Below are 71622 nucleotides of genomic sequence, written 5' to 3'. Positions count from 1 at the left end.
GTGGGGATGGAGATGTTGGTGGTGGAGATTTGTATATATAAGGAGGTGGTGGAGATTGGTATACGTAAGGAGGTGGTGGAGATGGTGAAAAAGGTGGAGGTGACTTATAAACATAAGGAGGTGGTGGGGAGGGAGATGGTGGTGGAGGTGACTTATAAACATAAGGGGGTGGTGGAGATGGGGATGGTGGTGGAGGAGATTGATATATGTAAGGAGGTGGTGGGGATGGGGATGGTGGTGGAGGTGGAGGTGAGTTATAAATATAAGGAGGTGGTGGGGATGATAATGGTGGTGTTGGAGATTTGTATATATAAGGAGGTGGTGGACATGGTGCAGGCGGTGGGGGTGATTGGTATACATAAGGAGGTAGTGGGGAAGGAGAAGGTGGTGGAGGAGATTTATATACATAAGGAGGTGGTGGAGGAGAGTTGTATATATAAGGAGGTGGTGGAGATGATGATGGCGGTGGAGGAGAATTGTATACATACGGAGGTGTTGGAGACAAAGATGGAGGTGGAGGAGACTTATAAACATAAGGAGGTGGTGGAGATGAAAATGGCGGTGGAGGGGACTTATAAACATAAGGAGGTGGAGGTGATGGGGATGGTGGTGGTGGAGATGGTGAAGGAGGTGGAGGTGATTTGTAAACATATGAGGGAGGTAGTGGAGATGGTGAAGGTGGTGGAGGAGACTTGTTTACATAAGGAGGTGGTGGAGGTGGTGAAGGTGGAGGAGGAGATTGGTAAACATAAGGAGGCGGTGGAGACAGTGTAGGTGGTGAAGGTGATTTGTAAGCGTAAGAAGGGGGTGGAGGAGATTTGTATATATATGAAGGTGGTGGCGGTGAAAATTGCGGTGGAGGTGACTTGTAAATATAAGGAGACGGACGTGGTTGATCCTCGTCATCGTCTCCTCTCTTCTTAGATGCTACATTTGTAGATAGCACACAAAGTACTAGTAAAAATACTAGTCTATGCCACAAAGTTGCCATTTTTCTCTTAAGTCTCTTTGCTATAAGATTTTGTGTTTGTTTGTGATTCATATAAATGAATAAAGGAAGCTATTTTTATAGAATGATGATTTCTTATGATTATGGTATTCCACTAAATCTAAGAATACTTGCCAACAAGTGATCAACATTGAAAATGCTAAAATAAAATTTCAAGTTTGGCCGACAAGAGATTATTAATTGGCATTGCATGTATATTTGCTAAATTTAATGCATTTTTATTAATTAAGGGACTTAACCACTGCACTAATTATTTTTTACCAACATAATTAGTAACTGCAACAAACATGTAGAATTGATTTGCAATGAACTGATGAGATGATGGTGTTCCACTAAGCCTTTGGCATAAATTATGAAAGGTAAGATAAGAGTAGGTAAAATGCATCTCTAATTGAAAAACATAGTTTCAAATGTATCTTGAAATCATCCATATTATTTTTTTAAACAATATACATATGCATATGTATAAACAAATTAACATTATCCTGTAAACATAACACATAAATATAAGTGTCTACCACTAGAAACTTTCATTTTTGGTTCTTCAAGGTTGTTTGTATTTTTATCGAGGTTTTAAAATTGTATTTGAGTTTCATTTGACAAGAAATTAAATCGAGTGTTACGACCACTACTTTTTAAACACATAAATTATAAAATTGTTTTGCATAATTAATTTGTATGAATACTTTTCTACATACGTAGTTAACAAACAAAATTAAATCATCAGCAGATTATATGCAACACTACCACCTGCAATACTTTTTACATTAAATACATAACATACGTGATAATTATTTGGAGTAGTGAAACATATTTACATCTTATTTGCATCTTTTACGAAGCAATGGAATATTTTGAAACGCCATGTGCAAAAACTTGTCTGTAAACCATTATCTCAAACTCATTGGGAAATTCGTATAGAAAGTCTTAGAACTGTTAGATATCAAGCGTCAAAAATCAGAGATGCATTACTTGACTTGGCAAATAGTGGGGAATATGCCAAAACAATGAGTGAAGCTACACACCAACTTGAAAATTTTGAGTTCTTGTTTGGCATGATTATTTTGGCATAATTTATTGTTTAGGATAGATGTTTCTAGTATAATTCTTCAAGATGGAGATATGGATATTGATGTTGGTATTAAACAACTTAAGAGGCTCAATTCATTGTCGGAAAGTTACAGAAAAACTGTATTTTCAGATGCAAAGATTGAAGCTATTGAAATTGCAAACATAATGAGGATTGAGACATTATTTCGTGAAATGCGCATCACTCACAAGAACCAAACAATTTGACAAGAGTTCTAGTGAAAATGGGTTACAATCAGCTGAAGAGTGCTTCAGTGTTAACTATTTTCTTTATGTGGATCAAGCTCTTTCATCACTTTCTACGAGGTTTCAACAACTTCAAATATATGAAGAGAAGTTTGATTTTTTTATTTGACTTGATGAGGTTAACATCTATTGATGATAAAACTTTGAATGATTTTTGTATGAAGCTTGAAGATTGTTTGAAATATGATAGTTGTGATATTGAAATTTTTGAGATATACTCTACCATGAGAATTGAAAACGGCTAATTGAACTATTGAACTATTTACAAGTTATAGATGGTAATTTTCCGAACATATGGATTGCTTACAGGATTTTGTTAACGATTCACGATTATTGTTGCAACACCTGACAGATCCTTTTCAAAGTTGTAGGTGATTAACTCTTACCTCTAATCAACCATGCACGCGAAAAGTTGAATGGACTAGTTATGTTGTTGATCGAAAAGAGTATAATGAAGAAGATTGATTGCACTAGTGTAATTAGTGATTTTGCTTTAAAAAATGTTAGAAGATTAATGTTTAAATATTTTTTTGTTGACAAATATTTATAATAATCTTCTCCATTATCGATTTAATTTGCTGTTTTAATAAATGAATTATTTTTTTTCTTAAGTTCATGAGACATTTTTAAGAAAAAATATCTACAGTGAAAAAAGTTAGATATTATTAAAAATAAGCAAGGGCCATATTTTTTAAGTTCTCTTAGGGCCCCGAAAATGTGAGGACCTGCTCTGCTCAGGCTGATAAAAAAAATAATCAAACATACATGAATTCTATGAAGTTGGTCCATTGTTCAAATACATAAGTTGTGGAGTCACACAACTACTATATAATCTCTAGGCTAGGATGGCAATAGGTCGGTTATGGGGCGGGTTTACCTAACTTCGAGATTCGATCCGCGAAAAATATATAAAACTCAAACTCGCCCTAACCCGTTTTAGTTTAGACCCAGACCCGCACCAATCCATACGCCCGAATTAAACAATTCTGACATGTTCAGACCCGCTAGACCCATTTATATAAAATATATATATATAAAATATATATATATATATATATATATATATATATATATATATATATATATATATATATATATATATATATATATATATTTGAACTTTCATAATATTTTACTTGAATAGTTTAACAAAAAATTCTCAAAATTAAAATACAATATTTAAAAAATTTGTACAAGTGATATAAAGTGAATACTAAAATTATATATAATTATAGTTAACTTCTACAATAAAAAAAATCAAAAGGAAAGACGGCTAGCGGTACCTGACAAGTTTGATAGATATTACTTACGAGAAACAAGAATCAAAAAAATGAAACGGTAAAAAATTGGAAAATGAGAATAGACATGATGAAAGTTGGAAGTTTGATCAATGAAATATAAATTAATTTGTATATATAGATTAACTATTAAATATAATATATTTATACGGGTCGGTTCTAGATCGGTAACAATAAAACCCGTAATCCGGCCCAGAACCGTCTGATTCTAAAAACACAAATCCATCACCCGATCCAAAACCATTTAAATTACCCAAACCCACCCCGAACGGGTCGGTTCCGGGTCTAGCAAACCCTCTCATTGCCATCCCTACCTCTAGCCCACCCTCATTTACTTTTTTAGATATTATATTGTTTGATGGTTTATTAAATCCACCCTATTTATATTATCTAGCGCATATGCTAGCTAGTACTTTGATTTTGCATTCAAAATTCAGGAAGAAACTCATATTTTGAAGAAAATCAAATTCACTTGGGTATATTTTAATTTACGGGTTTTTATGCATACGTCTTCAACCAAGCATGTTTATTATTCTAAGTTTAGTGGCTATATCTATTTCACCAATAAGCTCATGCCTTTAATATCTTATATATAATAAAAGCAAGAAACGCTAGGACAACTTAAGAAACTCTAATGGTATTTTTATAATTTTTAAAATTAATAATAATAATTGTTATTATTAACTAAAGAAAACATTCATGTATATCCCAATATTACCCTCAACTATTTATACCCAATTCTTAATTCTAAACCCAATTTATCAATTTTGTCCACAAAAATTCAATTTTGACCACAAAAATTCAATTTTGACTTTTTTTTAGCATAATTTAATATGCTACAATTTCATCCTTAACTTAATTTAATCTCACTTTGACCCCAAATTTCACAAATTATTCAATTTTGACCCAAAACTTTTTTTTTCAAAAAACAATTTAAAAAAAAAACATTTTTGCCGCCGGTCTCCGGCGTTGACTTTTCAAACTTTTTTTTTCTTTCGGATTTTTTCGCCGGTTTCCGGCGTAGACTTTTTTTTTTTTTTTTTTTTTCTTTTTTTTTTCTTTTCTTCCGGATTTTTTCGCCGGTTTCCGGCGGTCTCCGGCGTTGACTTTTTTTAGTGTTTTTTTAAGTTTTTTTTTTTGTTTGGTTTGTTTTGTTTTTCTACGTCCGCCGCTAAACGTTGACCGTAATTGTGCTGTCACTGACAGTAAATTAATGTAATTATACTGTCAATGATAGTTAATTAACGTAATTTTACTGCCGTTGACATTACATTTATGTAATTGTGCTGACAATTCAACGTAATTATATTATTGTTGTTGACAGTAAAATAACTGTAAACACAATAATATTACTGTCAACAACATCAATATTATTATTTTTTTGGGGTTTTTGTTTTGTATGAGTTATTCACGGAGTAACGTAATAATATTACTGTATATTATTGTAATATTCCTGTAAACACAATAATATTACTGTGGTTGACGGTAATATTACTGTTGTTATAGTAATATTGTTGTCAACCACATCAATATTATTATTTTGTTTGGATTTTTTGTTTGTTTGAGTTGTTCACGGAGTAACGTAATAATATTATTGTCTATTATTGTAATATATATGTGGTTGACGGTAATATTACTGTTGTTATAGTAATATTACTGTCACTCACAGTAATATTAATTCTTTTGGTTTTTTTTTATTATGTTTACATTTGTTGAACGGTCAACATAGTAATATTACTTTATTACACAATAATAATGAGTTTTGTTGTGTTAATATTAATGTGCTAGAGATTAATATAGCAATATTACTATGTTAAACTATAGTTTAGTTAATTTTACTGTGTTTAACAGTAATATAGTTAATATTACTGTCAATCACAGCAATATTGTTGTTTAAACGGGAAAAAAAAGTTACACAAAAAAAGAAAAGAAGAAAAAAAATAAAAAAAGTCAACGCCGGAGACCAGCATTGACCGCCGGTCAACGCCGGAATCCGGCGAAAAAATCCGGAAAAAGAAAAAAAAAAATAAGGTTGAAAAGTCAACGCCAGAATCCGGCGGGAAAAAAAAGTTTTGGGTCAAAAATGAATAATTTGTGAAATTTGGGGTCAAATTGAAGTTAAATTACGTTAAGGGTGAAATTGGAGCATATTAAAGTATGAGGGGTTATTTTAGTCATTTACAAAAATCTGGACCATGTGTGGACTTATTGGTAAAGGAGATTTTTGTCTGGATCTCTTTATGAATAAGTACCCATTAATGGGCTTATTGGTAATATGCCCTTTAATTTAAGCTATTTTAATAAGAGTCTACTAGAGGTGTGTATGGCTCGGCTCAGTTCGGTTATTGGCTAAAATCGAACATGAACCGAATAAATCGGTGTTGCTAAAATAAAAAAACCATATATGTCGGTTTTTCAGCGGTTCGGTTTCTTTTGATTTCGGTTTTTTCGGTTCAAGAGTAATTATATATTCAAGTTATACAAACAAAAGAATCCAATTATAATTACTTTCAGAACTAACTGATGCAATGAAAATATAAAATATTTAATCTCATATGACTTAACGTAATTAATTTAGATGATGTATTATGCTTCATTGTTTTTTCCTACTTTCATCAACCACATTATTAAAACCATAAACTCAAGAATAATTTTAGTTACTAAATAAATATAATACAAAGTCTCAATATATGAACAAATGTTTAGAATGAGACAAGTAATTGAAAGATAGAAAGTAAAAATTAGGGTAAAATAATACATATATTGCATAAAATGAAGTCATTTTATAGTTTCGGTATTTCAAAAATTAAAAAAACATACATACGATTTGCTATTCGGTACGGTTTGAAACGGCTCGATTTTTCAGTTTTTCGGTTTTTCGATGTTTTTGCTCACCCCTAGAATCTACATATCGTTACTTAACCAGTATTATTTTTTTCGAACACCCACAACACAATTGGGAGCGTTGCTCCCTGAACCCGTGTAACATTTATTCAACCAACCATGTTACCGAATTCAAAAGTTGCATATAAATTACATCGAGGTAATTGCAAATACCACCCCTGTGTAATCTCTAATTGTCAAATACCCCCCTGTGGAAAAAAAACTCACTAACTCCCCCTTATGTTAACAAAGTCAAGGCATCCGGACCCCTGGAGGCAAATCGTGTCTCTCACTCGCGGAATGTGCGATTTTTTATTCTATTTTCAGGGTGAAATGACATAAATACCCCTTTATAAGAGGAAAAAAAACCAGATTGATTTAATTATAAATAATCTAAAGTTATAGGACTAAATTGTAATTATCAAAACTGTTAAAACAAACATAAAGTATACTGGAAAAAAAAAAGAATAAAAAAAATGAAATCTGAAGGAATTCAATCCTCTTCTTCCCCAAATTTCTTTTTCCACCGCCTCCCCTTTTCTTCCACCAACCGCCTCCTCCACTCTCTTCTCGTCGGTGATACCGTCCGTAGCAGAGCTTATTCCCTCTTCGCCTTCATGAGTATCTCATCCTCCATCGCCAATTTCTCTTTGTCGCCGCAAAGTTCTTGAAGAACCCCACCCCTTTGGCATTCGTCGATAATGAGGATTTTCAGCCCTTGCGTTCTTCAACCACGGTTTTCTGGCTACAAAACGACGAATGCGGGGAAGTTTTTCCGACGAGATCTAAAGGCGCGGGCTGGTCCTAGGTAGGTTCGACGGGGCAGGCTTTTTCGGCCAAATCTTCCGACGAATTCTGAAGGTGGGGGTTTCGTTCGAAGTAGATTCAAGAGGGGCAAGTGTTTTCCGGGCAAATTGAATGGAAACACTTTGATTCCGGCGAGTTGTGAGGCATTAATATTGAAAAATATTAAGAATCAACGAAGATAAATGTCTTCTTGATGATTTAAATGAAGAATTATATATATATATATATATATATATATATATATATATATATATATATATATATATATATATATATATATATATATATATTGTGTTTATAGCTACCATTTTCACTGTTGTGGTGGTGGGTATGGAGAAGATGGTTGTGGTGGTGGTGTAGCAGGGCAGCAGCAGGTTGAGCAGATGGAGAAGATGGTTGTGGTGAAAACCTTTTTTTTTTTTTTTTTTTTTTTTTAATAATTATTGTTATTTAATATAAAATGTAACAAACAAAACATATAAAAATACTATAAAAAAAACATATAAGAACTTTTAATATTACAATATATATTTAATTCTTGTTTAATTTTAATTTTAATTTTTAAGAATTAAAAATAAATACATAATATTTATTAAATTAAAGTGATTCTAAAATTTAGGTATTATACTTTACGAATTGGTAAAAAAAACCCCTAAGGGTATTTTTGTCTATTCACAGTTAGTCAAAGCCTAAAATAAAAAAGGGTGCAGTGTGCTTCGAAAACGTTAACACAGGGGGGAGTTAGTGAGTTTTTTTATTACAGGGGGGTATTTGACAATTAGAGATTACACAGGGGTGGTATTTGCAATAAGCTCAAATTACATCTGATCCAATTTAACAACTTTTGTTTTCTAGGTAAATTAATAAAGAAAAACCCTTATGTTTTGGATCAAATTTCTTGAATATAAGGCTTATATTATGGCACGTTGTATACATAGTCAAAAATCAGGCTAACGCTATGAACAAAATTTGGATAGAGACGTCAGATATTTGTTATGTCCATTGTATATATGTTTTTGAAGATTAATATATACAGTGGACATAACATATAAATCTTAGTCACAGAGCTCAGATAAATGAAATGTTTGTTTATTAACGTATAAAATGGACATAACATAACATTTAGTCACATAACTTAGACAAAGAAAATGTGTATTAATTGATATTTACAATGCATAAAACATATAAAGCTTAATTAGTTACAGAGCTTAGGCAAAATAAATATATCAATTACTTTCTATTTTCTTTTCTTTGCCAGACGAACATGTAGAACAAAAGCATATTACAACGGAATTAGAACTAGATATATATAACATGCAACACTAAACAGAACATATACTTAAATTAGTTTTTTCTTAAATAAGATATATACGAAGCTAGGGTGGTAAACGAGCCGAGCTGCCTCGTGAGCTCAATGAGCCGGCTTCAAAAAAGCTCGAACTCGGACTCGAGTTTTTCGAGCTCGCGAGCTCGAGCTCGAGCTAGTTTTTAATTGTTCATGAGCTCACAAGCCGGATCGCGAACTTTATTTATTATTTTTTTGTATACATTATTTTTTATTTAAATAATGTATAATAATATAAATTATTTAAAAAAAGTAATATAAATAAAATATAAATATTAAAAATATATATATAGTTACAATTTATTGTTTATTTTGTAATTTTTTAAATAATTCTTAATAGTAATAAAATAATTTATTTTGTAACACAGCTTATACAATAAATTAACTTTGCTCATTAGTAGAAAAATGGTTTTTACTACGACTATTAATCTTAGAAAATGTATCAAATTTGTAGTAAAAAGGTTTTCGCTACGCAGTTGTTACGATTTTGCCCCGTAGCATATACGGGCGTGACACAAACTTTGCTACGGTAAATGGCCGTAGCAAATATTTTTTTGCTTCAGTAAATCCTAGCATTTACTACGACTTCAAAATTGTCTCGTAGTAAAAGATACATTTGATTACGACTTCTACCGTAGCGAAAAAATTCGTAGCTAGTAAAAAACATTTTTTCTACTACTAGTTGTTGGAAGCAATTTTCTTCTGTTACTAATTACCTTTTCTGCACTAGTAGAAAATTTGCTTATTACTACGAATTTTTTTGCTACGGTAAAAAACCGTAATAAAAGGTATTTTTTACTATGGAACAATTTTGAAGTCGTAGTAAATACTATGATTTACCGTAGCAAAAAAGTATTTGGTACGGCCATTTACCGTATGCTACGGAGCAAATTCATAGCAATTGCGTAGCAAAAACCTTTTTAGTACGAATTTGATGCCTTTTGCTACGGTTAATAATCGTAGTAAAAAGCCATTTTTTTACTAGTGTTGGAAGCAGTTTTCTTATGTTTGGCAGCAAAACTTGTAAAACAAACACAGAGATTACATCGACTATGAAAAATTTAATGTTTAGTTAGGTTTTCATTTCATTTTTATTCTTTTCCTAAAATGAATTCATGTTTGTTTAGCTTTTCACGGAAAAAAAAAAAAAAATCATATATGATGTAAATCGCCCTAATGGTATTGCTTTTCGGTTTGATGATTGTGGAAAATAAAGTATAGCAACAATAATAAAGGATAGAGAGAGAATGCAAAGACAAAAATCCGTAGAGAGAAATTAATAAGGGTGTAAATATGGGGGAGGGAGAATTCCATTATATAGGTGAAAAACCACCGGGAGTTACACAAGAGGTTATTCTACCACTAACACATAATGGGAAGACATGGGGTAGGTTAGTGATTTAGTGGGAAGTTGGGTGGTTGTGTTAGGAAACCCCACACACATATTATTTACAACACTCCCCCTTGGGGATTCCTATCAAAACCACTATTGTGCATTTCATGTTGCCTCATTAAAACCTTCCGAGTAATAAAACCCAGTGGGACAAAACAACCTCGGTTAGGAAAAAGAGTACAACGCACAATCTTTCCAATCAGCTATATTGCCTCGTTAAAACCTTTAGCGGGTAACCAAAAACCCTGTGGGAAAATAAATCCCGCAAAAAAGGAAAAATAGTACAATAGGGCATCTAGGTATCTTCTGGATACTGAGTACCTACAGGGTACTCCCCCTGATGTCTTTAAGGGAGCGAGCTCAGATAATCTACGCAGGCCAATAGCCTTAACATGCTTTTCAAAAGTGACTTTAGGTAATGACTTAGTAAATAAATCAGCGCAATTATCCTGACTTCTGATCTGCTGGATCATTATTTGTTTGAGCTCTTGTTGTTGCTGATTGAAGAAAAACTTTGGAGCTATATGCTTGGTGTTGTCACCTTTAATGAAGCCCGTCTTCATTTGCTCAATGCACGCTGCATTATCCTCGAATATGATCGTAGGATCTTCTGTGGTAGCCAATCCACAGGAATCTCGAATATGCCCATTCATGGCTCTAAGCCATGTACATTCACGCACTGCCTCGTGAAGTGCTAAAATCTCTACATGATTCGATGAGGTGGCAACTAAGGTCTGTTTTGTAGACCTCCAAGACACAGCTGTGTTCCCAATGGTAAACACATATCCAGTTTGGGAACGAGCTTTGTGTGGGTCTGACAGATACCCAGCGTCAGCATAACCCACAAGCTTTGCATCCTTTAATGATGCATAGGGATAGAACAAACCCATGTCTATTGAACCCTTAAGGTAACGAAATACGTCATTTACACCATTCCAATGGCGGCGTGTTGGTGCTGAGCTAAACCTTGCTAGCAAATTTACCGCAAATGCGATATCAGGTCGAGTACATTGAGCTAAGTACAATAATGCGCCTATTGCACTTAGGTACGGCACTTCAGGTGCTAACACTTCTTCGTCCTCCTCCACAGGACGGAACAGATCTTTCGACCTATCCAATGATCGGACTACCATAGGCGTGCTCGATGGTTTCGCTTTATCCATATTAAAGCGTCTTAACATCTTCTGGATGTAGTTCGATTGATGGACCAAAATTCCATCAGCACGGTGTACTATCTCAAGTCCGAGACAGAAATTAGTCCTACCGAGATCTTTCATCTCAAACTCATGTTTTAGGAGTTGGGCTGTTTCACGGACTTCTTCAGGAGTCCCAATCAAATTCATATCATCAACATAAACTGCTACAACAGCAAACCCAGAACATGTTTTCTTAATAAACACGCAAGGACAAATATCATTGTTCACGTATCCCCTTCCGAGCAAGTATTCACTTAGGCGATTATACCACATTCTTCCAGATTGTTTCAAGCCATAAAGTGATCGTCTCAACCTAACTGAGATCGTGTTCCGTGGTCTGGAACTAATTGCTTCGGGTAATCGAAGTCCTTCAGGAACTTTCATATATATACTTGTATCTAGATCCCTATATAGATAAGCTGTGACCACATCCATGAGCTGCATAGTCAGTTCCTCGGATACAACCAAACTGACTAGATATCTGAATGTAATAACATCCATAACAGGAGAGTATGTCTCCTCAAAGTCAATCCCAGGTCGCTGAGAAAATCCTTGTGCTACGAGACGAGCCTTATATCTCATAATCTCGTTTTTCTCATTTCTTTTCCTTATGAATACCCATTTATATCCCACGGGTATAACTCCAGGAGGTGTAGGAGCTATCAGCCCAAACACTCCTCTTTTTACCAATGAGTCAAACTCAGCCTGGATTGCTTTTTCCCAATTCGGCCAATCATCCCTCTGTTTACATTCATCAATTGATCGAGGCTCAATATCATCACTCGATACAATTTCAGTAGCTACTGTGTAAGCAAACACATCATTGATGATTATTTCATCCCGATGCCAAACCTCATTCATGCATGAATAACTAACCGAGATTTCTCTATTCTCGGGAATGGATACTAATGTCGAGGCGTCCCCCGATTTCGTCTCCAAGACGGATCCATAGTCCGGAACTATTTCATGAGATGGATCGGGTGGGATCCCATTATTACTATTGCTAACCTCATTCAACTGTTGGGCATTCATCCGCTTCCGGGGATGAGAATCCTTTGATCCAATTGGTCTCCCCCTCTTCTGGGCAGGGAGATATGATTGGTTAGCAGGGACTGATGGCCTTCCCACGTTTTGTCCTTCTGGGACATCTATCCTTGCAGGCACGTTTGCAGCTGGTATATGAGATCTCGTCACTTTTTCTAAGTCAGAGAATGAGTCTGGCATATTATTGGCTACTTTCTGTAGATCTATGAGTCTACGTACTTCAAACTCTCTAACTGAAGTAGGGGGATCATGATGAGACACAGTGGGGTCATTCCATACAACTTCACGCCGTTCTTCAGGAACGTTAGTGTGAACGTTCTTTCCTCCCCCTAACGGCGGGAAGACGGTCTCATCAAAGTGACAGTCCGCGAATCGAGCGGTAAAGAGATCGTCTGTCAAGGGTTCTAAATATCGTATTATAGATGGTGATATGTAACCAACATAAATGCCCAATCTACGTTGAGGTCCCATCTTGGTCCGTTGTGGCGGAGCAATCGGCACATAAACTGCACACCCAAATGTGCGTAAATGAGAAACGTTTGGTGTACTTCCGGACACCAACTGTAACGCAGAATATGGTTTGGTTGCAGTGGGCCTCAATCGTAATAACATAGCTGCGTGCAATATTGCATAGCCCCAAGCAGAGATTGGAAGTTTGGTGCGCATTACCAAAGTTCGTGCAATCCTCTGTAAATTCTTAATAAATGCCTCTGCAAGGCCATTTTGGGTATGAACATGCGCTACAGGATGTTCTATGTCAATACCTAAAGACATGCAATATTCGTCGAAAGACCGCGACGTAAACTCTGCAGCATTATCCAGTCGAATAGACTTAATGGGATAATCTGGATAGTGTGCTCTCAATCTTATTATTTGAGAGAGGAGTTTAGCATAAGCAGCATTCCTCGTAGACAACAAATCGACCTGTGACCACTTAGTCGAAGCATCAACCATCACCAAAAAATATTTAAAAGGTCCACATGGTGGTGAGATGGGGCCACATATATCTCCTTGGATTCGTTCCAAGAAACCAAGAGAATCTTTACTAGTTTGTGCATAAGCTGGCATAGGATCAAGTTTTCCAATAGAACATGGTACACATATCTTATCATTGTGTACAAGATCCTTATTTGTTAGTGGATGCCCAATAGATGTGTTAATAATTCGGCGCATCACACTTTGACCCGGATGTCCCAGTCGGTCATGCCATAGAAAATATTTGCTCGGATCACTAGACTTCGAGCAATCGACAAGGTGTGCTTCTGGCACTCGAATTCTGGTTCTATATAACCCTATCGAAAGTCCCTCTAATTTTTCCAAGGTACGCTTCTGGCCGTACACGTTAGAGGTGATGCACATATATTCGATCCCCTTTTCATCAGTTGTTTAAACATGATAACCATTGGCTCGAATATCTTTAAAACTCAGCAGCGTTCTACTGGAACGTGGAGAATAAAGAGCTTCTCTAATGGTCAGAATTGTGCCATGAGGTAACATAATATGGGCATTACCATAACCATCTATTATACTAGATGTGCCTGATATAGTAGTCAAAGAAGTCTTACTAGACATGAAACTAACAAAATATGACTTATCCCTAAGGATAGTGTGCGTTGTCGCACTATCTGCCAGACATTCATCCCCACATGCCATGTCTAGAAAGATAAATAAATCTAATCATATATTCCGCAATTGAAAATACTTTAATAAAATCCAAACAAGATAACTCTATCGAGTACCATAAAAACTGAATTAAAACATAACCACATAAAATATAGTCCAGAAAATAAAGCACAAACATAATCCAAATACGAAACTGGTTCATAAGCATGACCAAATAAACTACATAACTTAAAATTGATAAACTAGAAACATAGAAGAACATAATGTCTAAACTCATAAAATAACACTCCAATCATATTCCAAACTGGGTCATTGGGTCAGATGTGCCCAGATTTGGGAGTCGAGCAATGGGCTCCTCATTGAGAACGTCTATCTCAACCAGGTTGGTCTCCGGTGGTGCATTGTTATTTACACCACCAACCATAACGTTCCTCGCACGACAGGTGCGTGACCAATGCCCAGTTCCACCACACCTATGACATGTATCTCTATTCTGATTTTGATTCTGATTCGGGGCTCTATTCTGCTGCGCACCTCTAGGTCGAGCATTGTTACCTCCTCTTGGCATATTCCCCCTTTGCCCATATTGTGGGGGACCATTAGGTGGCCTATTATAAGGAACATGGCCGCCCCTATTACCCCGTCCTCTCACTCGACGATTGAACCCCCGGCCTCTGCCTCCTCCACGGTTGTTTCTGTTGACCAAATTTGCTTCTGGCAAAGGTTGAGGATTTCTATTGACCAAATTTGCTTCTGGCAAAGGTCGAGTACCAACTGGTCGAGCCTGGTTGTTCTTCAAAAGAAGATCAAGGTTCTTCTCGGCAAGGAGCAGAACTGTGACCAACTCTGAAAACTGAGTATAGTTCTTGGCTCTGTACTGTTGAGACAGTATCATATGTGAGGCAGGGAATGTAGAGTACGTCTTCTCCAGAATCTCAGCATCAGTTAGTTTCTCTCCACAAAACTCCAGGGTGGATTTGATGCGACATACTTCAGAGTTATACTCGTTAACGGTTTTGAAGTCCATAAACCGTAAGTGAATCCATTTGTTTCTTGCTTCAGGCAAGAGGATTGTCTTTTGGTGATCAAATCGACTAGCCAAGGCATCCCATAGTATTTGGGGATCCTCAATCGATGAGTAGTCCAAACGGAGGACCTCATCTAGGTGCCTCCTAATCAGAATCATGGCTTCAGCCTTCTGGGCTTCGTTAAGCAGATTTTCTTTAACAATAGCCATCCTCAGTTTCTTACTAGTGAGATGGATCTTAACATCCATTGTCCAACTCACGTAGTTCTCACCAGATACATTCAAAGGGGTGAAATCAAGTTTGCTCAAATGTTCCATCCTATCGTACATAGACAAAGAATACATGCGAATCAAATTATTGTGTATTACTTTTATGTCATGAAATTTGCATATGACGTGATACAACCACATATAGCATATATGATAAGCATAGAATTCACATATGTTCGCATAGAATTTGCATATGACGTTATATATTTCACATATATAGGGATGATTTTATTCACTGGTCATATAACATTAAATATCCAAACATGTACGCAGAATATTCATAGTGAAATCATTCTACAAGAATATTACATATTACTCATCTTGACAAACAGATTAATTCATAAACTTCTTATCTTCATTCACCAACAAAGTACAACTCATATAACAATCTATTCATGAATCATACAGTACTCGAAACATCAACCGAGATTTTCAAACAAATATCAAATGACATCAAATAAATATGCTACACAACTTTTCATGCTAATTCGAATTTATCTAGCATGCATTCATATAATAAAGAATTTCAAGGGGTTAAGGCTTACTTGGAAATTGATAAAATTCAGATACTATAGAGAAGATTATACGTTCTACGAAAGTAGATCACCGTCTCACAAACGAACCACGCTCACAATTTCTCCAAGTATTCTAGCCCCACGAACAATTGTTCTTCCACGATCACCGCGAGCAATTCGTGCTGATAACGTGTTGTAAATCGCCCTAATGGTATTGCTTTTCGGTTTGATGATTGTGGAAAATAAAGTATAGCAACAATAATAAAGGATAGAGAGAGAATGCAAAGACAAAAATCCGTAGAGAGAAATTAATAAGGGTGTAAATATGGGGGAGGGAGAATTCCATTATATAGGTGAAAAACCACCGGGAGTTACACAAGAGGTTATTCTACCACTAACACATAATGGGAAGACATGGGGTAGGTTAGTGATTTAGTGGGAAGTTGGGTGGTTGTGTTAGGAAACCCCACACACATATTATTTACAACAATATAACATTTTCTAAAGTTTTTATATCCTCCAAACATGATTTAATTGCTACAGTAAAACGATTTGACAGCTACAGTAAAAAAAAAAAAATTTACTACAAAACAAATTAATATCACTTTAATTTTTAAATAATTCTTCTAAAATATTCTTTTACAACACCTTTAAGCATGATTTGACTGATACAGTGTATTTCTCGTCTTAAAATATAAATAAACATCACTTTTATTAGGGGCAATTTTTTTTCTAGTGGTGTTTTGATATACAGTTTTTAAATTGGTGTTGTTTTGGAGGTAGTAAACGAATTGGGGTTGAACGCCACTCCATATGGCGGCACCGGCGGAGGCGCCACCACCGACGGCGGCACCGGCAGGAGGCGCCAGCTCCAACAACGTCTTCTCCGTATTTTTTAAATATTTATATTTTCATATTTTAATTTTTGAACAGTCTAAATTGCCCAACGAAAATTTGATCCGACGGTCCAGAGTAAGCCAGCCAGCCTCGGGGACCGAGCTTTGACCAGAAGACGCCGCTGACAACGGCGTCTCGTGAAGACGCCACCGACACGGGCGTCTTCATTTTCTCTCCTCCCCACACGTCTTCTTCCCCCAGCTGAAGCTCAACTCCTCCTCTCTTCTCTCTGTTAAATTTGAAAAATAAAAAGAAAATTTGGTTTTAAAATTCAAAATAAAATATATAATTACCTCGGGTGACCTCCTCCGTTGGTGCCGCCGCCGACTCGCCGCCGACTGGTCTCTCTATTCTCGTCGCCGCCGCCTGCCCACCGCTACTTCCCCCGCCGTCGCCTCCCCCGCCGTCGGTGCTCCGTGCTCTTTGTCGCCGGTGCTCTTCACCCAACCAAGGTAATTTTTTATTATTATTGTAAATAATTACAAAAAAAAATATTATTTTTATTTTTTATTATGTCCAATTTTTTTTAATTAATTGTTGTAAATACATGTGATTAGTATTTTTTAGGAATCATGTGGGTAGTTAGTTAGTTAGTTAGTTAGTAGTTTACTTATTTTATTAAGGGGTAATATGCTAGGAGTCCCTGGTACCAAACCTAATTTGAACTAAATGACAAGTCTAAATTCAATTTTTTAATTAAATCCTTAGATTGAAATAATATATGACCCACACCCTTAATTTTTTTTAATCCCTATCTTGCCCTTACACCCTAAATCTTATAACCCACATATTCACGTTTCTTCTCAGATCTATTTTTCCTCTTATTTCTCTCGTTCTTTCTGTCTCGCTCTTTCTCTGTCTCGCTCTCTCGATTTATTTCTCTCAATCTCAAGGTATCTCTCTCGTCACACTCCATCTCATGATTTGAGAGGGGGTGGTGGTTGTGACGATTGCATCGACTATGATGTTGGAGGCGGTAGCATGGGGGCAGGGATGGTGATGGCGGGCGGCGGCTCTGGTGAGCGGCGTTGGTCGTGAGGGCGGCGGCGGGGGGCGACGCTCGGGGGCTGTAGGATGCTGTCGGTGGTGCTCGACGTTGTGCGACTATGATGTTGGAGGCGGTGGCATAGGGGGATGGATGGTGATGGCGGTGGCGGCTCTGGGGCGGCGGTGGCGGCTCTTGGGCGGCGGCGGCGGCTCTGGGGCAGCATTGGCCATGGGGGCGGCGCCGCTCGGGGGCTGGGGATGGTGTTGGTTGTGCTCGATGTTGTGGGGGTTATGGCACCGTGGGTGGGTTTTTGTGGCATTTTTAGCGGCGTGATAATGTTGGAGTCACAGATCTAGGGTTTGGTGGAGGAGATCTACGGTTTGGTGGGGCAAATCTAAGATTTTTCGACTTCATATCTATAAATGTCTATGAGTATCTATGGGTGTCTATGGTGTCTGACGGCTAGGGTTCAAAGGAGGAATTAGGGTTTTGAGAATACGTGACTATGGATTACTACAGGTTCCTACGAGTGTCTATACATGACTACGGCCTACTACGGTTTCCTACGAGTTTATATAGAAGACTACGGCTGAAAAAAAATTAAAAAATCACAATTTTCAATATTATGTAGAAAAAAAGGAAAAAATACAAAAATACAAAAAAAAATTGTTCTACGAAAAAAAATAATAACAAAAATGCTAGATGCGAAAATAAAAATGTTAAATGCAGAATGAAAAAAATTATAAATGCAGTTTAAATAATATTTGGTGCATATTTCATTTTTTGTATGTGGGGGCATTTTTGGAATGAAATGTATAAAGGATGTGAAGCAAATGTTTAGTTAGACTTGTCATTTAGTTCTAATAAGTTTTGTCACTAGGGACCTATATCTTAAAGCCCCTTTTATTAAAGGTATTAGTACTATTTATATTTTATAAGCATGGGCAAATTTTTTTTTTTTGGTGTTGTTTTGTAAAACAGTAACTAAAATGTTGTTGTAAAACATTAGGGGAAGTGTGCTTAATTATACTGTTATTTTTTAACTAATGTGTCTCGTTATTAATTAATCTTGATTGATGAGTTAATTATCTCCTTAATCTTTTGAAGATTGATGGCGGCTAAAAATAATGTTAAAGTGTACGTGTAGTTTGGAGGTCACATAATTCCTAATGCACTACACCAAAAAGGCTATTTTCTAATGGATATATTCGTTACAAAAAATATTTCTAACGGAGTAAAACCGTTAGAAATACTGCGTTAGAAATTTAAGGCCTGAAATTACTAACGGATATAATCCGTTAGAATAATTAATAAACCGTTAGAAAAATAAATATTTCTAACAGTTTTTATCCGTGAGAAATATCTTTGTAACAGTTCAAAGTGTAACACTTCCACCTACATTCCTAACAGATATAGCTGTTAGAAAAATTAAATAAAGAAACAAAAAAAAAAAAAAAAATAATCCACACACACACACACACACACACACATATATATATATATATATATGCGCTCTAAATTTGGAACTCGTATTCATTACATAAGTACTACATTATACAAATAGCAAAATGAATTCAAAAAACCGATACGAACATTCCACCATTACAAAGCATTAACCACAAGTCCCTAACACTCATGTAAATGTATACAAAATAACAAACATAGTACATAAACACATATACAACTAACCAACTCTCAAGAAAATTAATGTATTTCTTGAACAATGTCGGTCGGGTACCATAAAATCGGTGAATTATTAAGTTATCCATAGTTGATGCCACCAAGCATTGTTGCAATAACATGTAGCTGGGGGCGATATCTAGGTATCCCCAAGTTCTGCTATTCATATCATTTTGAGCTGAATTCAATGGTTATCAGAAAGTTAAGGAAATCAAAAGATAAAAAACCCCCTCTCTATGCTCAACTCATGATAATACTTTGTCAAAAAAATAGTTTATACCATTTTTCATATCCTTAAGCTCACGTCAGGCTGCAAGTATGATTGCGCTTCATTCATCAGGTTCTGCAAATCTGCTCTGGTGAAACCTGGTGTTCTATATGGAACCTTATCAAATTCAACATCCTTCAAAAGCGATAATTCGTTACAGATTTACTACAAATATTGCAAAGATCATCTCTACCTTAATATGGCCAACCAAACCCAATGAAAATAGAACAAGTTTGATATAAGATTTGAAATCTAGATGAAGACACATAAATACAATATAAATTAACTCGAAGTTCGACAAAATATGCACAACAATACATTTTCAAAGATTTTCAAACTAAAGCATATAAACTTATAGCAGATTAAGCCGGAGTATATAACAGTTTCCATAAGAGATAACTGACCCGAAGATTGAAGAATCTTTACTCTACGAGCAACATCAAGCCTATCGACGGTGACATGTCTGTCAAAATCTCCAGGCCTTAAACTTCTAACTAGATTATTAGTGTATACAATGTAAATGGTCAAATCAAAATCTGAACGGTTATTCAAAGAACATATAATTGACAAAATATTGAAAGAGAAATATTTATATGGCTAGTTAATTCAAAATGAGGAGCAGTAAATCTCAATTCATGTCCAATCACCTTGTATACCTAGTTAAGGTAGCAACTTCAACGTAATGTGAATGTTTCCACACATGAGAACGTGTTCTGAGGATATCTCGAACTTCTCCTTGAGATAAGGCCCGCACTTTTCCTGCACAATTGGTAGAGAAAACTTAAACTCTCCTAAATCAAATACAAACAAGTGAATATATTTATTTACCCACATAGCCATATATATTAGAGATCTTACACATGAAAGCAAATCCATACAACCTCTGCCGACCAGCCTTGTATCTCAACTCCTATGGCAGATTTAAGAAAAAACACACCAAAAAATCAATTTTAATTTTTTAATCGATAAAATAAACACACACCCATGACAAAAAATCAAAACTAAAAAATGGGTATCGGTACTCAATGCAGGTTTATTAGATCGGTAAAATAACCGTAAGATATAGATTAATGGTGAAGGAAATCGAAACTACATATGAAAATAATCATTACATATGATTAAGAACCCTAAATAAATTCAAACTTCACTTAATTTTAAAAACAAAATCAAATTTAGGGTCTGTTCTGCAAAAAAACCTAAAACGCGAAGAGAGAGAAAACCTGAAATATTCGAGGGCTTTGCGGCGGCGGCGGCAGTATCGGCAGCAACGGACGTGGCGGTGACGGTAGTGGGGGCGGTTGAGAGCAAATATGGCAAGCAATGTCAGCCAGCAAAAGCCATCGAAGGTTTTGATGGGAAAAAGAAGGGAAATGTTAAATTATAAAAAAATGTGGAGAAGTAAATCAAATGAAAAATATCTGATGTGAAAATGATTTTAATTTATTTAATTATTATAATACTTGGATAATTATAGCACTCACGGATATTTGCCGTTAGAATAATTATTAAACATTTACGGTTGAAGAAAAAAATAGTTTAGTATTAATTGTAACGGATATTTTTAATTCTAACAGATAATATCCGTTAGTAATTACTAACAGATATATCTGTTAGAAATCACATATTTGTGCCGTTAGAAAATGTCCATTTTGGTGTAGTGATGATTGGGTAGTGCAATATAGTATTTCCCACAAAACAGCATTCCGAATTAAACGTGACTTGTCATTTGCACATTTTCTGTCAAAGTTGTATCAACGTCTAGATGTCGATGTTAATCAGTTTGGGCTAAGAGTGTGTTGCAAATCTTACATTTATAATGGAGAAAGAATGAAAGAGATTATTACCGAGATGACAACAGATGAAGATTTACAAATGTATATCGATCCGGGCGAAAGGAATGAGGCAATCGAAGTATTTGTTGAGATTGAGTCAAAGTACATTGATAGTGCCCCACCACAAGTGAGCGTAGAGGCATTTGATTTGAATGAACCATATTTCTCACAACCACAAGTGACTCCGGATTTTGTGGCGGCGACACAAGGCATCCCTAACTATTGTGAGACTAGTGGAGCGAGAGAGGTACACAGAGATCCCTATACAATTAACTATGGTAATTTAGGGAGATTTCTTGGTGAGTCAAGTTCCCCGAGACGGAGCATTTTCGAAGATGATGACCCTATAGGTGACTCTCTTGGGCCGAACAGTCCTGTGAATTCCGAACCATCCGATGACGGGACGACAACAATGAAGATGAAGACGTACAAGATGATGTTCGGGAGACGTGGTTGCAGCACAACGAGGCGGAAGCAGAAGAACAACCGACGTTGTATGAGTCAATCCCATTTTTCTCTATGTCGTTTCCAGAAGTGCCGGCAGATTCAGTTGATGCTGGAAGGGGCCGATATGATAAGTTTTACGATAGCGATCGAGGTATTCTTGAGGTCGGGATGGTGTTTGAGGACAAAAAACGCCTTTGCGCCGCGGTGAGAGACCATTCGATTCGATTTGCTAAACGGGAATTCACAGTTGTCGAAAGTAAGCTGAAGCTATGGAGTGTCAAGTGCAAGCATAGCATACCTGAAAGTCCTTGTAGATGGTCGTTGCGGGGAATTGAAAAACCGGGCAAAGGATTCTTCCTTATTACGAGATATGGTAGGCCCCACAATTGCATAATGGATGAAATGTCAAATGAACACAAGAATTTGAACAGGAACTACATTGCTTCCTTATTGGTTCAGTCCGTTCGAGGTGACCCAGCTTGCAAAATAACACAAGCACAAAATATTGTGAGATATCAATTAGGATTTCAACTTTCGAAGATGCAAACTTGGTATGGTTTAAAGCGTTGCAGAGATAACTTGTTCGGCATTTGGGAGTCCTCAGTGAACAAATTGCCCAAGTTTATGAAGGCACTCCATAGAACGGACCCGAGTACGGCAATTGAGTGGGTTTTCAAACCAACGGACATTCCAACGGAAGATGATCAGGTACTTTTTTTGGGCCTTCAATCCATGCTTGGATGGATTCAAGTTGTGTCGAAAAGTTATTAGTGTGGATGGAACTCATGTCTACACTAAGTACAAGCACAAGTTGCTAATTGCCGTTTGTTTGGACGCTATTAACCAAGTGTTGCCACTGGCATTTGTTCTTGTTGACAATGAAACCACGGCGGCTTGGAGGTGGTTTTTTCAAATGCTACACAGACATCTAATTTCTCAAATTCCAGATGGAGAAAGCGTTTGTGTAATTCCAGTTGCCCGAATTTGCTCCCCCTAATGTTTTTCACAGGTTTTGTTTGAGACACATGTGCTCCAATTTCAACAAACGTTTTAAGAGTGTTGATTTGAATGATCTATGCTACACAGCAGGAGCGGAGTCTCAAATTTGGAAGTTTAACCACATTCTTAATGTGATCAAAACTCGGAATGTTGAAGCTTACAACTATTTGAAGGATATTGATCAAGAAAAATGGGCATTTGCACATGATGGGGGCAAGCGTTGTGGTCAACTTACTACAAACATGTCAGGAGCTCATAATGGTGTTCTCAATTGAACTCGAAAACTTCCCATCTCAACAATTATTGACCTCACATTCAACCGCATTGTTAGGTATTTTTTTACTCGTCTCCACGAGGCCAATGTGATGGTTCATAATGGACAGTTCTGGTCCACATATGCTTATGGAATTTACCGGACACATGAAGCCAACTCTGTTAGATGTTTCACGACTCGTTTTAATCAACAACAGCTCTCTGCCGAGGTGATGACTAGAGCTCGTCCAAGTGGAGGTGGAAATAACAAACACACCGTGAGTTTAAGGGACCGAACTTGTACTTGTGGAAAATGGTTACTAGCAGGAATCCCCTGCAGTCATGCCCTCCACGTGTGCCGTGAATGGCTGTTGTCTGCCTCCGTATATGTGAACGATTGCTACATTGTTGATCGATTAGTGAACACTTATTCTGGGATATTCCAACCCCTGTTGAGCGAACACTATTAGGAGGATGTTGCTTTTGAACTAATTCATGATCCAACACTACTAGGAGATCGAAGACGCAGTCGAATTCCTAATGAGAGATGTGCCACAAACACGGGCGAGACAAAAATCTAGAAGAGAGGAACAAGCAAGAAGGCTCCGATAGTATAATTTATGTAGTTCATTGCACTTTGTATTATTTATATTGTTATTTTCTAGTTTTCACGTCGGACTAAGTAGTGTCTATTTGTCATGGTGACTTCGTCTTTTCTAGCTATTGTTATGGACTTTGCATTTTCTAATTATCGTATTTGACTTTGTATTTGTTATTGCACTTTGTACATATTATCTGAGTCTATCTACGTATTATTGTGTATTTGTTATTACACTTGTGATTATTATCTGAGTGTTCTATTTATTAGTGTGTATTTATTATTACACTTGTGCTTATTATCTGAGTGTTCTATGTATATCATTATACAAGATGGATGTCACGTATGTTTATGGTCCGTGGGACACTTCATTGCTATACCGCCAGTCAGAGCACGTATCTAGATCGATTACATCAGCAAACGTGGATGATATTGTGCGCGGGAGACGCTGTGATGGTTGGATTTGGGGTTTATATGGAGATGATGGTGATGATGATCCACACCCTAGAGTGATGTAGTACTTATTGATACTAGGTTCTATGGAGTATATCGATGTGGTCGTCTCGTAGTTGATTTGCATCTTATTGCAGCTTTAGTGGAGAGATGGCGCCCGGAGACACACACGTTTCATTTTCGAGCAGGGAAAGCGACAGTGACACTTGAGGATGTCGTACTATTATGGGGTTTGCGTGTTGATGGACTACCTGTTACTGGACAGGATATTTCACGGTTGAAGGAGCAGTGGCAGGATTATTGTCAGACGTGGTTTGAATATTTCACTTGAGGATGTCGTACTATTATGGGGTTTGCGTGTTGATGGACTACCTGTTACTGGAACAGGATATTTCACGGTCGAAGGAGCAGTGGCAGGATTATTGTCAGACGTGGTTTGAATATGCTCCTTCAGATGGAGCTTTCAAAGGGAGACGACTATTTGCAAATGATCTGGCCCTACATTTACGACATTGCACGATTACTGATGACAGCACGGAGCAGCGTGTTCAACAGCATGCCAGGTGTTTACTGTTATTGCTACTTGGGGGGGTTATGTGTCCTAACACATCTTCAAGTGCAATCTCGTTGTTGTATCTTCGTCTTTTCGAAGAGAGGCAGTGCGTACTTTCAGTTGGGGTAGTGCACTTCTTGGATTTTTGTATCGTGAGCTATGCACTGGGGCTTTACTTAGGAAAGTTGTGGAATAAGGCGGAACTGTTGAGTTGGATAAGAGGAAAACTAATCTAGGTGGTGCGCTTACTCTGTTACAGGTAATATGATTTTTAATACTTTTAAAATCTAAATTAATAGTTTATTATACTTGCGGTTTTTGATATTTTTTATGTTTAATAATTAGTGTTGGGCATGGTCGAGGATACCTTTACTCGCTCCAGCAATACTACCAGTAGTAGAAGATGATGATCCCCGTCGGCTTGCATATCCTCACCGTCCTTACGGTGCACGGTAAACATCTTAGTACTAATAATTTATTTATATGAAGGTTAATTTATTGACTTAACAAATTTTCATACGATATTACAGTTGGATCAGACCTACTAGTTACACTCGGTCCTCGCGAAACAATATGCGTGTTTATCGTACGACGCTCGATCGGATGCTCTGGGATCAGGTTATTATAAGTTAACTGCAATTACGTTAATATTTGTGGTCTATTTAACAATATATTAAAATATATATTTTTTTTCTAGTTTACATGGATGCCTAATAGTGAACTAGATCCTGAGTTTGGCGCTTTACTTGATTATCCTGAGATAATGCATCCACAGCTTTGTTTGTCGAGTTGTCCCCTTATATTTTACGAGAGAGTTGAGATGCACCGTCCGTATAGGGTGCTACATCAGTTTGAGAGGGTACATCATATACCACCACATCCTACTGATCACGATATTGAGATTAAGTTGCATATTTATGATCGTCGAGGTGCAGAGGGTAGAGATTGGGCTCGTTTTCACCGTATCTATGTTGATAGATGGCATGGCCGACTTGATTCTTCCGTTGACTATCCATTTATTGAGTTTGGTGGGCCTCAGACAGATCCATGATACTACGAGTGGTATGAGAGGCACACACGTCGTTGGATATCACCAATTGACAATCTTGATGATATCAGTTTTCAGGTCGGAGACCCGATTTTACTGGATCTTGTGGTTAGCATTTTTCTCAAAACAACCATTACTTTCGATGTTTTTCAATTTATTTTTTCAGTTTTTTAAGTTCTTAAACTTGTAATCCCTTTTATTTCAGGGTAATCAACTTATATCCATGAGTCTTGCTGCTAGGGCAGTGTCTCGAGATGACAATCGGATATATGATCTGTATCAGGACAATGCTATACGGATGTATGCAGCTGGGACTCAACTTCTACGTAGAGATGGTGTTTCGTTCAGCTTACCTCCGATACCTGCCATACCTCCTATACATTCTCCGCATCGAGATAGACGTATCGGAAGAAGGTCCAGCGTTGCCGCAAGAGCTACTGAATTGGAGCATGACGTGACACAGACGAGAGAGGGGAACTATTATGCATCTACATCTCGGGTACCTCCATCTGGAGATGTTGCCGGTCCATTTGCTTCTAATACACAGATGTTTCTGTGCATGGAGGTATGGACGATTTATCTACTACACAAGGATTTATGGATATGTTCGGTCCGTCTACATCTCAGGTACCCACATTTACAGATTTAGTTGGTCCATCTACGAATGATTACGTTCCAGATATGCCATGGTCCGATTCTCTAGCTACCCCGTATCCTCTTGCTATTGATACTCAGTTCTTTTCATGGGGTTCACATTTGGAACTTAATTTGGGATACTCAAGTCCCCAAGAGCGGATCCAACCACAGTATAATGTTTCCCATGTTCCATATCCACCGGATGACACCCAGTTTGTTGATGATGTACCGGCAGAACCTGACATATTCGTCGAGATGGTAAGCCGCGTAGGACTAGACGGGCACCTGCATGTGGCACTGGTTCACATGGGCACTGACTTCATAATGCCAATTTTATTTTCTTGTACTCATTTTGTTTTTACTATTGGACATATTTATTTTGTATAACTCTTTTATTTTCTAGAACTCCTTTTGTTTTTGACTACATGTTTTTAAGATTGTATACTATTTTATTGTGTTAATTAAATAAAAATATGCAATGATTATTTAATATTAATGGATAAAATATATAAGATATTATAAATTTAATACTAATATCAAACTAATGAATTTAGTTAGAATTGTTTTATTTTGTAAAAAAAAATTAAAAATCCGAAAATATTAAAATATAAATATTTAAAATATTAAAATATAAATATTTAAAAAATAGACAGAAGACGCCACTGGTGGTGGCGTCTCCTGCCGGTGCCGCCGTGGGGGTGACGCCTCCAGCCGGTGCCGCCTTTGGTGGTGGCGCCTCCTGTCGGTGCCGCCGTGGGGGTGGCGCTCAATCCCAATTCGTTTACTCCATCGAAAACAACGCCATTTTAAAAACTCTTTTCTAAAACAACACCAAAAAAAAAAAAATTGCCCCACTTTGATTCTCAAATTATTCCCTCAAAATATATTTCCCAAAAGTAAAATCCAATCATCAATCCGAGCCGTTTAAATGCTTTAGATTTTTTTTTTTTTTTTATTAGAAGATAAAAGGTGCCGTCGTTCATTAAAAACCATAGCATAGCTTGGGTAAAAATGATACTATGACGAAAAAATCGTACATTTTTTGGGACCATATAGATCGAAAAGACTAAGACACAGTGTTGTCGTGGTGTAATAACTATTGTCTCTTAGTGATGATTCACAATTGTATATGGAAAAAACGTTGCAATTATTAACAATCACACGTTTTTCAGTGGTACCAATTATTGCTCTTTGTTTCTTTTCCTTTGAACAAACAAAAATCATTGAGATTGTTCAGCAAGTGTAACACCTAATTTCACTTATCTAAGTCAGTTATATAATTATTCTCTCTCCTTTCAAGTAATTTGAAAAATCACAAAACCAAGAAAGAAATATAATATCTATAAATAAGGTTATTTATAAAATAAAAAAAATAAAAAATAAAAAATAAAAGAAATTTCGAAATTATTTTTAGAAGGTGAAATCAACCAATCAGAATTTTCAAATAATTATATGCTCAAAATTATATTCCTATTTTCACACCTAACCACTACAGTCTTACATATAACTAAATCAATAGCAAGTAGTAACTCAACTCAACTACCTCTCACAATGAACCAACCACAAATAAGAACTAAGAAATAAGTTCTTCCTCTTCACCACCACCACCACCACCAAGAAAATGAGTTCCATAAGCATTTTCAGGTCCGGCGAAAGCGAGAAAAGATGGGTTCTCGCAATGGAGAAGAATTTCCCACATGACCACATTCTCGATATAGATTTCAACACCCCTCCTTGCGTCTTCACACTACCCAAAACCTTATCCCAATCCAAACCCGAAGCCTACACCCCTCAGCTCCTCGGCCTCGGCCCCTACCACCACCTCCGCCCCGACCTCTACTCAACCACCACCCACAACCTAAAACTCGCCGCCGTCACCGAATTCCTCGGCACCGAGAACCTCCACAAATTTCCGCATGTCGTCGACGCCCTCGTCCAGTCGGAGCCTCTTCTCCGGTCATGCTACGACCAGTACATCGACCTCGACATCCGAACACTGTCGTGGATTCTCGCCATTGATGCCGTGTTTTTACTACACTTGTTGAAAAGTTATTCCCCACGTGACGCTAAAATGGAAACGGATATTCTAACGGTGGAGAATCAGATCCCAGCCGTTCTGCTCCGGAAAATCCGGCAGGTTCTTGAACCACCTGATGCAGATGGAAACTCTACATTGTACGAGGAATTCCATTTTTTCTGTCAGAACCATTCGCCTCTCCAACTGAACGAGCACATAAAGGGAGACATAAATCAAGTCCACCTACTACACCACATGTATTATTCGATTGTGAACAACGTTACTATCCAGAGTCCCTTCAGCACATATTCCCTCCAGTTGACTGACGTCATCGATGGGGCCCACTTTCTGGCGGACCAAGGCTTGCCCGGCGCAGGAATAACTGCGCAAGTTCTAACTTTCATGCAGAAGATTCCGTGGGATAAAATTTTAGGCATGTTCAAGAAAGGGAACTCGGACGAACAGAACAACAACCCTTCCGTCGAAGAGATTGATATTCCTTCCGTTTCTCGAATGAGTCGACTCGCTGGTATAAAGTTCGCACAACTCGCGAGCGGCGGGATCAGAGAGATTAGATTCGACGAGGGCGAGAAGAAGTTCTATCTCCCTGTTATTAAACTGACTGCTTCTTCGGAAGTGGTGCTGAGGAATTTGGTGGCGTACGAAGCAGCTTCGATCACCGAACCAGGGTCGACACTCGAGTTTGCGGAGTATGTGGATTTGATGTGCGGGATTGTGGATAGCGCCAAAGATGTGGATATTCTGAAAAGGGAGAATATTGTGGAGAGCGAATTGAGCGATGAAGAAGTTGCGCGCATTTTTAACGGGATTAGCAAATCGATGAAAAGGAGCGAGAATAAATCGAATATCGAGGAGGCCATTGACAGTGTGAACACGAGATACGACAACGTATGCGGTGTTAGGGTAAAAAGATTTGCGGTGAAATACGGGTGTGCTTTGTTCAAGTTTGTTAGTGTGGTTATCTCCGTTGTCATATTAGTGTTGCTTATATTACGCACGTTTTGCTCTGTTTTTGGGTGTCGGAGCTTGTTTGGAGAAATATTCACGGCACAAAATCGCAATCTTGTGTTGTCATCGTATTAGTAGTTATGCAGCAGCATTTTTGTTGTAAGTTGTAACCATGTATGAAAGAAAGATTTATGTACAACTTTTATGGAATTCAGAGCATTTTAAGAAGAGTAACCCTCGCCCACCTCTATCTTCAAAACACATCTGTATACATCTGCATATAATTAGACAAAAATATACTAAAATTAAAAGATGATTTGTTATTCGATTATACATACATCGTCTTCTGCCCGGTACATTCTTCAAGTAAATTAAATTTGTCATGTCACATTTGCTACCATGAACTGAATGGTGGTATGAGAGAATTGTCCGATAAGTATACAAAAGTAAACCTTTTGTGCCTCTGCGTATATTTACGCGATAAAGATCACTCTTCATAACCGGTTGATGACACATTATTTTCGATCTCGTTAGTGATAAACGAGTTACATTTTTTGCACTAGATAGCTCCAATACTATGCACTATAATGTGCGGCTATATCAACTAAGCTTTAGCTTAGTGGTACTAGGAGCCTCTCCCATGGACCCATAGTGGTGTTTCGTGAGAAGTCGGGGTTTCGAATCCCTTTGGGTGCGTGTTGTGTATGCGTTGTAGCCAACATTTTAAGGCCAACTTTAAAAATAATAATAATAATGTGCAGATCAATTCATTTTATAGAGCATGACAATTTGATGTGAGATCGAATATTGCATCAACCGCTGTATCAATTCATTGTACAATTCTGCAATCTTACCTCCAAAAATCACTTCTTGATCTTTGCAAATCAGATTTTTTGTCGTGATACCAAAATTATTGCAATAATTGAGTGTTATTTGCAAGCAATAAAAACACGAAAATAACACTGCTTATCGCATTAACATTACAGCATCCACACTGTTGTGTTTTCACACCAACACGTATAAAATAATTTCCATTATGTTACGGCAAAAATTTTCTGGCACAATGCTTTAGGAATAGGGAAAACAACCTTCTGCACGATAGAAAGCGAGAAGGAGAACCAAATTACGACAACACAGCTCCGAAACAAGATCTCAAAATGGTACAAAAAATTACTTTATATTTTTTCCATGCTACAACATAGAAGAAAAAGTTGTATAAACAAAGAATGAAAAAAGAACAACAATTAAACAAAAATACAAACGCCTCGCGTGTGAATATAGACAGAGTAGGTGGGTGTGTCGCAAATTAAGTATATATATTTTTTTCCAATACTAAAACAGCACATACGATTAATCACGAAACCGCAGCAGGACGGGAAACATTGCGACCTAAACCGACACCCAAACCTAAAGGAACAGTACTGTTACTCTGACTCTGACTATGACTATGGCTGCAATGAGAAGAATGAACGTGGCCCCCACCTTGATGTGAATTTTTATTATTCACATCAATTACATGATGATGATTATTATTATCATGTCCATTTGTTTGATGACCGTTTGGAAGCTCTGCATTAGTATTCCTTGTCATTTGCATCATTCCGATTCCTTCAGACTCTGTTGATTCTTCAGTGTACTCAACATCTTCGTTGTAACCGTTAATCAAGAAATCTGAGCAGTTCTTTTTGCAGCCGTGGTCGTATGGGTTGCGGAATCGACCATTTGGCCCTCTTAGATAACTGTACCTCATTATGTTTGCCATTTCATTTGTTGTAATATTGCGAGCAATCTGTAGCACAATGTATAAACTTTCAGATGCAGGCAGTGATGGATTAGCAAGGATATTGCATGATTCATATTTCAATATGATTTGGACGTTTTTACGATATTTATGCATAAGTCATTTCAAATTTCCAAGTTAAAGCAAGAGGTCTTGAGATCACGAGACAGAACCATATCATAAGAAAAAAAAGAATATACTAAAAAAATGACGATTAGAAGTTATCAAGAGCAAATAGAGCTTTATAGAGAACAAGGAAAATAAACAGGATATTTAATCTATTTCCTAATTATGATGCTTATAAGATAGTTTAAAACTAAATGCATATCCACATTATGAGAACAATGAGACCAGTTATAGATTGCATGGTAGTGTAGCATACAAATCCCTCGCAACCAGATATAAACCACTTTTAATTAGTGCATATGAACTAGTTATTAGCCGCCATGAAATTTCGGTCTTATAAACATGGGACAAAAGTGTGAACCATGCATTTTAAGGAGAATCTACCGAAAAGCAACATCAAAAGCAGAAGATAGAAGAGTCGGAATGTGTACCTGAGACACCTGTACACAAGTCAAGACTCCGACACCAGAAAGGAGGAAAAAGTCTGCTATTATAAATGATACAGCCCCAACGTGCTGATTACCAGCATGGCTCAACCATGCACCGAAGGTAGATGGGGCCATTGGATCAGTCAACACCCCTGCAACAATAACAAAATTGCCATTGGATAAAGACGGGTAATAAAACTTGCATATTCACAGTGATGCCTAAAAACGTTCGTGTTGAAAGGCTAATAGGGAAAAAAAGATGAGGTAAATCTCACTTGTAAGAGCCACTGCTCCAGTAATCAGCATCGCCAGAACTTCCAAAACAAGAAACAAGAAAAAATCCCACTTGTTTTTCTGTTACAGATGATAAAAAGCAATTAGAACATGACATATATACTGTTATTTCCACTCATTCGCTATTAGAGCACGCAAGCAGCATTAATAAGAAAAATTAGCAGAATTCTCTGGCTCCAACATTCCACTAGAGACATCAGCTACATGGACAACAGTTAAAAAGAAGGAAAATGCGTAAATGCAAAAGTACCTTGCCAATGCAATTGGATACCCACGGACAATGATGGTCAAATTGTTCAACACAACGATCACAGGTCGAACAATGCTTCGCGCGAAGTGGCCTAACAATCTGATTAAACAAAAGAGGAAGTCTCGTTAAACAATACAACTAATAATTTTAGGGAACTGCTGTTTGTTCTCTTTAATGGAGCTGTACAACAGTGCACCACAGAGAAGCAATACCTTGCAAGTTGCACAAAGCTGAGACCAATTTCCATCGAGCAAAGCAGGATTGTTTATTTCAACCTTCAGGAAAGGTTCCTAAACAAAACCAATGAATTCAATACTAAGAAATTTCACAAGCTCTCAACTTTCAAATGAGAGGTATAAGTATTATATTTTGAGTTAAAATCTGACAGAGCGAAGTAGTTCTTTATCTGTGTGCAATGATGAGTTAGTGAAACAACAAAATACTTCATTAAAAAGAAACCAACCCTAAAGGGAACTTACATCATCTTTCATGTTTTCTTGGTTGTGCATGTTCATTCTGATAAAGCCAGGATCCTTGCTGCAAGTGAGAAGATCACACAAAATTAGGCTCATTCATCAATTCAGGTAACTATACAATCAACAATTTTGTTTATGGGCCTCTGTAAGCCATAATAAATAAGCAAGAAGAAAAGGCTGTTAAGAAGATTGTAATCTGTAATAAGTTTTATTTGCACGATGATTGAGTAATCAAGCAACACCAGAACATGTATCATGGAAATGAAAGCTCAATGGAGGATGCTTCTGATTCACAGATGTACAACATTTAAAGAAAGACATACACAATTTGTTTCACTTTGTATCATCAGCCGCTAGGTGCATTTCAACATGAAAGTTATTTAAACAAGTATTTCAATACCGTAAATGACATTGCTTTACTTCGATAAGATCTACAAATAGACGTGTAATTACATCCATTGTGTAACTCGGTGTATTTCAATGAAATTAAGGTGATAACATCTTCATAATACCCATCGATATCTATGTTAGGACAAACAGTTTTACAACCCATAAGAGCAATTTATCCTGGTTTCCAGAAAATAAAATTAAATATGATAATATCTCAAGAAATGTTTGAACACGCACATAACCTAGAGTTACCTGCTACATCTATAGAATAGAATTAGGCCAACAGTTGCCAAGAATACACCCATCCAGGCAAAAAGACCGAACCCAGCTGTTAATCTTGGAAGGTTTGAAGCTGCGTTTATGACAAAGTAATGTAAATTCTTATCTCCAGTAAATGAGAAATGAAAATAGTTATATGGTCAATTGAGACCATTAGAAAATTCAGGATGAATACCTGTAACGACCGAATGTATATATGCCACAAGCATCAGGAAAATTATACACCAAAGAATTGGAGCAAGTCCTAATTTTGAAAGTTTGCCAAGGAAGCTGTTGCTGTCCCATCGTTTCTCAAACAACTTTCTAGCATTTCCCTGCAAAACACGTCAGAAAAAGATTACCTAGATCAGAAATTGATAAATACCGGAATTGAAAAGAATGGTTTAAACACGATTATGTGTACATTCGAATTTAAGGAGAGGAAAATCCTGTTATTAAATAAAGCACCTTGCTGTTATTGGCTTTTCTAGGTACATCAGAGTGATTATTTATGTATTACAGCCAGAATTCGAACAACACTAAATTCAAACAATATAACAATCTTAACATTCAAACACCTTAACAGAAAATGTAAATTTAAAAACTACTAACTAAATAGGTTGAACAACTACTTAGCATTATCATGGAGCAACTTAAATATGCTTTTCTAGAGAAATAGTTTAGAGTACCTACAAGGAAAAATGCGACTTGTCTGTGATTTTTATCAGAAGCAAGCTGCGCAGGTGTAAGGCCAGTGTTATCTGTTACCATCAAGTCTTCCTTCTTTCCTGCCTGCACCAAAACAGTGCATGCCTCTAAATTACCCCTAATGGCAGCCCAATGCAGAGGGGTGCAACCTAGAAAGAGCATAAACATTAGACACTTTTAAGTAGTATAACTGGAACATTATCCACAAGATCGAAAACAGAAGCAAAAGAAAAAGAACGACAAAAAGCATATAGAAAATATATCAAGTATGAAGCATTTTTACTAACCTTCTTTGTCCTGCCGTGCCCTATACGCATTCAGATATAGCAAAAGCCGTATGCAGTCCGCATATCCCTTATAAGCAGCCCTACAGACACCCCCAAAAAATTACAAAACTAAAAAGTCAGTAGGTCGAGTTTTAAAGCAATCAAACGACAAATGTATAAATATAAATTGCACACGAATAGTCGGCAAGAAAGAGAATGATAATATTCAAGACTGTAGTATGACTTCCTTTAGTAAACAAATAAACGGTATTGATCCAATACCAACACAACCAACAAACATGAAACACCGTATGATTGCAAGACATCCTTAAAACTATCATTCTACAAACCCATTTCAATGATCCATGTGGCGCATTACACGCACTTAATAGTTTAATCAAGGAAACAAAACAATTTACAATGTACATATATAAACTCTACTTGCAGATATCAAGCACAAAAGGAGCAGAATATGCGAATTAAATTTTTATTTGCAGATAGCAAGCAAATAAACATGCTTAAAAGCGCAGGTTGCCAGTTCAATACTGGGTTACTGTAATAAGAGGGGAAAAAAGGCATGCAAAACCTAGTGCAACCATATAGTACTCATGCGCTTATTTTGACAATATTATCATATTAACTCAACGGCTCAACCTAGGGAGTACATGGACTCATATAACCGAAACCAACTTAAGGAAACTAATATACCCGGCTCAAGATGGACCACAATTGTCTAGAGAAAATATACCCACAATTTTACAGTTTATAGAAAATATTGTGCCCAGACACCTAATATGTACGACAACAGAGAATTACAATTACATTTGTCAAGTACCAGTGTAATGGGCTTCTTCCATCATTATCAGGAACATCAGGATCAGCATTCCACTTTGTTACAACATGACACAGGTAAGCCGTCTGACCATATTGTGCAGCGACATGTGTTGTCTGCAATCAGACTAAGTGTGAAAACAATACATACGAAACTTTCAGGACTGCGGAAAACCAAATATTTTGTGGAAGTAACAAACAGCAATGGAAATAAACAGCGTTAACTTGAAGTAACAAAAGGATTCTAGATACAAGACCAAGGCATTTTGCAGAGATAACTCCCTTGTGGAAGACTTAAGCTAATTTTAACATACTTGATAATCTTTCCAGAAAATCCATTGTAGAAAACACAACGAGTACATGAAATTTTACACTGGTCATCAGAATAACATCCAATAGAAATTCATAATTCCAAAAGATGATTCAAAATCAACGGTTTGTACTGATGTTTCATCAGACAATGGAACTTCCAACATATTAACCTCTATTAAGTAACTGAAATAAACATTACTTAGCTTCCACACAAGCCTACTGGTGTTTAGTTAAAAGAGAGTATGATTTACAACCAATCTTGTTAAAACCACAAAACTGATAACAGGCTCTCAAAATATGGCAAGAAAGGGAGTGAATATGTAACTAGAACTGTATAAATGCATTTTTTGAAGAGTGGGTTATTTTGGCTATAATCTACATCATTTTCATGAAAACACCCTGTTAACTGTAATTTTCTACTCGTTCAGACTGCGGAAAACTTTACGAAACCTGATAGCATGTTCAAACAACAAAAAGGAGCTATGCAACTCCTTGTTATGTTTCTAGAAAGATAAGGAATTATATCAACACCATGGTCGATCCTCAATAAATTTATATGGCTGGCCTAAAGAATTAGTACGTATTATTTGCAATGAAGACCCCACAAGAATAGTAAAACAAACCTGGTAGCCATTAAAATCAGCAGCATTAACCCGAGCACCCTCCTGCAACAAAAGTTCAGCAACCTGGATTGCACCTCTCACTGCACTCCAGTGTAGAGCTGTTTGGCCTGTATGATCACGAGCACTAATATCACCTCCGTGCTGCCAGTAATGCACCAGAGATAATCAGAAGATACAACAGTCAACAATAAAATCAAATTAAGAAAATAGAAAGTAAACTGCATAACATCAAGCCACACGTAAAATTATATACCAGGGAAATGAAACCCTGCCATAACGCCAGCCCTCTTCTCTCTCAAATTAAATAACTAAATTGCGGCAGTTGAATCTAAAAGTCGTAATAATCAAACTTCAAATTAACTCCATTGAACATGTTTCTAACAATATCATATATAGGAATGTGTAATCTGCTCCTATATGCTTACCGAAAAAACTTTAAGAAATTTTCAACCACAGAAGCTTTTCCAAGAAATGATCTTTTACACAACGTAATCACTTACGGACTTTACATTCTATATATTCTGAGCTTATTTGCTACGGCATTTAACTTCGCCTCGTTACTTACTTGGCCTCCTATATAACCTAAACGACCCGGATCAATTACCATTAAGTGAGTACAGCCAAATCCAGAATCCAATTAAGTTCCGCCAACCACCATTAAACATCAAAAGAGAAAAAGGTCAAACATTTCCAACACGAAAAACATAATGGGATACCTCAATAATGTATTGAGCAGCAGCGGTCCGATTATTGAGCGCCGCCCACTGGAGGGCGTAGTAGCCAAGGCCGTCTGGCTCGGAAACCGAGCAACCCTCGCTCTCAACCAAACGCTGCAGCTTCTCCATATCTCCGTACGCCGCAGCCGTGTACACGTCGTTCCGCAAGCTCTCATCCTCCACCGCCGATGTTGTCGCCGCCCCCTCTCCGCCGTTTGAATAGGACTCCGACCGATGATCTCTCGATTCCACCTCCTCAACCACCTCGATCTCCGACGCCATAATACAAAATTCTCAGAAAATGGAAGATGCGTACGGAGATCGGGATGATTCGAATTGAGAATCAGCAATGTACGCAGATAGATATATAAATTGTAGCGATAAAAATCAAATATCGGCAAAATTGACCAATTCTAGGGTTTTTCTTGGAAGGAGAGGGGGTTGACTGTATGGGATTGGGGAATATTGAACTTATATTTGGGGGAAAATGGAAGCCGGAGTAACTCATCTCACCTGTCCAATAAGATATTTTACATATTTTTGATTAAATAGGCCCCACTAGTTATTTTCCCTATTTTGTTTTGTTTTTTCTATTTTTTTTTTTTTTTTTTTTTTGTTCTTTTTTGAAGCAAATGAATATCTATAAACCAAATAAAATGTGCAAATGTCCACCGAGGAAACCTTCCATCACAAAAACAATTAATAGGATTAAGATTGGGAACGACATAATGTTCCCGATTCGAACTGCCATTTAAGCCATAGACTCCAAATTTTCTTGATGCCCAAAATGGTTGTATTAGCAGTCCAACCAGTTAGAGAACGCGCCATTAATAATAGATCGTGTAGCATCTTGAATATCATATCAAAAATGACATTTTCGCACTTGGCATTATCCACAATTGTGCATGCATGAAAAATAGACAGAGATTGCGCAACAAAGGCGTCAATGCAGACATGCAGTAGTTCTTGAATAAGTGTGCATGAAGAATCAAATTATTGTAGTTTGTAATGGTGCAGCTGGAAAAAGGAATTCCGCGAAGAAGTTCAGGCAGTTATGAAAGGGGATTCGAGCTCATATTGGTCATGGGTTCAGAAAGGGAATTGAACAAAATGAGATATAATCTTGGTGATGAGTCGATTCAAATAGACAAATTCGAGTATTGTGTACAAGAAGGGCGTCAACATAAGTAGGAGTATTGAGTGTTTGTTTAATCCTAATATTATACATGTGATCCGTACAAAAAACAATGTGACTCTACGATCCCGTTTGCTAGTTTGGATTATGACCTGCAAGGAAGAGAACCGGACTGACGCTGGAGTTAGCACTCCGACGATCAAGTCAGTAATAGTTCACTGGTTATTTTTGGAAAGGACTATCTATGATTTATATTGCGTTTGTGAAGAATATGAAAGAACCTCCCCTTGTGAGACAGGTACATTCCCCTTTTTATAATGGCTCTTCGGCTCGTCGCCCGAGAGCCTGAAAATTCAGGTCGGCGTTCCCCAGCGGTGTCCTTCTCTGTTACCCTGACAACCGGGCTCATGATAATCCCTCTTATAGGTAGGCTTGATTGTTAGAGGTTTTGTGGGTACGCCGCACCTGGTCATTCGGACATTAAATGCTATTGTAAGAGCATTGAATGTGCCGTTGGTGACACTGTCATTGTTATTTATGATTTGCTCCAACCTTTCAGAGCTCGACGGGGCGCCTGAGTGTCACAAGTGCACTCAGGCGGTCGCCCCCAACTCTCTCATTATTTTTAGTGGGCCTAAGGAGCATTCAGGACTATCCTTTTTCGTGGGCCTGATTCTCTGGTGGGCCACATGCGCCAGACCCAATTATTTGTTAACGGGCTTCTTGTTTTAGGCTTCATGAGCAGATTTCGGTCTGAATCAACATGTAAAACTGAAATCTAGTGAAACTTTGTTTGAGATTCTCGTGAATGTAGAATACAATTATACTCAAGCCACATTAAATTTATGTGTCATTTTAGTAAAGTTTATTAACCGTCACAACATACCGCTCACTGCTACAATATAAAAATAACTATAAAACTCTATTATTACAACAATAAATATTTTCTAAACAAAAAAAAACCAATTGATAACTTAATCACAAGTTCACAACTCCCTCATTATAAATCCGATTGAGATAATTCAAATAGTATTGAAAAGTCAGCAAAAATAACTACACATTGTCTTTTAATTTTTTATGATTCAAATATTAACATGGTTAGATTTGGATTTTTTTTTTTTAGGAAAAGACGAGATCTTATTAGGCAATATGTGCCACTTTAAAGGGGAGGGTCGGACTCTCCAAGTTAGCAAGCTCTATAGAGTCCGCTAGAGCATGCACAAGCTTATTGCAATTGCGAGGAACAAAAGAAAATTGACAAGAATTGAAAGATAACATAAGTGCCCGGATATCTTCTACATATGCACCAATAGGACATAAGGTAGAGTCTTCATCGTGAATTGCCGAAATGAGCTGTCGGCAGTCCCCTTCTATTATAACCGATGCCCAACCCTTGGTCTTTGATTTTTGGATTGCTTTAAGTGCGGCGTGGGCTTCTCCTTCTACGGCTTGCACTGTTCCAGGGAACATGTCAATACTCCACCAAATAGCGATTCCCTCGAAGTCTCTGGCAACCATAGCAACCCTGTAGTGTGGAAGGGATGGTGGTAGTGCGGCGTCAAAATTGACCTTGATAGTTCCGTCCGGTGGAGGGATCCAATGCACTCGAGGAGGAGGGTTCTTGAGAATAGTTGGAACGGTGCTAGCGAATCGAAAAATGGCAAGATAATTTTTGCTCCAACTCCACAATTCTCAACCTCTCAACCCCTCCTCTCCATGCGCTTCGCGGTTCCTTGAATCCCAAGCTTTCCAGCAAATAACCATTGCTAGGCAAAAAAGCTCCTTCGAAAGTTTCCTCCGTAACCATTCAAGCCAGTTTCAGAAGTTGGCTGGTTCGTTTGCCACATCAAGATCGAACGGCTGATTCAGCCAAACGTCAGTTAATCCCCTACAATAAATCAATGCATGTGTCGTGGTTTCGGGTTGAGTGCGACAGGTGGTGCAAAATGGATTAGAGGAGACATGTCGTCGGAATAGGGCAACATTTGTTGGGATAATGTCACCGGCTGCCCGCCAAATGAATACCTTGATTTTTGGTGGAATGTGAAGATGCCAAAGGAATTTCCAAAACTTTTTTTCGTCGTCATTTGAGGAATGTGTGTTTCCTCCTTCAGTTGCATGGTGGTGCAAGATGTTATGGTAGCACGACCTGACCGTGAATTCACCGAAGCGAGAATAGTGCCATACCAGTCTGTCCTTCGCGTGAACGATGTCAATGGGAGTCGAGAGAATCCTGTTGTTGTCAACTGGCCAGAATGTATCGTCGAGCAGCTCCAAGTTCCACGTGTGCGATTCCAGAATTATAAGGTCGGAGACCTTATCCGAAAAATATGAGAAGGGTGGTCTGCGTGTAATGATACAGAAGTTACCCACTACAACAAAAATGTCTTTTAGAGACGCTGAAAAAATGTCCTTAAATGTACCATTTCGGGACATTTATACTTCTAGAGGCAAATAAAATATATGTCGCGTACTTGTTGTCGCAATAGCTCACGGGGCACTTATTAAATGTCCCGATAGAAATTTATTATCAAGACACTTATATATGTCCCAATAAAGTATTTTGGAGGCACAGATATATGCCTATAAAGATATCCGTATTAGTGCCTAAAACCTTTTCGCGACACTTAGTTTAGTCAGAAGACATTTATATATGTCCCTAAAATATAATATTATGTTATTTATAAATATCAATTTCATGCATTAATATATTTTTATAAAAGTTATAATTTAATAGATACATGCATACATATTAAAATTCTAAAAAGATAATCAAACATCATAACATTCTCAACTATCATTCATGAAAAAATCAACTGTAATTGAACATTATAGTCAATAAATAGTACTACAAATCACAAGTCTTACAATATAAGATTACAATATCCCGAACTTCGTTAGTTTCTAACCAAATAACTGAAAGTGTATCTTGAACAAACAAAAAAAAAAAACGGCCTAACTTCAGCTCACACCGAATTCTACGTGATGAAACCAATAATCAAACTCGTCATCCAAAATAACCTGCATGTACAAAGTATGTACATAAGTTAGTAACAAGAAAAATCAACGAATATGAAAGTCAGTTTTACCTCAAAAAAAATCAGTTTTTCTTCATGTATGACCGAGTGATAACCAAATATGAAAGTCAACGAATAGAAATGCTGATCTATAAAGGAACCCAAGTTAAAGAAGACTAAAGTAAATTTAACATACCAATAACAAGATATTTGAGTTTATCATCCAAGGTAACATGCATCTGCATGTACAAGACATACATCAATTATAAATAAGAAACAAGTTCCAAAATAATATTAATGTTAACAATACAAGTGAAGGCATATATTCTCAAATATCCCCCAATATATAAATAGCTTACATTTATGTATCAGAAGAAACAAGTGATATCACTATATTAACAAGAGAGACCCAATTAAGACAATCAACCAACAAAAATTGATGATCCATAAATAAATACAAATAATAGAATAGGAAGGCGTATATTGCCTCTTAGTGAAAATCCTCAAAATCATGTGTTTGCACAAATAATGAATATAACGTAAAATATGAGAAAATCAAACAGACAATAAGCAACAGTAAACATGAAAGATTAACCAAGCAAACATGGGAAAATTTCAAGAATATTAATACCCGATATTATCTTCACGATCTTTATCTAATAACTTCTAATTCTCTTTTAAAAGTGGAATCCTTGGAATTCTGTTTTTCTGGGGCCACTCATAGCATCAAACAATCTTTATCTTCATTTCTTCATGTAGTTCTCATCAAATCAAATGTAACGAGAAATAATCAAGAAACAGAGTTATGAAACGATAGAGGAAGGGAAGATATGTTCTTCCTATTGGATAAATGAATAATTACGAAATCATATCCAACAAATCAAAATAAAGACTTACCTTGTCACATGAATATTAAAAATATTAAAATTTAACCTAAGTTCATTACAATGGCAAACCTACTACAACCATTTCCCAACCTTTGGTTTCACGTTCCATCCGCACTCAACCACCATCTATAGCCATTATTGACAATATAATATTAATAACGAAATTAAAATAAGCAGCACCAAGTCACATAGTGATTAGAAAAACAAAACTTACTTTTGGAGCCAATTTTAGAGAATTTGCGATCAACAAGGTGAGCGTCGAAATCGGCCAAATGAGCAGTCCAAGGAATCACCCTTAAAATCTCAGTCCGATTAAAAGTGTATACTGGAAATCATGGTTCCATCAACTTTCTTGTGCCTTTTTTATTCCAATTACATTTATCGTCGATATAGAATAATTTTACAAAGTAACTCACACATTAAAAAAATAAAAAGAACATAATAATCACATCAAAAGCAGTCTCATTTTCTGTCGAGACAGCAAAGGATAACAAATGTTGGAATTAATTCGTGAGATATGAGTTTAAGAGTCATTAACATCGCATAATTTCAATTTCTTTCGGCATTTAACAAATTATGATTTATCATTATATACCATTCTCTTCTTATCTTCCGCAATTTCCCACTTCCCGTATCAAACAATCAAATGGGTTGTTAAAGGAGTTAATAGCAATCATATTCTTATTTGCAATTACAAATAATGCATACACATACATAATGAGTTATGATACTATAAATAAGTTTGTCAAAAAAAACCAAAAAAAGAAAAAGAAAAAAAAAACCAGCGATGAATGGCTAGAGATTAGATGATTTGAAAGGGAAAGCAAAGATGAAAATACCTTCGGCTTTCTTCTTCTATGTCGTGATTCGAAGGAAACAGATCGAGGCGTTTTTCTTCTTCGCGGCGTTCTTCTTCTTCTTCGCAGTTGGAAGGGGAAAAACTAGGGCTTTTTCTCGTTTTACGAAGAACAGATAAAAAGTTGAATTAAATTGGGGGCAAGTGAAAATGAAAGAGTACCGTTTAATCAAAACTTCCACACTTAATTTTTTTTTAATTAAAAAAAGGAAAATTTTATCTAACTCACTGATGAATGAACTGTAGAGGCATTTATAAAAAAATGTCTCCTAGATTTAAGTGTCCCTATAACACTTTTACATAGGAAAAAATATTAAATGTCCCACAATATTTGATGCATTTCTGGAAAAATGTCTCCAAACAAGTGTCGTAATAAACACTTTTGTTGTAGTGACCATTCTCTTTAATCCACGGATCTCCCCAGATTGAGGTGTGATCCCCGTTGCCAATGCGAATCCGAAGACCATCTTTGACATGAGGGCGAGCGAGGATGAGACTCCGCCAAGTTGCCGACGGGCGGATCCCAACCGGAGCGGACCGGAAGTTCCCCGAGGGGAAGTACTTCGCTTGGAGCAGCTTGGACAGCAGCAGATCCGGGTTTGTGAGTACCCTCCATGTTTGTTTAGCCAGCATAGCAAGGTTGAAGTAGCGGAGATGCCGAAATCCCATACCCCCTCGTTCTTTTGATGCACACATTTTGATCCATGAAGTCCAAGCCATCGAGCGTTTTTTCCCATTACTCCACCAAAACCGTTGAATCGCCGATTCAATATCATAAATGAGCCCGAGTGGGAGACTAAAGCAACTCATCAAATAAGATGGAATAGATTGGAGAACCGCTTTAATAAGAACTTCTTTACCTCCTTTCGAGAGTTGTTTTTCACCCCAACCATCAATGTGAGCCTGCACCCGATCACGTATGAATCCAAAAATGGCCGCCTTTGATTTCCCCATGGCAAGTGGCATACCGAGATATTTCTCGTGGCTCTCCACGATTTGAAAACCCAAGATATTGTGAATAATATTTTTGCTCTCATGCGGCGTCATAGGACAGAAATTCATGGTCGAATTACAACTTGACCCGATGCTAGTGCTATGGAGGGTCTGAGCATTCGACGGTGTTGCTTTGCAGAAAACGATGGTGTCATCTGCGAAGCACAGACTTGAAACACTTGGGGTGGTAGGGGCGATTTTAATTCCTTGGAGAGATTCATCGTTTTCGGCTTGGCGGAGCATAGCAATGATAATATTCTTTGATAATATTTATTATTTCAATCGTAAATTTATCATCCATACTTCAATGATTTTGATTAAAGTTACAAAAGAAAATGAATAAACCTAAAACTTTCATATTTTTTATTTTTCAAAATTCAAATTGTATCATATCCAAAATCTTTATTTATAAAAGTAAAATAGGACAACCTAAGAAATTCTAATGCCATATCTATATATATATATTTTAAATTAATTATTAGTATTTTTCTTATGCCCTATTTCCAACTTTTTTTCTTTAATGACTTTCATAGTAAATCATATTTGTAAATTTGCTAACAAATTCATAATCCGTTAGGATATTGTGTTTTCTTTTATCTTTTCTTTTCTCTCTTATGCACATCAATGTGAATTTATTTTTCTAATACAACTTGGTTATCATATATATTTAAATTTTCTTTCTTTTGCAATTCATGCATCGCACCTTCTCTTAATTATTCCAGAGCAACTAGAAAGAGATTACCGGGAGAATTGCTAGCATAGTTGAAATTAGCACATAAGTCATGAATTTCTATATCTCAATGACTTATATTTCTATCATAATTTTACTATACAAACTCCGACTCTACTGATTCAAGTTGCATTTTGAAGGCAATAAATAAAGGTACAACTTTCATGATGATCGCGCGAATCAGTACACGGTCAAGTTTCCTTTAACGACTAACTCTTTTGGCCATGGGAGAAGATCTTTGGAGAAGAGTTTTTTCGTTTAGATTATGGATTGAGAGATAATTATCGGAACAAAATGTGTATATGTAGTTTATTTGGCATATGCTAGATGATTTTGATGGAACCCTACTTATCACATATATACACCTAAGGTTTCCGGAGTCAATCTCGTATAGGATTTTGCTTCATTCTTAGATGATACATGCTCCACAAGTTTCGTGATCTCCAAGATTTGATCTTTGAATTCCTAAATTAACCGTTTGGGGTTATTAGGCAGAGATGGGCTCATGAGTAATCCGACCTGGGTGTGGCCCAAATCCATGATTTGCTCGGCCTAGCTTATATGTTCTAGCTCATCATGCCAAATCAACCCCCATCACATGTCTTTAGTGATTAAAATTTTTTTGTGTAATCAATATAAGTTATGAATTGCGCTATCTCCAAATACATTTATTTTGACCACAAGACTTTTATATGGATTTGGATTGCATTGATTCAAGTTGTATTGGAAATAAATAAATATATTCTTACAACTTTAATGTTTACCATTTTCAAAATTCAATATTTTATTTATTAAACTGCATTTTGAGATAAATCATACATAGGTCGTGATTGCACCATTATTTTATTTTTATTTTTTTTAATGTTTTAACTATTAAAAATATTTTAATATATGACATTAGTTATAAAGGGAAGGATGAGGGACTTCATGCCAAACTAAAATATGTGTTGTCTTAATTTATGGAAACGTAAATAATATGTTTTTACATAAATTATTTTAACAAATAAATAGTGTTGTCAAAACCAGACCGCATCGACTGGTATGAAAGATTGGGCCGTGATTCAGTGTTTGGTCCAATCGATTGAAATAAAAAATCAAAATAGTCAAAATATCAGGAGAGATGCCAAAAAAATTAGATTATAGTTGTTCATCGAGTATATTAGCGATAATCACGGAGTTGTCATATATTTGCTTTCCTTGTATGTAAATATTGCCTAGGTTGTAGTTGTAGCAATCCCATAATTTTCTCCCGTGATTTATTTTTCCCTGATTTTTGGATTGTACATAATTGTACACAGGCCTTTATAAGCCACATTCTCTCAATGAAATAAATCATCATTTTCTCCTATAATTATCTTATTATTTTATTATGGCACCAGAGCCAATCGATCATCATTCATAAAAAGAAAAAAAAAAAAAGAAAAAAAAAAAAAAAAAAAAAAATTTCTTCTGCACAGTACCAACACATCTCTTGTCATGGCTTCAAGTGATAACAATAATCCCACATCTCCCTATTATTTACATCCATCTTCTAATCCAGGTACCTCCCTCACCCAAATTAAATTAAAGGGTGACAATTTCTCTTCTTGGGAACAAGCCGTTTTGTTGGCCTTAAAATCTCAAAATAAAGTTGGGTTTATCGATGGTACGATTCCTAAACCAGATACAACCGATCCCAAATTTCTACCTTGGGAAATAGTCAATTCTATGTTGTGTTCTTGGATAGCCAATTCACTTGATGATTCCATACGTGCTACTGTCTCTCGTCTCTCCAATGTCAAGATATTGTTGGATTGTTTAAAAACCCGGTATTCTGTTAAAAATGGCCCGAAAGTTTACAAACTTTGGTATGATCTCACTCTAACTAAACAGTCTGGCACAACTGTGATGTCATATTATACAAAATTCTTGGGTATGTGGTCTGATCTTTCAAATTTATCTCCTCTAGAGTCTTGTACATGTGATAAAAATTCCACTATAACATCTTGGTTTGATAACCTCAAAACCTACCAATTTTTAATGGGTCTTGATGATGCTTTCGGTACTTTGAGAACTCAAATTATTAACATGGAGCCACTACCAGATCTAGATCGTGTATATGCCATGGTAAGCCAAGTGGAAAGTCACAAATTTGCTATCCAACCACTTGAAACTCAGCCTCACCCCGTTGGTTTTGCCGTATCTCATCGGCCAACCACCACTGATTCATCCACTACTCGTGCTCTTGGACAGCAATATGGCCACCCATTTTGTACATATTGCGACCGACAAGGTCATACAATTGATCGATGTTGGACGCGGCTTGGCATTTCTCCTTCTCCAGGCCGCGGACGGGGACGCGGGCGCGGGCGTTCATCTTCCTCGGGTCAAGCCCGCTACCAGAACAACACCACCCCCGCAGCGTTCGCAGCAGCAAGCCAATGGCCTGTAGCAAATCCATCCGGTTCCACCACGTTGGCTCCTACACCAACAACGTTTCCCGGCTTTACTTCTGATCAGATCCAACAGCTTCTTGCGCTCATCACTCCCTCCTCCGAAGGTGCTAATATGTTTGGTAAGCACAATACAATTTGGCTTATTGATAGTGGTGCATCTCACCACATGACGGGAAATATATCACTACTTTCACATGCTCGTGACATTGCACCCTCTCCGGTTGGTCTACCCGACGGAGCTAATGCATCGGCTATCAAAGAGGGCTCTTCTTTATTGCAACCTGGTTTAATCGTAACCAATGTGTTATATGTGCCGAGTTTGTCCGTCAATTTAGTTTTTGTTCGTAAGTTGATAGCTGATTCTCGTTGTCTTGTGATTTTTACCGATGACTATTGTATATTACAGGACCGCACATCGGGGAGCCTGATTGGACTGGGTGAGCATCGTGGTGGGGTGTACTATTTTCGGCCGGTGACAAAGGCAACAGCATCTGCCGTTCAAGTATGTGACAAGTATGACCTCTGGCACCGTCGGTTGGGGCACCCTTCCTCTAAACCTATGTCTCTTTTACGTTTCGATGGACAAAAACTATCTTTGCCTGAAAAACCTTCCCTTTGTGATATTTGTTGTCGTGCAAAGCAGAATCGTTCTAGTTTTCCGAGGAATATTAATTGTGCTACAAATATGTTTGATTTAATTCACTGTGATATCTGGGGACCTTATCGTTTTTCTACCCATTTTGGTGCAAAATATTTTCTCACCATTGTTGATGACTTTAGCCGTGCTGTGTGGGTTTACCTAATGTCTACTAAACGGGCTGCTAGTATTTTATTACAACAATTCTGTGTCATGGCCCATAACCAATTTGGCAAAACTGTTAAAATCATTCGCAGCGATAATGGAATGGAGTTTGTATCTAGTTTTATGCAATACTTTTATCAAAAGCATGGCATAATTCATCAAACTAGCATTGTTGATACTCCGCAACAAAATGGGCGGGTTGAACGGAAACACCGACATATTTTAAATGTTGCTCGTGCCTTAATGTTTCAAGCGTCGTTACCCATTGAGTTTTGGGGTGATTGTGTGCTAACCGCATCACATCTTATAAACCGAACACCCACACCTCTCTTGAATGGCCTAACCCCACATGAAAAATTATTTTCTACCCCACCCTCAAATTCTCATATCCGTATATTTGGTTGCTTATGTTATGCTCATTTTAAAGATCGTACTAGGGATAAGTTTGCTCCGCGAGGTCGCCGGTGTGTCTTTCTTGGGTATCCTTATGACAAAAAGGGGTGGAAGGTTATGGATTTGGAGACTAATCGTGTATTTATCTCACGTGATGTTGTGTTTGACGAAAATATTTTTCCTTATGCAAATAAATGCTCTGAGGTATCTTCTTCTACAACTCCTCTGCCTCCTCTAATTTATGATATTTATGAATCTGAAAATCTCGTAGCACCACCACAAACGACAGGGGGAGTTCCCTTACCCCAGCACGAAACCGCATCGTCACCTCTTGACATTCACATTGAGCAGCCATCACTTATGGAGCCCAATTTGGGTCGTGGGCATCGGGTTCGAAACACTCCCGCTCATCTTAAGGATTTTATTTGTCACACGGCCCAACTCATTACACACCCCACTGCGTCTCTTCCTTCCAAAGGTTCCTCAGGTACGCGGTTTCCTTTGGCAAATTATATATCCTGCAAGAATTTTTCTCATTCACATACTCGTTTTCTTGCTGCCATTACTGCTGGGGTTGAACCCCAATCTTATTCAGAAGCAGTTCAGGATCCTAATTGGCGCGATGCTATGAACGTTGAAATTGATGCTCTCGAACGCAACGGAACTTGGACCATTGAAGATCTCCCTCCCGACAAGAAACCTATTGGTTGCAAATGGGTGTTCAAGTTGAAATATAACTCTGATGGTAGTCTTGAACGATACAAAGCTCGAGTTGTGGTACACGGTGACACTCAAGTCGAGGGCCTCGACTATAATGAAACGTTTGCCCCGGTTGCCAAAATGGGAAGTGTTCGTTTATTTCTCACAGTGGCAGTTATTAAAGGTTGGGAACTGCACCAACTCGACGTTAATAATGCCTTTCTTCATGGCGACTTGGATGAGGAAGTATATATGCGCTTACCTCCAGGGTAATATTCTTCTCAGCAGAATAAGGTTTGTCGTCTTCGAAAGTCATTATATGGTTTGCGTCAATCTCCTCGAAATTGGTTTGCTAAGTTGGCCAATTCACTTCGACGATATGGTTTTATACAGTCGCATGCTGACCATACTTTGTTTACTTATCGCAAAAATAATATTTTTTTGGCTGTTCTTGTATATGTCGATGACTTGATAGTGGCTGGCAACAATTCTCATGCTTGCACCCTATTCAAGAAATACCTAAATGATTGTTTCAAACTGAAAGATTTGGGGCCTCTTAAATATTTTCTTGGGATCGAGGTTGCCCGTAATTCTTCCGGTCTATTTCTTTGCCAACGTAAGTACACACTCGATATTCTTGCTGAGGTTGGCCTTGCTGGTGCTAAACCAGCCACAACTCCAATGGAGCAACACCACTCTATAGCTCGTGCATCTGGTCGTGCTCTTCATGATCCGGGCCGCTATCGACGTCTAGTTGGTCGACTAGTTTATTTGACGATTACTAGACCGGATATTTGCTACGCAGTCCACATCTTGACACAATTTTTGCATGAGCCTCGTCAAGAGCACTTGGACGCCGCCTATCGTGTTGTTCGTTATCTCAAAGGATCCCCCGGTCAAGGTATCCTTTTACGGGCTGATAGTTCTCTCCAATTGTTTGCTTTCTGTGATGCTGATTGGGCTGCATGCCCACTCACACGTCGTTCACTTACAGCCTATTTTATTCAACTTGGGTCTTCCCCGATTTCATGGAGAACAAAGAAGCAACCTACTGTTGCCCGATCCTCTGCAGAAGCTGAATATCGTGCTATGGCTGTCACTACGTGCGAACTTACTTGGATCAAATCCTTTCTTGCATCTCTTGGCGTATTTCACTCGCAACCCATGAAGCTATTTTGTGATAATCAGGCCGCTCTACATATTGCGTCCAACCCGGTGTTTCACGAGCGCACTAAACATATCGAGGTTGATTGTCATTACGTTCGAAGACAACTACTTGCCGGTTCTATCTCTACGGCTCACATTCGCACTGATTGTCAACCCGCAGATTTGTTTACAAAAGCTCTCGGCAATCAACAATTTCACAACTTATTGGGCAAGTTGGGTGTTCGAAATCCTCACTCTCCAACTCGAGGGGGAGTATTAGCGATAATCACGGAGTTGTCATATATTTGCTTTCCTTGTATGTAAATATTGCCTAGGTTGTAGTTGTAGCAATCCCATAATTTTCTCCCGTGATTTATTTTTCCCTGATTTTTGGATTGTACATAATTGTACACAGGCCTTTATAAGCCACTTTCTCTCAATGAAATAAATCATCATTTTCTCCTATAATTATCTTATTATTTTATTAGAGTATAACAACGATTGCGAAAAGGGAGCATTGAAATAGTCTTAGCTCCAGGACTAAATCGGGTATAAAATTGGGTTCAACCGGATGAAGCCAGGTGACACGATTAGTTTAGGAGTTGGATCGAACATAGCATTTAGGCCAATATTTGGTCTTATATTTGTTATGTGGGCCGACCTAATAGAGTTAGCATTTAGACGAAGACTACGAAGGAAACACTCTTTGAAATAAGTCACGACAATAGTGTGAAATATTAAAGTTATTTTTTGTTTTTTTACAGTAGGTTTTTCAAGAGGCTTCTAGAGTAGAATTTAGCTTTATTTTATTCTTAAATTTCCAAGGTCATTAATTAAGTTAATTAATTAATTAAGATGCTAGAGCCTTCTATACAGTTGTATATATTAGTGTATTATCTATCTTTTGTAATCAATTGAGAAATAGAAAAGATCTTTAGCAAATTATCTCTTCAATTTTCAACTTTCTTCTTTACTCATATTTGAGGTTCAATTCTTCTTTTAGTTGTAATCTTTCTACAACGTGGTTGGTGATCTTGGGCCAGCAGTAATATATTTAATATGCTGTTAGTATATTCACAGATAGCTCGGGTTTGGCCGGAAGGGTGGAGTCAAATGGAAAGAAGATCTGCTATTGAACTTGAGGAGATACTTAGGACATCACCCACGTATAAGGTTATTAATATACACGGGAAATCAAGTGCTATAGTTAGACAAGGTAACTAATTACAAGTATACATTGTTTTTTATATCGTTCTTATGATTGATTTACACGTTTACATATTTTCTCTCTTTCTTGAATTGTCTTCCCCGTTAAACTTGATCATCTGATGTTTATACCAGGCTCAATCCCATGTGTTGCAGGTGACATAAATTTCTTTCCTATGGCTTAGAAGACGTGTTTGAGAAAGAGTTTTGAGCGCGCTTGATAAGTGTTCGTTTTGCACAACTTTTACTTATTAAATCTTCGTGTTTTGGTCTTCATTCGTCCGAGTTTTCGGCTTTATTTGTATATATTATGTTGTTTTTGTTTTATTTATATTTAAGGTAAAGATAAGCTATTTTTGCCGAGTCGAGACGATTTTGGAAGCGAAGCCGAGAACCAAACCAAACACGTGCAAAAGTGCATTCTCGCGGATTGTGGCAGTGTTTGGTATTTCAAGCATAACTTTCTCATGCGACCTCCGATTGAGCTGATTCAAGTGGATTTCGAAAGCTAACTTCAAGGGCTACAACTTTTGTGAAATGCACAATTGTCGAATTCGGGCTGAAAAATGGTCAAAACAGTGTTTGAAGTTGATGCAGAGGCCAGATCGCGATCCAGCATCACCGGATCGCGATCTGGTGGCAAATTCCAGTAGCAGCGAAAAGTTGGGGCAGATCGCGATCCGCACTTCCTGGATCGCGATCTGGGAAGGCGGTGGGCAGTTTTCGAGGTTGCCAGATCGCGATCCAAGAAGCCCAGATCGCGATCTGGGCACAGAAATCGAGCCTAGATATTTTTCTTTGATATCTCACTATAAATAGAAGGTCTCCTTTTCATTTTTCGATATCTCGATTATCTCTCGACTTCTTCTTCGGTTTTCTCTTCGGTTCTCGCCATTTCTTCGCGGGAAGCTTCGACGAGGGTTTCGACTCGGTTTTTTCATAAGCTTTTCTTTACGTTTTGTTTATGATTTCTCGTGTTCTTCATTTTGATGCTATGTTTGTAATGAACTGAGCATTTTCTTCTAGGGAAATGAAACCTTGTATATATTGATTTTGATTTCCAGATCTGTGATCTATTTGTCGTTCTTTGATTCTGTTTATGTTTTCCTGTATTAAATGCTTTCGATTGTTTGGCCAACAGTTGAATTGATTCTAAATGGGAATGAACTCGAGAGAGGATTTCTCGTTTGATTTTAGGAAAACATAGCTCGGGTTGTGGAAACAGAGACGTGATGCACCTCGGGTAGCCCTTAAGGACTTGACATAAATGCTCTCTTAATATCAGGTTCTGAACGGAGACGTCGGACCTGTGGGTAAACTCTAACTACACTGGAGACGGGGGTTAGGGTATTTTAGTGTCTGGATTAGCGAACATAAAATTGACAATAGATTTGGATTTGTAGACCTTTATCGATAGTGCACTGGTGGATTTTACTCTAGAAGCCATCACACGTCGGAATTCCTTGCTTGTACTGGCGGACCGGTGTTTTTATTTTTTTTCCTTTTGCCGTCATTTCATCCCCCATCCCTTCGTCCGTCTAAATAAAGTTTAGGATAGTATAATTACGGTACTTGGTAGATTTAGGAAATTAATTCCCTGTTGATCGATATTTGGAATACACTATTCTACAAAACGCGATACTGTACACTTGCGGTTTTTCATACGTAGGTTTTACGCGTATCAAGTTTTTGGCGCCGTTGCCGAGGATCGAACCCGGGTCACCCGCGTGACAGGCGGGAATAGTGAATTCCGGCAACGGCGCCAAAAACTTGATACGCGTAAAACCTAATCTTCGTGATAAGTGTTCGTTTTGCACAACTTTTACTTATCTAATCTTCGTGTTTTGGTCTTCATTCGTCCGAGTTTTCGGCTTTATTTGTATATATTATGTTGTTTTTGTTTTATTTATATTTTAGGTAAAGATAAGCTATTTTTGCCGATTCGAGACGATTTTGGAAGCGAAGCCGAGAACCAAACCAAACACGTGCAAAAGTGCATTCTCGCGGATTGTGGCAGTGTTTGGTATTTCAAGCATAACTTTCTCATGCAACCTCCGATTGAGCTGATTCAAGTGGATTTCGAAAGCTAACTTCAAGGGCTACAACTTTTGTGAAATGCACAATTGTCGAATTCGGGTTGAAAAATGGTCAAAACAGTGTTTGAAGTTGATGCAGAGGCCAGATCGCAATCCAGCATCACCGGATCGCGATCTGGTGGCAAATTCCAGTAGCAGCGAAAAGTTGGGGCAGATCGCGATCCGCACTTCCTGGATCGCGATCTGGGAAGGCGGTGGGCAGTTTTCGAGGTTGCCAGATCGCGATCCAAGAAGCCCAGATCGCGATCTGGGCACAGAAATCGAGACTAGATATTTTTCTTTGATATCTCACTATAAATAGAAGGTCTCCTTTTCATTTTTTTGATATCTCGACCATCTCTCGACTTTTTCTTCGGTTTTCTCTTCGGTTCTCGCCAGTTCTTCGCGGGAAAATTCGACGAGGGTTTCGACTCGGGTTTTTCATAAGCTTTTCTTTACATTTAGTTTATAATTTCTCGTGTTCTTCATTTTGATGCTATGTTTGTAATGAACTGAGCATTTTCTTTTAGGGAAATGAAACCTTGTATATATTGATTTTGATTTCCAGATTTGTGATCTATTTGTCGTTCTTAGATTCTGTTTATGTTTTCCTGTATTAAATGCTTTCGATTGTTTGGCCAACAATTGAATTGATTCTAAATGGGAATGAACTCGAGAGAGGATTTCTCGTTTGATTTTAGGAAAGCATAGCTCGGGTTGTGGAAACGGAGACGTGATGCACCTCGGGTAGCCCTTAAGGACTTGACCTAAATGCTCTCTTAATATCAGGTTCTGAACGAAGACGTCGGACCTGTGGGTAGACTCTAACTACACTGGAGACGGGGGTTAGGGTACTTTAGTGTCTGGGTTAGCGAACATAGAATTGACAATAGATTTCGATTTGTAGATCTTTATCGATAGTACACTGATGGATTTTACCCTAGAAGCCGTCACACGTCGGAATTCCTCGCGTATACTGGCGGACCGTTGTTTTTATTATTTTTGTTTCCTTTTGGCTTCATGTCATCTCCCATCTTTTTCTCCCGTCTAGATAAAGTTTAGGATAGTATAATTACGGTACTTGGTAGATTTAGGAACTTAATTCCCTGTGGATCAATATCCGGAATTCACTATTCTACAAAACGCGATACTGTACACTTGCGGTTTTTCATACGTAGGTTTTACGCGTATCAGCGCGTAGGTGCAACTACCGATTTTGACCTAATTAAACCATAGTTTTGTATTTTTAAACATTATAGCATTTATACTTGAATCTAATAGTGGGTTATTGATAAATTGAATATGAGTATTTAAATTGATATTTAGTGATGGATATTTTAGTTCAAATGATTTTTATGAGATGCTTTACAAGATAAATATCGCAATCATTTATAATGATTTAAATTAAAATATCCGATTGAACCGAGTTGCCGGCCAGTCATGATCCAGTTGGCCATTCGATTGCAAATGATTATTTAAAAGCAGAAGTTAGTGATTGTGATTTAAGTTAGTTTTAAGTTCTTATTTCTAAAAGTTGGGGGTGTTTGCAAATATTTCGAAAAATGAACTAAAATTGAAAAAGCAGGGTTAGGGGTGCTCTTAAAAAAATAGCTTAAAGCAGATTATTTTAAGAGAAGCAAAAGCAAAAGTTGATTTTGCAAACACCTAAAAACAGATTATTATAAAAAAACCCCATAATCACTTTCAAAAAGCATTTGCAAACACCACCTATATTCGATTGGGTTTTAAAAACATAACATATAAATAAAATATTTAGTAAATCTCTCAATTATTAATATACAAAAACCTTAAATTTAAAGAAATTACACGGGGAAAAGAAAATGTGTTATGTACGTCTCACTGAAGCGCGTGGACAATTTGATTGAGCAAAACATCCAACGGCCCAATGACACGCCCCAATTAATTGCACTGGATTCGAATTCGAATACACTCAAAAAACTTTGCATCACTCCCCCCTATACAATCCCGAAATAGCATTTTCCACCCACAAAACCCTAGTCAGTAAAACCAAAACCTTAGTCAAACATCTTTTTTTTTTCCTCGATTTTTTTACACACCATAATTCAACAACCCTACCCAGGAATCTCTCTCTAACTTCTCTGTTTCTCTCTCCTCTACCTCACTCTGATTTTTTTCTTTCTGCTGTTTTTCTTCCAACATTCTTCCGCCTTTATTTCCTTCCGACAATATAATTTTTTTCTAGGGTTTTCTTCGGAGCTTTTTTTTGGGGGTAAAAATGGAGGTGAATAAGTTGAGCCCTGACATGGCTGTTTTGAGCAAACAGCTTATGGTTTCCTCTTTTCTCGAGGCTGCAGCGGTTAATACTGTTTTCGCTGCTCACAAAACCCTAGTTTCCCTTCTTATGCTGGTGAATTTCTCTCTCTAAACTTGAATTTTTAACCTTTTATTTGTGTTTATGTATTGAATTGATGATGTGTGTTTCTGAGATTTTGCAATTGTGCGCAACTGATTTACTGATTGTTGTTGTGAATTTTGGAAGTTTTTGATTTTTGCGGTGAGTAATTTTGGAATGTATTAATAGCTGAAGTGATTTTGTAAAGTCAGGATTTGTTTTTAATTTTGTGTCGAATGTTTGGGGGACCGAGTTTTTAAAATCGAGCCTCGTGCATTGTGAGATCTATTGTAGTTGAGAATTGATGTTTATCTGCCTGTCTGAAAGATTAAACATTTGTACCCTGTTGTTTTGTGAAATTACTTATGGTATGTTGGAGATATAAAGGGCTAAACAACACGGGAACGGGATTTGTTATGCTTTGTCTTGGTTGAAGTTATCTCGTAGTTGTGTCGGGTTTTTTTGTCGTAGAATGTGTTTTTGATGGGGTGTTTGATTTAAGTTAAAAACGGTTGGAGGACCTTTGAAAGATAAAAGGGGTAATTAAAGACATAATTCATTTACTAATATGTAAGATTCCGAGTAAAATAGGCCTACCCGTGGCAGGGAGAATTTTTTGGAAGTAATTCATTCTCGTTCTCTTTTTTGGGTGAAGTCCGTGATGGTGCATTTAATTTGCACCAAGACAAGGAATCTTCTTTTCGGCTTCAGTTCTTGTCGTATGTGCGCTTGGTCTTTCTTTTTTTTTTTTTTTAATCTCCTCGTTTACGTTAACACAGACTTACACTTGCAATTGTCATTACTGATAGGAATCTTGTTTTAATTGGATATTTGATGAAGTACGTAAAGCATTTAACTCGAACTTGGTTAACTTTGTCGAAGTACAAACTTATCTTTCCAACTTATTTGAGTCTGGAATCGTAACATTGTTTACTTTGATGTCTTTACGTTGGGGATATTGATTAACGTTCCCCAATAGTGAATGTATTATTGTATCGCCTCTAAGATTGATTGTTACAAGCTGCTTATTAGTGATTAATTTGTATCTACTGCGATCAATTTCGCCGTTTTCTTTGCTTCATGTTATTTAATATTATTTACATAAATCCGCTGCCAATAATTTCTGCAATTAGAAAACATTTATATTACTCTCTTGAAAATTTAGAATGTTGCTTCGATCCCCTTCTCACCGTTCCGAATGATGTTCGCAGGCCGAAGCTATGCTCAACGACGCTGACGGGCTACCAGACTGGATGGCGAAACGGTAAATTCCCATTTCCCGAAACCATTTTTTGCCGTCAAAAACCCAAACAACATGTTAGTGAAAATAACGATTTGTTAAACAGGTTTCCCATGGAGGAGCTTCGCAGGGTCGAGAAAGCCGGCCCCGAGAACAAAGACGGGAGCGACACTGAGGATGACGACGAGGACGATGAAGAGGAAGTTGAGGACCAGGACGATGACGATGCCGGCGATGAGGACTTCTCGGGCGGTGAAGAGGCCGGAGATGATGACGAGGCGGACCCCGAGGCTGACCCCGCCGCTAATGGCAATGAAGGCAGCGACGATGATGACGACGACGATGATGACAATGATGGCGATGAAGATGATGACGAGGATGATGATGACGAGGATGAGGAGGATGACGAGGAGGAGGATCAACCCCCGGCCAAGAAGAGGAAGTGATGTGAAGTGGGCCCCCCACCTTAGGTGTTTGTTTATTATTATCTTATTTTAGATGGTTTTTTTTCTTCTATTGTTTGGGAGTGTTTATTTTAATAGGATGAGGTTAATTATTTAGCTTGTTTTTATTTATTTATGAGTAGTAGTGGGATTGAACTATCTTTTATCAGGATGATTGCGTTTCATTTGAGAGAGTGTAACATGCTCTGGATTATTTATTGTGTGTCTGTGACTTGTTTGGTTGGTGTGATTAGGCATGCTTTATTAGATAATTGGATCTTATTTTGTGTCTAGTTAGTCTAAATACTCCATCCCTTTCTTTTTTGAGCAAATTATTGCCAATGTGGTATGCTTTGAGCAAATTATTGCCAATGTGGTATGCTCAAACTACGAAAGAACCTTCATGTTTATGTAAATAGATTTTTGGCCCGTGCATCGCACCGGATTGAAGTAAAACTAATATAAAGTAAAGTTCAATTTAAACCACATAATTCAAGGTTCAATTAACATTGATATTTTGCTATATGTATTAATGATAATCCCAGTTCATAAGCTTTTTTTTCCATATTTTATTTATTAATTTAACTTTTGTTTTCTCAGTTAGGGTAGAAGTTTGACGAATCTTCTTATTTATCACCCATAAGACGTCTTATTTATCACCCATAAGAGGTCTCCGTAAATTTACTTCAAATCAATAATGCCATTAAATCTCAAGAGCTTATCATGAGCAACCTTACTTTTATTAATAAGATTACAACCACCCTTCAGCTATATATTGTCTTACACATCCACACGTAAAATCCACTCTTACAGTGTCAAATTTATCTATTGAATGAATGATTTTTTTGTAAGACAATACATAGTTGAGGAGGGTCGTTATTTTTATCCAAACTGGAGTTTTTTTTTTTTTTTTTTGTAATTTAGGTCTACCTCAACGAGTGACCTTAATTTGACCCTTTTTAGTGTTTCTTTGGCTGTGTTCTTTTTCTCTCCATATTGTGCGTCACTTTAGAATTTCAAGACTTCATTAAAAAAATTTATCCGATTTTACGCTAACATTACTCGCCGATGATTGAAGTTATAAAAAAGATATGAAAAGCCGCAAAGTGGTAATTTTGTCAAGGGTGAAGAAAATAAACTCGAATTTTGGTTTATTGAGAATTGTGTTTTCGACATCCTTTTTGCAATTATAAAATTGAATTCTCATGAGACTGCACAATCTTATCTCAGCAACTAAACGATGCTTGGAAAACAATTGTAAAAAGTTATATTGGTAGCAAGAAAGTCTACTTAAAGCATAAGCTTTGTTTTATATTATGGCAGAATCGGGGAGTCAATTATCGGGCAGTCAATTAAGCTACCGGATGCGGTTGAAAACACAAACAAACCACACAACTAAACCACGAATTACAGTCAAAACAAGGAGATATTATTTTCGCATATTAAGTTGAACTTCGAGAAACAACACCTTATTGGCAAACTACAAGCACTCACTGTTGCTGAAGCATCAGCAGCAGCAGTAGTGACAATTCTTTGCTTATTATTACTCTGCTCCTCCATTTTCATCCTTTGCCGAATAACCTGAACAAATGAAAAATAGTGGATTGATTCTTAGAGCACACATAAACAACATTTAAATTGTGCCTTTAATAAAGCAGCACAACGAACAATAAACAAAATTAGCAGCCTTTGCCTTCAACTTTACTGTCGACCAAACAAATCCAAAAAGTTAAGATTCATCGAAGCTGTTATAGTCATAGATTCCCTTTTAGTGGCTCAGCAATTACTATTAAACGTCAAACTAGTTGTCGAACCAAAACCCACAAGGTACAAGCACAAAAGATGACTGTTAAAGCATTTAACCTCGATGAATTTATTAGTTTTACACAAAGCACACCTTGCCATGTTGTGGTTCAATACTATCTAGCTGCTCTTCAGCTTAAACAACCTTAATCTCCTCAACAACCAACAAGACGTTCATAAACTTACGTAAAAAGGTTCGAAACTAGAGCATATAATGGCAATAATTTTTATGGAATAAACTGTTAAGATAAGATTTCAAAACTAGATTTGAATTGTTCTTTTCATACAATAAACGTGCGCGTGATAATTTATTTCCCACCCAAGAACATGAAAAATTTCTAAATGACGAGGTTTCAAAGGATAGTATCTTTAGTAAGGTGATCTCTCTAAACTAGCATAGCTTCTGCAAGAATACCCCATTTCTGATACGGTCGGCATATTTCTCAGCTATTCTTCCCGTTTAGAAGAATCATATTCATTGCAAGGTGATAAAGACTAAATCTTGTCAGCATGCTTTCACAAACCCTAGTCGACATATGTACCGATCACATTCAAAAAGTGGCTAAGTAATAGTAGATAAATGGTACAGTACTCTAAGAGAAGAACACCTTAAAGTTCAGTTTTGTCATTGCATTTTGGGCAAATTACGGCCACCCCCTGAGTTATGGTCAAATTACAAAAACCCCCTCATGTTTGGGTAATTACAGCCACCCCGCTCAACTATGTATTATCTTACGAAAAGACTCCTCCGGAGGTAGATTTAGGGATGTTAATTCGGTAAAACCGAACCGAAATTTCGGTACCCCAACATTTCACACCGTTTACCGAACTAAATATACGATTTGGTTCGGTAAATAACCGAATTACATAAATTTTATGTGAAAATATTTAAAAGGAGGGGGTGGTTGTAATTACCCAAACAAGAGGGGTTTTTCCGTAATTTGGCCATACCTCAGAGGTGGCCGTAATTTGCCCTTGCATTTTAAATAGACGATGTTAAATACCACGATTAGCATACCAACAAGAAACAGATTCAACAATGGAAAATAAAACGAACCCCTTCTACATTCACCAATTTAAATAGTTCCGAAAATTTGGAATCAAGGAAATGCACAACCAAATATTAGAATACGATATGAATACGATTGATTGATGCGTAATGTAAAACGGCATTCCATGATCAAAAAAGCAGCGACAAACGTACTTACTAAGAAGAGGGCAATTTCCCGGCGCGAAAAATGGCGAATTTGGACATCACGGAATCGGAGTAGTCAATCCCGTTTTCGTTAAAGAACTGTTCGATCATCTTCTTGACCTTCTCGGGCTCCGAGCTCTCGCACTCGACCTCGTACATATCCCCGAATTCGTACTTAACCTCGTCGACCTCCAATTTCACACCATTCCATTCATACACACTCCTCACATTTCTAAACCCACCCAATCCAACGAAACCCTCGACCCCAAATTCATCCCTCACCCTCTTCAAAACCCTAGAAGAATCCTCGCCCATCAGCTTCCGGGGTTCGTCGACGCACGATCTTCCGATTGTGGGGTCCACCTCCTCCTCGTCCTCCTCCACGCGGCTGACGCCGTTGGCCAGGACGGCTTTCGCCTTCAGGGAGACGAAGCATTTCGGGTGGGTGGTTTCCTCGTGGAAGCGGAGGCGGAGCACGGCACGCTGCGAGCTGAGCTCGGCGGCGGCGCCGTCGAAGAAGGTGTTGTGCTGGTGGTGGGTGGCGGTGTGGAATGGGGAGAGGAGGGAGGTGAGCTTCTGGTGGGCGGCTTTGTTTGGTAATCGGAGCTTCACTTCTACCTCCATTATCAATCTTGATAAAAGCCCCGTTTTTTTTTTTGCTGATTTGATATTGAATTGATTTTTTTTTTTTTTTTTTTTTTTGGGTGTGATTTGGGGGGTTTAGGAGAGGCCGATGCGGTGGGATTTGGAAGAGGGATCGAGGGAAGAGCGGTCGAAGTGCTGGAGGAGAGAGGATGTGGCGGTGGAGGAGGAGGCGGCGGCGGCGGCGGCGCGTTTGCGGGCTTCTTCGAGTTCTTCTTTGTCTTCGACTTTAACTTGGATTTTAGTAGGTTTCCGTCTCAGCATTTCGCTACTTCCTCTGTTTCGCCAAGTTTGCACAGATTCATTTGTTTATGTTTCACAAACAAATTCTAAAATTTGGGGTGAATTGCGTTTTGCACCCCAGAATTAATAGTTTTTGTCGATTTGCACCCAAACATTTTAAAATTGGCAAAATTTACCCTTGCAGTATATGTATCATGGCAAAATGCGATGCCATTAGCCGAATTAATTAATTTTGATACATATCAAAGAATCTCGTGCTCTTCATGCGGAATTAGAGATATTATATGTCGTTGAGGATATTTTTTGGAAACAAAGAAGCAGGATTCGATGGATCCGTGAAGGAGATAGGATTACGACGTTTTTCCATGCAAAGGCTACTCAGCGAAATCAAGTGAATAGAGTGGATAGATGAGGTGATGACACTTATTGAGTGAAATCAGTAGTGAGGCTAGTCAGATGCTTTCTCTCCCCTTTTCACTGTCAAAGGTAACTCAGCCATCTCACAAATGGCTCCTCTAAAATCACCTGGCCCCGATAATTTACCCGTTTTATTTTAAAAAAAATATTGACATATTCTGGGTGATAGTGTAATATCTTGTACCCTGAATTTCATTAATCATCGTGTGCTTCCTTCGGCCTTGAACTTCACATATGTTGTCCTCATTCCCAAAGTCAAAAACACCTGAGAGAATCACTGAATATCGGCCATTAGTCTCTATAATGTACTCCCTCCTTCCCCCAATATTTGACGTTTTGGCATAAATTACTTTTTCCAAATTATTTGACGTTCTCTATTTTCAATAGAGAATTCATATTTTCTTTCCTGTTTTACCCTTAGCATTAAATATTGTAACTCCTAATTTTTCCAGTCAATTTATCTTTGTTCAATAAGCATTCAATGTAAAGGTAATTATTGAAAGGAAATTAAGAAGTCACAACTCACAAATAAGAATCAATCTGACGGCAATACAAAAACGTGAAGAGGCAAAAATGAAGAGTGAACCTTTAGTAGATGGTGAAAAAAGAGTTGAAAAATTTATGAATGTTGAAGATTCTATGAATTCAGATATAGAACATTTGTTGGAAGTATTTCCATACAAGAAACCTTTCAGAGATTTTGACTTGAATGTGGTGGGAGATTGTGGATTTGATTTGAACAAATTTCCTGATGAAGGAGGAGAATCTTTTGAGGATGAAGAAATTAATAAAATAGTGAGAATAATGCTGAAAATTTATCTACCAAATTTTTATTAAAGTGTGATTAGTCAATCCCCCTTCCATTTTTTCTTTCTTTTTTACAGGCCATTTCGTGAAGAAGAGGAAGGAGGAAATGCTGCATGTTCACTTCCTTTTATATTTTGTTGTTGTGCATGGTATTTATCATAATTTAATATTTCTAATAATATTAGACCATTTACTGGGGAAGTATATCAGATTCTATTTTATCTTTTGTACATTTATCTCTCATTTATTTTTTTCGTTCTCCATTTCTTATAAATAATTTAAAAACCCATCTGCATACTCATGGATTAAAAAGTTTTACACAGTACTATTAATCACCATCAGAAAATAAATAAATTACACAGTACTGTTAAAACACATACTATTGTAATCACCATCGAAAATAAAAATTTAACCTATATACCTAAGAACATCTTGAACTAACTCAAGATCGCATTTCATTCGAGTAGGAAGCCGCCCCTCTCTTTCTAACGTTGCTTTTTTAATATGCGGCATCTTGTACTTTTGAGAACCTCTTACTCGCATAATCTCTATCATGCACAATTGCAATGTAAGAAATATACGATTGGACTTGATTGCCGGAAAAGTTTCAAATGCATGCACAACTGCATTGACAAGCTGATCGACCGTTTTAGGCGACTCCTTGTATTGTATTGATTGAATAGCTCTAAAAAATCCAAGGTCTAGAACATTCAAATCTGGAGAGTTTGGAGGTTGACGCATCAAACGAATATCAAAACCATCTCGTGTTGCAGCTAGACGAAACTCCTCATCATTATGATCGATATGTGTTCTTGCATTGTCTTGTTGAATAAATATTGGACATCTTGAATCACCTCTTGGCCATTTTTGCTTGATTGCAGGTATGACCTTTTCAATAAAGTATGACCTTATAACGTTTTTATTCACCGAAGATATTGCCTTTGTCTCGAGTGTACCGGCAACTCTATTTATACTAGTTCTTTTAGCAGCTTCTTACGTAACAAGCGGGAATACACCAATTTTTCCAGAGAAAAGCTCATTTCCTTGTTCATCAAACCTTGGTCGAGCAACAGCAACTAAAAACATGACCTTTGCAATGAAATTCTTACTTTTACAAGTGCGCAACGGATCTTCTTCGTCGGGTAATAAGTAGTAATGCTCTGATTTCTTTGTCATGTTGAACCACGTCTCGTCGATATGAACAATGTTATACATCCCGTTGAAAATTGGATCATGTTGAATGCTAGCGCTATCAAGCATAGACAAACAAAATTTCAATCGAGATATTTTATTTTCTTCATTTAAAAATGGCTTTATAGAATTTGAATGGCGTCGTATTTCTCTTGATTGTAGACGCCTAAACAATGTGCTCTTCGACGTGTTTAAGGAGTGAGCAAAAGACTGCAATGTTGTGCGTTTATGTAAAGGGACCGCTCGGATTTGATCATCGCTTATTTGTATTCTCTTGCGACCACAATTTTTTGTCCTTCTATGAGATACATCATCACACGTACCATTATTTGATTGCCGCCAAATGCGTTGAATAGTTCGTATCGAAACATCGAATTGTGCTGCCACCATTTTTGTCGCCCCTTTCGGCAATTTTCCGTTAAAACTTTTCTGTTGTAGCAAATTATATACGGCTCTACGTTCATTATTGTGTAAATGTTTTACGTTTCGTGACTGTAACGATGCTCCATTAGCATTCCCAGTATTTATGTTTTCATCTATTTATAGAATTGCAAATAAAGAAAAATAAAAAAGGCATGAGGACATGACACATAAGTTTCGTAAGACATATTGATAAAATAAAAAAAAAAATACCTGTAGTGAATTCATCTTCCAAGGATGTTTGCAGTCCCATATCCAATGGTACATCATTTTCAACAGATGGAGTAGCATTTAGGTCTAAAATTGGAGAATGTAGATTGATATTTACATCATCTACAACTTCTAAAGCAACCAAATTTAAATCTGGCAGACTCATTGATTCGTGCTCTTGTCTTTCACTCTCATTACTTATATGAAAAAGTGATACCTCTGTATTTAGATCTATTTCGATTAAAGGTTCTCCCATTTTTTTAATCATAGAAATTAAAGCAAATTCTTAATTTTTATAGAACAATTTTGGTGGGAAATACATGTATTTGATTTTCTTGAAATTTTAAATTTTATTTTATGGAGGGTTATTGAAAATTTCAAATTTGATTTCTACATGTGATTGCAATTTGAGTTTTAAAATTCTGTTCATCTTCATCACTGGTTTAGTAATGTAATGGAATAAATAATGTGTTAATTGAATTTTAATTTTAATTGAGATTAAAAGATTATAGAGACACGTAAGAAAATAGAGAAAATAATGGGAATAAGTTTTACGATTAATGAGTCAATAAGAAAATTAATAGTCAATTATGAAGAGAGAGAACTAGATAAAGGGGCAGTTTCGGTTTTTCCTATCAAATTAATGACCAGTTAATGGAATTCTTAATCCATGTGCAACTAACTTAAACGTCAAATATTAGGGGAAGGAGGGAGTAATTTATAAAATTGGGTTGAAAATGATTACCAAATGCCTTGGACCTTTATTAAAACAACCTAATCTCTCCTACTCATTCCGCTTTTGTCCCTAATCATCTAATCACAGAAACCGTCCTTGTAGCTTTCGAGATTAACCATTTTATAAAAGTCAAACTCTAGGGGCATAACCAATCTTATGGCGATTAAACTGGATATCAGTAAAACCTACGATCGAGTTGAATGGCTTTTTCTTAAAAAAATTCTTATTCGTTTTGGTTTTCCTATTAATTTTGTGGACTTGATTATGTTATGCATCTCATGAGTTTCTTATTCGTTTTTATTTAATGGAACACAGTTCGACAAGGTACACCTAAAAGAGGTCATCGTCAAGGAGATCCCTGTTAGAGTAGGTGACCAACAAGCCAACATGTGGCTGTGGTCTTTCGTATTTATTATTGTAATAAACGAACCTTTATTCGTATTAATGATAAAACACCTTGGCATTCTATATCTTTGTCCCTTTGTCACAAGCATAGATATAGTCCTTACAGTTATTACAAGTACTAGTAATTGATCGTTAGGATCGTGAGATATTTACTTAAGTATTATAACTGTTAAACGTGTTCCTAGTCGAAGGGTTACGCCACTAATGAGGATATCGGCCTTTCCCATTAAGACTAGCACTTCGTGTATGTGTACTGCATCTCATCAGTAAACGGTATTGTGATATCGGCATGCATAAGTGGGTGCTCGTAAGTTGACGAGTTCACTGAACTCCCTCACCCTAGAAATCTCTAAGTGGTTCCCAATAATCGAGTAGAGATATCTATGGTATAGTTGTACACCATTAGTCCTTATGACCTAGACATCACCGTGACTTCACTAGAGGACCAGCTGTATCGTGACCTGTCCCTGAGTTCCACCGAGGACCATCCCAAGGGCCAGTGTTCGTGCAGTCCGAAATCTAGTGGGAGGTCTGTGCATTGTAGTCGGGGATTCGATCGCTAGAATAGTCTTGGATGTCCTGTGTGTTCTGAAAGTTTGTAATCATTCTAAGTCTCTGGCCAGAGCTGACTAAGTGATGATTAGAGAATTCGATTCTCTAAGTCATGCACGTAAGGATTACAACACTTAGAACGATCGCACCGTCATTGAACATATAAAGAGGTCTCGATGAACCAATGCCTCTAGTTCGATCGGGACATATGAATCGAAGGGACCGTACTGTAGGTTAATTATATCTGAAGGTTCTTGCAGGCACTTCATTTGTATCTAGGGAATCATGACGCGTAGTTGCTAGACGCCAATCTTGATTCGTTGGGTGATTAAGGTGAAACGAGCTTCATCTTAATCGTAACTCTAAGGGACGAGTTTTGACCACAAAGAGTTGTGGGCCCACGGCTAGCTTACACCTGAACCATCGAGGGTCACACTGCTCGTGCACATGAGATCTTTGAATAAACGGTCAGAGATAAAATAGTTTATCTTTGCATGATTGGAAGTCAATATGATTGGATCCAACATTCGTAATTTGGAATTATGAATGAGAATAAGAAAAGGAAAAGAATAGGCGAACGTGTTAGTGAAATTTCTAAATCGGGAAGTTTCCAAATTTAGAAAGTGCACTAAACTAGGGTTTCCACTTTTGGAAAGTTGGAAAATGAAAGATGGCACTCGTAATGACGAGGATATTATAATGATTCCGAAAATGTAATTGTTGCAATTTTCCGATCATTGAATTGAGAGAGACGAGCAAGTAAAGAAACTAACGAGCTTAAGCTGTTGGGCCCGGTCCAACTTAAGCCCGTTAGGGTTTTATGCAAGGGACTATAAATACTTGATTTATAGGCCTTGCACAAACACAACAAGAAAACCCTAACCCTAGCCGTCCACCTCTCTCTCTCGGCCTCTCCCTCCCGCGGCCACCACCGCCGTCAACGCCGCCGTTTCGCCGGAATCGGCCGTTCATCGGCCGATCACTTTGGTAGCTTCTTTCCTTCTCTTTTTCTTCCGTTTTTCTAACTATTACGTGTCTAGTGCCACGTGTTTAGTAGATCAAAGTATACGAGGTGAAACCCGAGAGGAGGAAGATCGAAGATCGAAGAAACGAGGAGCAACACACGAGCCGAAGCCGCACGCAACCCCACGCGCCGCCCGAAGACCGCGCGTGAGTTACACGCGCCGCCACGGCCCGTCTCGCCGCTGCTGCCGCTGCACCGCCGCTGCCCCGATTGTACGGATTGGTTTCCGTAGCAATCTCGACTTGCTTAGCGCTCCAACCTTACGCTTCGAGAGGTAAACACACGAATCCGTTGTTTCGATTCGTATACGTTTAAACTATATATTCATGTTTGCTTTCGTATGATTTTATGTGATTATGTGTAATCGTTTTAAATCATTGCAAGCATGTTCTTTGGTTTAAACGCGAGCATGTTAATTGATTTAAATTTGGTTTAACAATTAGCATGTATGTTGTTATTTGATTTCGCTGGAAGCGCAAAGGTACGCAATTAATTGTATTTAATTTATCGGGCATGTTCTTATGTGCTTTAAAGTCGTTTAAATCGCATGAATTTTTGTTTTCCGCTGCGTATGCGTGCCCGAAACCCAACAGTGGTATCAGAGCTTGTTGCGCAATTAATTGCGTTCGTCTTAATATGCTATGATTTTATGCATGTTCGATTTATTAAAGTAGTGATTGTTGTATTATGTAATTGGGAGTTTTCGTAAGTTTAAAATATTTTTGAAATATTGTTTAGAATTTTTCCAGCTTTAAAATTGTTTAAAATTGGAAAATCGGATCTGAAATTATTTTTAAAACGTCGGTTTTTAATTGTTCGGATCGAACCGGTCGGACCGGCCGGTTCGATGGTTGTGCACGATCCAATCGACCGAATCCAAGTGGATTCGGGTCGGTCAGACCGGTTCTCGGTCCGACTGACCCGGCCCACTGATTTGGGTCAATTGGACCGGGTAGAACCGGACCGCTTCGGTCCGAACCGGTCAGACCGGTCGGCCGAACCGGTTCACTGAAAATAAAAAAAAAAAAATTTATTTCAGATTTCTAAAATTAAACTTAAAACAAATTGATTTTAATTTTTGGAAAATTATTTTCAATTAATCCCAATTAGATAATTGGATCAACAATCATCTATTTTAGTAAATAGGTGATTAGATTAATTAATTAATTTAAATTGTTAAATTGATTTCAATTAATAGAACACATATATAATATTGATTATAAATTCAACTTAATTAGTAGTACCTCAACATTATTTGAATGATTTATGCTAGTTGAGGTTCTATAATTATTTTGAAAAACTCGATAATTAATTAATGTAATTAATTATGAAATTAGGCCGTATGTTCCTCTTAGGACAATATGCGCTTCCATATACCTTTAGAGAACATAGATGTAGGAATCACATAGACCAATCCAAAACCTTCTGATGAGATAAAACATTTTAATAAAAATTCCTCATTCTTAATTCAATTAAGAATCATTTCAAGCTATAAAGAAAAACCCAATCTGTTGAGTTATTTCTTTCCTTCTGCCAACGGTTGGATTATGTGTAGCCCTTTGCTGTAGTGCAGTAAGCCGTGTTAGCGGGGAGTGCTATGGTAGAGTAAGCTGTAATTCAATTGACATATTGATGAAGGTAGCCATAGAAAGGGGTTATGTTGAATTAACGTGGTCGGCTAGATTAACTAGGGACTGCATTAGTTTGGCATAATCGAGTTCTATGAGCATCTTTGATTGGTAGGTTAGACTTGACACACGACGATTTTGATATTCGCGAGATTAACTTAGGTCATTATCAAGTGTGAGGAAAATTAATTTAGGGTCATATTGTGGATATGATTGATTGTGATCTACCTTTGGGCAAATATAATCGGACTAGATTAACTACGGGTTATATTTGTCTATTGGACCTAAAGCCCATTAAGAAAAATCAGTTTTCTCGTTTGTCTATTAGAGGGAAGTGGAACTCGATAAAATTAGTGGGAGAACAATTAAATAACATAAGACCAAACATTTAATTGTAACAATCATTTAACGCGAATCTCTAATAATCCTCTTCTCTATATGTCTCAGATAATCATGTCTAAGAATCCCATAATGTCAATCCTCGACAATAAACTCAATGGCCCAAATTACCTAGATTGGTTGCGTAGTCTTAAGCTTGTACTAACCGTTGAGGGGCGTCTCTATGTTTTGAATGAGAGACTTCCCGCCACTATACCTGACACAGCGACTGATGCTGAGAAAGAAACTTATGAAGTTTGGAAGAAAGATGACACTCATGCTAGGTGCTATATGATAGCCGCCATGGAGCCCGCACTTGCGAGGAAATATGAGTCTCACTTGCATGCTTTCGATATAAAGGCTCATCTCGATAGCATGTATAGTGAGAATATTAGGGCATCGAGGTACGCTGCTACAAAGGAGTTGATCACAGCGAGACTGCGCGAAGGGACTTCGGTCCACGAGCACTGTCTCAAAATGATCACTCTCCTTGAAAAGCTAGTGAATCTTGATGTCACCCTCCCGGCCGAGCTCTCGTTGGATTTGATCCTGTTGTCCCTTCCTAGTTCCTATGAATCGTTCATAGTGAACTTCAACATGAACAAACTAGATCCTCCCTTGGATGAGTTAATGAACATGTTGGTCAGCTTCGAGTCCACCATTAAGAAAGAGAAGTCTGTTCTCATTGCTGCCACTTCTGGAAAGAAGAGTTCTTTCCAAAAGAAGAGAAAGGAAAGAGTTCCCTTCCCAAACAGCAAGTTCGAAGTGGGTGAAGGTAGTGGGGGCCCCAAAGCAAAGGTTAGCAAACAAGTTGATGATGCTTGCCATCACTGTGGAAAGAAAGGACATTGGCGCCGCAACTGCAAGGCTTACCTGAAGCAGAAAGGTTCTGAAAAGGGTACGTATTTCATTGACGTAAATTTGTCTGTCAACTCTTCTTCTTGGGTATTGGATACGGGCTGTGGCTCACATTTGTGCAATGATTTGCAGCTAATGACAAGAAGTCGAAGACTTAGAGCGGGTGAGACCTTCCTAAGGATGGGGAATGGAGCAAGAGTTGCTGCTGAAGCCATTGGCACAATTTACTTAAATGTTTTGGATTCTAGTTTTCCTATTGTTTTGAACGATTGTTTATTTGTTCCGTCGCTCATTAGAAACCTTATTTCTATTCCTGTATTAGACATTGAAGGTTTTACTTTTGTTTTTGGAAATTCGATTTGCATTATACAAAAGAATGAGAATTTGATTTGCAAAGGACGACTATTAAACAACTTGTATGAACTAAATCCAAGTGAAATACCTATTAATGTTATATCAGCAAAACGTAAGGAGATAGATCAAAACCCCGCACAACTTTGGCACGCTAGATTAGGTCATGTCTCTTTCAGAAGGATGAACGATTTTGTTAGTGAAGGATTGTTCTCCTTGGAGGACGTGAAATCACTACAAACTTGTGAATCTTGCCTTGAAGGGAAAATGACCAAGTCACCCTACAAAGGGAAAATGGAACGAGCCGAGGGTCTTTTGGATTTGATCCATACAGACGTATGTGGTCCACTAAGTGTTAGTGCGAAGGGTGGATATAACTACTTCGCTACCTTTACCGACGATTATTCTAGGTATGGGTATGTGTACTTGATGAAGTACAAGTCTGAAACTTTTGAAAGGTTCAAAGATTTTAGACACGAAGTGGAAAAGCAACTCGGACGAAGTATTAAGAAGCTGTGATCCGATCGTGGTGGAGAATACTTGAGCATCGAGTTCATTGACTATCTAAAAGAAAATGGGATACAGTCCCAATGGACTCCACCGGGAACTCCTCAACTTATTGGAGTATCCGAACGTCGGAATCGAACTTTATTAGATATGGTTCGATCAATGATGGGGTTCACGAACTTACCGGCATACTTGTGGGGTCATGCACTTCGTACTGCCGCGTATTTGCTGAATAGAGTTAACACCAAAGCAGTTAAATCCACACCTTATGAACTTTGGCATTCCCGAAAACCCAACTACAAACATATTAGGATATGGGGTTGTCCCGCTTATGTGAAGCGGTTAGTGGGAGATAAGTTGGATAGTAAATCCGACTTGTGCTATTTTGTGGGGTATCCCGAAGACTCAATGGGATACGAGTTCTATTATGTCAAAGAAGCAAAGACGTTTGTTTCGAGAAATGCCACCTTTTTGGAAAGGGAGTTTCTATCCGATAGAAAGGGCAGCATGATAGAACTTGAAGTAGTTCAAGAACCACAAAGTGAAGTTCAAACGCAAGAACAAGTAATCAAACCAATACAACAAACCACTAATATACCTCCTGAACCTACGGTACGTAGATCCGAAAGAGTTCGGAAAATGCCGGATAGGTTATTCCTCCTCGAAAATGATGAAGATCATGTTGATCTTGGACGAGATCCAAGAACATATAATGAGGCCGTATCAGATGCGGACATGGGACATTGGCTGACTGCCATGAAATCCGAAATGGACTCCATGTACTCCAACAAGGTGTGGACCTTGGTAGATCCACCTAAGGGAATTGTTCCTATTGGCTGCAAGTGGATCTATAAGAAGAAAATTGGAGTGGATGGAAAGGTATCGACCTATAAAGCTAGATTGGTAGCAAAAGGATACACTCAAAGGCAAGGTGTTGACTATGAGGAAACCTTTTCGCCAGTCGCGATGCTGAAGTCCATTAGG

The 71622-nt window shown here is 37.6% G+C and overlaps 7 protein-coding genes and 2 long non-coding RNA genes across 16 annotated transcripts; 3 read left to right on the top strand and 6 right to left on the bottom strand.

Annotated features, from left to right (window-relative positions):
- Positions 1-14225: 14225 nt before the first annotated feature.
- Positions 14226-15278, bottom strand: LOC105956974 (uncharacterized). Its single transcript, XM_012980885.1, has one exon. The coding sequence runs from the start codon at positions 15276-15278 to the stop codon at positions 14226-14228; it is 1053 nt and encodes a 350-aa protein (XP_012836339.1).
- A 3844-nt stretch (positions 15279-19122) lies between these two features.
- LOC148767584 (uncharacterized) lies at positions 19123-20988 on the bottom strand. 6 transcript variants are annotated; one of them, XR_016034044.1, is made up of 5 exons: positions 20799-20988; positions 20437-20488; positions 19983-20337; positions 19591-19684; positions 19123-19488 (listed from the first exon to the last, which is right to left on the bottom strand). It is a non-coding gene; the product is annotated as an uncharacterized LOC148767584 (long non-coding RNA). The 6 variants fall into 6 exon arrangements; XR_016034041.1 differs by having other exon boundaries at positions 19591-19713; positions 20799-20987; XR_016034042.1 differs by having other exon boundaries at positions 19591-19676; positions 20799-20987.
- Positions 20989-28074: 7086 nt separating this feature from the next.
- Positions 28075-29517, top strand: LOC105956973 (putative UPF0481 protein At3g02645). Its single transcript, XM_012980883.2, has one exon. It carries the CDS (start codon positions 28075-28077, stop codon positions 29515-29517), a length of 1443 nt encoding a protein of 480 aa, XP_012836337.2.
- Positions 29518-30540: 1023 nt separating this feature from the next.
- TIP1 (Ankyrin repeat family protein with DHHC zinc finger domain-containing protein) lies at positions 30541-37565 on the bottom strand. Its single transcript, XM_012980901.2, has 13 exons — positions 36841-37565; positions 36125-36265; positions 35194-35306; positions 34380-34459; positions 34078-34241; positions 33581-33719; positions 33379-33478; positions 32740-32797; positions 32473-32550; positions 32261-32359; positions 31992-32070; positions 31720-31868; positions 30541-31171 (listed from the first exon to the last, which is right to left on the bottom strand). Exons 1-13 carry the CDS (start codon positions 37120-37122, stop codon positions 30737-30739), a joined length of 1917 nt encoding a protein of 638 aa, XP_012836355.2. The 5' UTR covers positions 37123-37565; the 3' UTR covers positions 30541-30736.
- Positions 37566-39115: 1550 nt separating this feature from the next.
- Positions 39116-39782, bottom strand: LOC148767583 (uncharacterized). Its single transcript, XM_088824675.1, has 2 exons — positions 39673-39782; positions 39116-39617 (listed from the first exon to the last, which is right to left on the bottom strand). Exons 1-2 carry the CDS (start codon positions 39780-39782, stop codon positions 39116-39118), a joined length of 612 nt encoding a protein of 203 aa, XP_088680801.1.
- Positions 39783-40756: 974 nt separating this feature from the next.
- On the bottom strand, positions 40757-41870 carry LOC148767582 (uncharacterized). The gene is made up of 3 exons (XR_016033907.1): positions 41624-41870; positions 41189-41231; positions 40757-40996 (listed from the first exon to the last, which is right to left on the bottom strand). It is a non-coding gene; the product is annotated as an uncharacterized LOC148767582 (long non-coding RNA).
- A 3969-nt stretch (positions 41871-45839) lies between these two features.
- On the top strand, positions 45840-47427 carry LOC148767581 (uncharacterized). 2 transcript variants are annotated; one of them, XM_088824479.1, is made up of 3 exons: positions 45840-45998; positions 46542-47012; positions 47300-47427. In XM_088824479.1, exons 1-3 carry the CDS (start codon positions 45935-45937, stop codon positions 47332-47334), a joined length of 570 nt encoding a protein of 189 aa, XP_088680605.1. In that variant the 5' UTR covers positions 45840-45934; the 3' UTR covers positions 47335-47427. The 2 variants fall into 2 exon arrangements, with proteins under 2 accessions (XP_088680605.1, XP_088680604.1); XM_088824478.1 differs by having other exon boundaries at positions 45859-47012.
- A 7825-nt stretch (positions 47428-55252) lies between these two features.
- Positions 55253-57489, top strand: LOC105956989 (uncharacterized). The gene is made up of 3 exons (XM_012980900.2): positions 55253-55603; positions 56800-56852; positions 56935-57489. The coding sequence occupies exons 1-3, from the start codon at positions 55472-55474 to the stop codon at positions 57272-57274; spliced, it is 525 nt and encodes a 174-aa protein (XP_012836354.2). The 5' UTR covers positions 55253-55471; the 3' UTR covers positions 57275-57489.
- Positions 57490-58561: 1072 nt separating this feature from the next.
- Positions 58562-61230, bottom strand: LOC105956988 (adenylate cyclase). Of its 2 annotated transcripts, none has more exons than XM_012980899.2 (2): positions 60279-61230; positions 58562-58852 (listed from the first exon to the last, which is right to left on the bottom strand). In XM_012980899.2, the coding sequence occupies exon 1, from the start codon at positions 60891-60893 to the stop codon at positions 60282-60284; it is 612 nt and encodes a 203-aa protein (XP_012836353.2). In that variant the 5' UTR covers positions 60894-61230; the 3' UTR covers positions 58562-58852; positions 60279-60281. The 2 variants fall into 2 exon arrangements, with proteins under 2 accessions (XP_012836353.2, XP_012836352.2); XM_012980898.2 differs by having other exon boundaries at positions 60283-61229.
- Between the last annotated feature and the right edge of the window lie 10392 nt (positions 61231-71622).

This window comes from Erythranthe guttata, chromosome 10, assembly GCF_056151865.1.
Source record: "Erythranthe guttata isolate IM_541 chromosome 10, IM_541, whole genome shotgun sequence".
NCBI lineage: Eukaryota > Viridiplantae > Streptophyta > Magnoliopsida > Lamiales > Phrymaceae > Erythranthe > Erythranthe guttata.
Note: the sequence above shows the minus strand (reverse complement) of the source record. Positions and strands in the feature narration are given on the sequence as shown.

Excerpts from the sequence above, each read along its gene's own strand:
- LOC105956974 (XM_012980885.1), bottom strand. The coding sequence starts at position 15,278 with ATGGAACATTTGAGCAAACTTGATTTCACCCCTTTGAATGTATCTGGT.
- LOC105956973 (XM_012980883.2), top strand. The coding sequence starts at position 28,075 with ATGGAGAAGAATTTCCCACATGACCACATTCTCGATATAGATTTCAAC.
- TIP1 (XM_012980901.2), bottom strand. The coding sequence starts at position 37,122 with ATGGCGTCGGAGATCGAGGTGGTTGAGGAGGTGGAATCGAGAGATCAT. Across the intron at positions 31,869-31,991 it reads TGGAGCAGTGGCTCTTACAA|GGGTGTTGACTGATCCAATG; the intron begins GTGAGATTTACC and ends TTATTGTTGCAG. Across the intron at positions 31,172-31,719 it reads CTTGTGTACAGGTGTCTCAG|ATTGCTCGCAATATTACAAC; the intron begins GTACACATTCCG and ends ATTGTGCTACAG.
- LOC148767583 (XM_088824675.1), bottom strand. The coding sequence starts at position 39,782 with ATGGTTACGGAGGAAACTTTCGAAGGAGCTTTTTTGCCTAGCAATGGT. Across the intron at positions 39,618-39,672 it reads TGGAGAGGAGGGGTTGAGAG|CACCGTTCCAACTATTCTCA; the intron begins GTTGAGAATTGT and ends TCGATTCGCTAG.
- LOC148767581 (XM_088824478.1), top strand. The coding sequence starts at position 45,935 with ATGGCTTCAAGTGATAACAATAATCCCACATCTCCCTATTATTTACAT. Across the intron at positions 47,013-47,299 it reads CGAAGGTGCTAATATGTTTG|GACCGCACATCGGGGAGCCT; the intron begins GTAAGCACAATA and ends TGTATATTACAG.
- LOC105956989 (XM_012980900.2), top strand. The coding sequence starts at position 55,472 with ATGGAGGTGAATAAGTTGAGCCCTGACATGGCTGTTTTGAGCAAACAG. Across the intron at positions 55,604-56,799 it reads TAGTTTCCCTTCTTATGCTG|GCCGAAGCTATGCTCAACGA; the intron begins GTGAATTTCTCT and ends TGATGTTCGCAG. Across the intron at positions 56,853-56,934 it reads CCAGACTGGATGGCGAAACG|GTTTCCCATGGAGGAGCTTC; the intron begins GTAAATTCCCAT and ends TTTGTTAAACAG.
- LOC105956988 (XM_012980899.2), bottom strand. The coding sequence starts at position 60,893 with ATGGAGGTAGAAGTGAAGCTCCGATTACCAAACAAAGCCGCCCACCAG.